The sequence below is a fragment of the Sminthopsis crassicaudata genome, chromosome 3, assembly GCF_048593235.1.
Source record: "Sminthopsis crassicaudata isolate SCR6 chromosome 3, ASM4859323v1, whole genome shotgun sequence".
NCBI classification, from domain to species: Eukaryota; Metazoa; Chordata; class Mammalia; order Dasyuromorphia; family Dasyuridae; genus Sminthopsis; species Sminthopsis crassicaudata.
In genome coordinates this window covers 407,362,258-407,434,346 of record NC_133619.1, presented here as the reverse complement: position 1 = coordinate 407,434,346, position 72,089 = coordinate 407,362,258, and the positions used below count along the sequence as shown (strand labels likewise).

The window sequence follows — 72,089 nt, the reverse complement described above, 5'->3', positions numbered from 1 at the left end:
TTTTGGAGCAGATCACTGAACTTTTAGAAACTGTGCAGTACTTATCTCCTTGGTTCTCTATGGAAAAAGAATTGGATCTAGAGGAATGGAAATTAGTAGGAGAGCAACTTTGTCAATACTACAACAAAAATGGACCTGACTCAATTTCCAAAGACACACTTAATACATACAATTTAATACAACTGGCTTTAGGAAATTATATAAGTTATAGAATAAGGAAAAAGAAGAAAGAGCAGGAGGGGGAGGTGCTAAATAAAGTAGGTGAAAAGGACGAAGAATCAGATAAGAATTCACAGCAGGAGAAATTAGATCATTTCCAATCCCCAGACCTACCTCCCTCAATTAATCCTTCATGGGTGGAGGGAGAAGGAGGAAGGGGAGAGGCAGTAATGAAATCAGAACCACCTATCAAGCAGCCTATGACAAGATTAGAAAAAGCATTGGTTAAGGCAAAAAATGAAGGAGAGGATATATCTGATTTTATGGATGCATACCCTGTGATTGAAGAGTTTGGCTCTTCAGGTCAAAAAAGGAGAAGATACACTCCTTTTGATTTGGATAAAATTAAGGATTTGAAAAAAGGTTGCACTCTTTATGGAGATACATCATCTTATGTTAAAATGTTACTAGATAATTTGATTGGTCCTAACCCCCAGTGACTGGAAAGCCATAGCAAGGACACATTTAGAACCTGGACAAAACTTGTTGTGGCTTTTGGAATATCATGAATTATATAGGATTCAAGTCAGACATAATAGGCAAACAGGAGTTAATGTATAATTCACTTTTAACCAACTAGCAGATGAAGGTCAGTATGGAGAGAATTTAGAACAGATTAATTATCCCATAACAGTGTATGAGCAAATTTCTAAGGCTGCAACAAAAGCTTGGGTTTCCCTCCCCAGACAGAAAGATGGAGGTGAAGCATTCACAAAAATAAAGCAAGGTCCCAATGAACCTTTTCTGGATTTTGTGGAATGTTTACAAACAGCTGTAACAAGAGCCATTGGAGAGAATGCAGCTACAGAAATAATGACCAGACATCTGGCTATGGAAAATGTCCATGAGGTTTGCAAAAGAATTATATGAGGACTACACAAAGCTGCTCCTTTAGAGGAGATCATTAGATGCTGTGTTACAGTGAGCACAAATGTTTATTTTACCCAGACTATGATGAACATGGAAAGACAGGGTCCCTCTTGGCAAGGGACTTCTAGAGAAACTCGTCGTTGTTTTCAATGTGGAAAAGTTGGACATCTAAGAGCTCAGTGTAGATATGGAGATAGAGTGTGAAGACCTAAAACCCCATGTCCAAAATGCCACAAGGGCTTCCATTGGGCCTCAGAATGTAGATTGACCCAGGGAAATGAGAGGTGGGACCCAGCTCCAAGACCTCAATCAAAAGACAAATGGGGCATGATGGCAGCTGCATTTACACCCAGAGAGTATTTAGAAGGTCATGACTCTGAAGTGATCAATCAGCTGAAAAATAATCACATGGCAGAAAGGGATTTCATGATCAATCAACAGAAAAGCAATCAGATGGCAGAAAGGGATTGCAATTGGGGAGAATACAGGTTTTTTTAAACCAACAGGGCAGTGTCCAGTGCAAACAGCTCCAATGTAATTGCCAGATGATGAGGAGAGATTTAGAAAGTGGTAAATAGAAGGAAGAGAGGGTTTTCTTGTATTTTTACAGACAGAGAAGGAAACACATGGGTGGCAATGAGCACCTGGAGAGAGAGAGAAAAGAAGAAAAACCTCAAAACAAAGAAGAAGATCTAAGAAACATCTGACACTGAAAGAGCATGGCTGATGATAAAGACTGTGGCAGGACTTGAAAACCAGCAGGAATCATTGGATTCCCTAACACAAGATGAGACAATTGTAAGACTTCAAAGCTTGCAGGAATTATTGGATTTCTGGCACATGAACTAATGAACAACAGATTCCTTTTGGACTATTTCTAGGACTTATGGATATGTATAATTCCTCATGTGTTATGTTACTATGTGCTTATGTAATTTATGTAATTATGTGTAATACCTCCCATGTTGCTAGATTTATGTATGCCTATTTCAAGTGAGCCTCTTCAGAAATCCACTAATCTGATTTGATTTCCAATTTCCTTTGATGTTTTCATCTCCCTAAGAAGTCAGGGAGAGTGTGACCACTTCTTTTTTATGATGTTTTCACTTATTTTTTTTGAGCAGTCATGGAAGGAGTGATCACCTTCGTTTTGGGGGTTCTCACCAACTTGAGAAGTCAGGGATGTCATGACCACCCTATGTTCTAAATCAAAAGAAAGGGGGAAGTGTTAGGATTATTACAAGGTGCTAAGTTACTGGAATGGATAGAGACAATAATAATCTAATTTAGCATGGTTGATTTGATCCTACAAGGAGATGTTATGGGCCAGAACTTGAAACAAGATACTGAGTGGAATTGAGGGGACAATGGTTAAATCTAATTTAGCATTGATTTAATCCTCCAACAAATAATGGTTTCCCAGATGAAATGATTGGTGTGTACTCAGTAGGCAGCATATAAGCAAGAAGCTCTCAGGACTTCTGGAGGACTTCGGGGGACTTCAGGAGATTCAGAGTCAAGATTCATTCCAACTTCCACCTTTGTGCTGGCTGGAGACATTGGGAGGATGAGAGGCTGAAGCTGGCTGGAGAGATTCAGAGGGAGCTCTTGGAACCAAGGAAAGAGATTGGCCTCTATTAAAGCTAACTGGACCCAGGAAAAGATTCAGGACTTTAAAAGACATAATAAAGGACCTGGACTTTAACTCCTGGCTGCATTTGGGATTATTGAACTGAACTGTAACTAAGGCTACCTCCAGAAGCTCCCCAAGAGACCTGCTCATAGAGGATGATTATATTTTTAAAGAAGAGAACATTATAATTTCCCATCTTCTTCAATAAATCAGCAAAACCAAAAGTCTAAAAACATGCAATGTCCCACATCCATGTTCCTTCTGCCTATGCAAAGAGGTGAAGTACAGTAGAGGTGGCTCCTCTTCTTGTTCTCCAAAATTTTATAGTGTTCATTGTCAATGGATTGGAAGAGAGAGAGAAGATTCTTTACATTTACATGATTGTTGTCATTTTTTAATTATTTCTTTGACTGTGATTATTTCACCACATCAGTTCATTGAAGTTTTTCCATGCTTCTCTGTATACAGCATATGGGACATTTCCCATAGTACTGTAATGTTCATTACATTCAAATTCTTTCAAATAAATTCAAAATAAATAAATTCAAATTTCATTGGCCCTTCCCTAATCAAAGGGTATTTACTTTGCTTCCTGTAATTTGGTACTACAAAAAAAAAAAAGGATAGCTATAAATATTTTGGTGTATAAGAGATATTTCTTCCTATCAATGATTTCCTTGAGGCATATGCCTCATAATGGAATCTATGGTATTGTCCATTTATTCTTACTCATTTTTTCTTTGTGGACATAATTTATATGCCATTCTGATATAAAATAATATTAAATTTAAACTCTTTTTAAAATGAGAAAGTGAAAAGAATAATATTTGGATCCTTAATCAATGGAATCACAAGTCCAGTTTTAGCTATCCATAAAGCAGTTATTACTATTGTTTCCTTGAACCAGAATTGTAGTATAAAAGAAGGAACATTGGATTAAGACATAGAAGATCTAAGCTATTCCAGTACTTGCACTAACTGGTAATAAGTAAGCAAAAACATTTTCTCTTTTCCTGGACCCAATTTTTCCTTCTGTCAAATTTAGGGGTTTAATTGGGTGCTCTTCTAAGGGATTTCCTAGCTTTAAAAGTCTATGAATGTCCAAAATTTGAGTCCCAAATACCAACTTGATAATTGCCAAAGAATGGGTTAAGTTCCTCCTTTCTAGGGGGAAAGTTATCTTCACTGCAGAAAAACAGACAAGAAAATATACCTAATCTCTAGGTGTATGTATCAGAGTTGTTAGTTAGGATCAGAGTATTAGGGATTTTTAAAAACTGGTTTTGAGAGGTTGTGGGTTTGGGTTTTTTTGTTTTTTTGGCTTTTGTTATTCAGGAGGATTCTATTTAGAGAGGTTTGGGGAATTTTCAAAAATGACTATGATGTAAAAACAGAAGTCATCATTTAAATTAATTTCTAAAAAACATACCAATATCCTTTCACTGTTGTAGGTTCTACCTTCTTTAACAACCACAGAGCCCTAAGTATTAATGATTTCATCTTGTTCAATCTCCTTGGAGCATTTAGAATTAAGGCTTAAGAAGCCCTGTTAAGTTATAATTTTATTTAGAGAATCTATTTCCAAGTCTTCAGAGAGCTCTGAATTACAAAGAAATCAATAATTCCTTATTCTTCTATGAATTCTTTGAAGTGAAAGGATCACAAGATAATAGATTTAAATAAAGCAAAACCCTTCTATTCCAACTTTCTGATTTTATGGATAAGGAAATTGAAGTTTCAAAACTTTAAATTACTTGCTCAATGATACACAAGTTGGAAATGGCAGAGCCAGGTTTGAAATCCCAGACAAAGGACCATGAATTTAGAAATAGAAGGGATCTTTGGTTCCAACCTACAGATGTGGAAACTGAGGCACAGAAAGATTAAGTTACTTGTTCAGTATCATGGAGCTAATAACTATCTAAGGAAAGATCAGAACTAAAGTCTTCCTGATTCCAAATTGAGGTAGCTAGCTAGCTCAATGGGTAGAACAATAGATGTTCAATCAAGTCTTGAATTCAAATCCAACTTTAGACAGTTACTACTTGTGTGATCCTAGGCAAGTCACTTACCCTTTATCTACCTCAGTTCTCTCAAATGCAAAATAAAGATAATAATAGCATTTACCTTGCAGGGTTGTTATGAGGATGAAACCAGATAATATTTGCTCTGCCTGGTACATTATAGATGCTTAGTAAATGCTTCACAATCCCCTACACCAATGATGTCAAACTCAAATAGAAACATAAGCCACTAAACAGTTTATAAAGATACCTGAAGGCCACATACTGATTTAGAAAACCATACATTAACATTATCTGTGTTCTCTTATTTTTTCATTTATTTTGTTAAATATTTCTCAAATATATTTTAATCTGGTTTGGCTGCAATTGGCAGCACTGGCTGCAATGTGGCCAACAGTCCTGAGTTTTGATACCACTGTCCTCCACCTCAGTGCTTTTTGATTTGCTTAAATTAATGTCTTAAGATCTTCTTAAAAATCCAATGGTATTTAAAAAATGAAAAAGACAAAAGACAACTCTCCTCTTCACCTTCACAGAGACTCACTCCTGCTAATTCTGTTGATAAAATAGAATTTGCTATCTATCCACTCAAATATTTATTTTTTAGGCATTTATTCTATTTTCCATGTTTATACATTCTGATATATGTTGATCCATTAGAGTTCTCAGACTCAACTCCATACAGTCAGCATGGCCCTCTTGACATGTTCTCTCTTAATCCCACAATCTGAGCGTTTTGAACATGGGAGAAATTTGGGGGAAAGGACAGAAAAATGAGAGACCAAACAGAACTTTCTTTTTTAATTCTTCCTTAGAGAGAAAGAGCACAAAATTAGTCTCCTCCAGGAGAATGACTGACACTTGTGTTGTCTTTAGGCAGAGTCTGTAGAACTTCAGCTGTCATCCCTTGGCTGCCTCAGCCCAGCAGTAAGCGAATGCAAGATCAAGTTCAAATAATTCTTCTTCCCCTCCCCCCTCATAGAAGATACCTAGGAATAATTTAGTCTGCGGCATGTATTGTTTTATAGCTTAAAAAACAAAAAACCTCTATTATGGTAGTTTTTTGTCACCTTGCAATAACCCCTCAAAATGGCCCACAATTCATGTACTGACTAGCAGTAGTCTCTGAAAACAGATACAAGTGGTAAATGAAGTAGGGTACTGGTTATTTTTTTCTCATTGTACCCCATCAAGAACATTTTGCAAAGATTTTCTTTCTTCCTTGTCAAGACAGCTTTAGTTGTCAAGATCTAAACCAACAGCCACATGGTTTTTATTTCCTGGCCTTCTTGTGTCTCAGGAGTGACCTATGTGCTCTAAAACAAAGGCACTATTCTCTCTAACTGGGAATTATGGACACTGTCATGTTCACAGTTTTCAAAGTAGAGAATCTGAAATCTAGAAAAGAATAACATAATAATATAACGTTGAAATCTAGAAATGAATAACATAATTAATCAGCTAAAATAATAAATGGTTTACAACAATAAATGAGGTACCATCTTCTCTTAATCAAGTCCTGCTGTAGACTTAAATTAAAATATAGCCTTAAAAATAAAAAAATAAAAACTAACCCCTGCCTTGTCAATTGTTTGGTTGGTACTTAGGGACTGAATTTGGGGCATTCATAGATAGACTATTAGAGCCCAGAAAGAACATTAGAAAAAATGTACAATTGAACCCCTCCCCCATACACAATTTGAGAAAAGAAAAAAGTCCCAAAACTTGAAGTGTTTTGCACTAGGACCCGCAGATAGTTTTTCATTTGAAAAAAATGACTTTGAATTTAACATAGTTTCAAGTATTTCTAATTTAACAAATGCACAAAAATATTACCTGGATGGGGCTTGACCTAGGCTATATTTTGGAGTAATGTTGCTTTTGGAGACTGTTCTTGCTCACTCTTGAACTTTAACTCTTTTATTGCTATTTAACTATATTTCTATTTAGACCTAATATCTCATTTCACCTGGAGCTGTCCTCCTAATCTTCAAACTTAATCATACAATTTAGGAATAGAAATGATTTTGTAAATCATCCTGTTTTACAAATCACTAAACTGAGGACCAGAGAAGAGAAGGGGGAACTGAATTGTATAGCTCTTTTAATGCATAAAAAGTTCTTTGTAAATATTATTTAATATTATCCTCTCAGAAAACCTAAAGTAGATACTGTGTTGCTTAAAAAATTCAAGAAACATAGTTTCTGAGTAATTAATTATTTTATTAATAATGCTAACATTTTATTAAGGAATAGTCATTGGTTGTCTCTCACTTGGACGAAAGATAATCATGATGGAGGGCTTACACTATGACCTTGGAAAAGTAGACGTTCCATAGGATAGCAATCAATTCTGATTGTTTAACAATTAATAAGAGGTAGACTTTACTCCAATGAGGGACCAAGAGAGTGACATTATCTCTATATTCAGACCACCACCACCATTCCCAGCCTTGGACAATCTAGACAAAAGATTTACTGCCACCCAAATTTTCTTGAGTGTAACAAAATAGACAGGAATTCACCTTAGATTAAATTCTTTGTAAAGATTGGATAGGGTCTGACAACAATTGAGAAAAATTGAAGAGAAACAAATTGAAGAGAAATTCAATCTTCAGAAACTGAGCTTTGAAATGAGGACTTCAGAAAAAGGGGGAATTCTGGATCTCCCCAAATCATTGGTTATTAATAACCATTCTTCTTAACACTACATATATTATCAGCTCCACTTTGAATAGAAGGAATCTTGAGGCTTTTAGGGAAGGCATGACTTGCCCAAAATCAAACAAGTGGCAGAGCCAGGATTAAAACTCAGGCCCTTTAACAAATCTAGGTTTCCCACTACCTGACAGGTTCCTCAAAATCAGTACAGATCTGGCTCTGCAGAAAACCACCAGTTTTTACCATGTCTATTTTCTTACTTGTAGGGAAAAACTGATTTTCCCTCTACTCTTTTCTATTTCTTGCTCTGGGAATAATTTTTAAGAAATCATATTATGATTAGTAGACAAGATATGTGAATTTCCCTAAAGTTCTATTTACTCTTTCTTTCTACAGTCATAACCTCCTTCCCTGACTACCATTCCTTTATGGATATTATCTTTCCTTATTAGAACTAGATAGACAAAACTATCTATAGATAGATAAAAAGATAGATAAAATTAATAATATAGACATTAAGGACTTGGACATAATTTTTTAAAAATTAGTTATGATAAATTTCAGGTGGTTTTTGAATAGGAATAGAAGGGGTATGCATATTCTTTGCTGTGAATGTCATCTTTACAAAAATTGACCATATATTGAGGCATAAACTTATAAAAAGCCCATAAAAAATGTAGAAAAGCAGAAATATTAAACACATACTTTACTAAACATAATATAAGAGAAAATTCTATTAATCAAGGGCTGTTGAACAAAGAACAACTTAAAAGAAATAATAATTTCATTAAAGATAAGGACAAAATGAGTCAACATAACTATTTTAGAAATACAATTAAAGCAGTCTTGAGAGAAAAATTTATTTCTCTAAACACCTTCATTAGCAAAAGAGAAAAGGATCAGATCAATGATTTGGACATGCAACTAAAGAAACTAGAAAAACTAAAGAAACTAAAAAATAAACTAGAAAAATTGGGGACACCCCAATTAAATAACAAATAGAAATCCTGAACAATCAAAGAAGAGGTTAGTAAAAGTGAATATTATTATAAAAATCACAGAATAGGAAGAAACCTCAGAGAAGCTGTCCAACCCATGCCTAAGTAGAAAACATCTCTTTAATATTCTAGGTAAATGATCTTTCAACTTCTGCTTGAAAACAGTGAACTAACTCAAGACATCTTATTCCACTTATATGAGTTATTCTCCCTGAAGATAAAGTATTTGTGTTATCTCTCTGTAGAGTGTTTTTTCTTTAAACTTATGATTTCATCCAAGTGGGGAATTCTTGATATAGAAGCTACCTTTACCTACATAGAGCAGCTATTTTATATTTGCTAATTATCATCACAAGATGGCTTGGTATAGTAGAAAAACATTGAATCAGAGACCTCAGTTACAGACCTGGTTTGGTTAGGTAAAAAAAAAAAAAAAAAAAAAATGACAGTGAATAGAACCTGGAATTTAAAGCCAGAATCTCAGTTCTTATCTGCATGACATAAGGTCAAGTTCCTTTATCAACTCTGGATCCCAGATCATAGCTCATAGGCTCATGAATTTAGGGCTAAAAAGGGTCTTAGAGAAGTTTGAGTGCAATCTCTCATTTTATAATTGAGAAAACTGAGTCACAGAAAAGTTAAATAACATGCTCTTGGTCACATAGTTAAGTGTGTCTTTAAAGCAGAACTCAGTATCTAGGATATACTATAACATATTTAATATGTATGGGATTGCCTGCCATCTAGGGGAGAGGGTGGAGGGAAGGAGGGGAAAATTCAGAACAGAAGGGAGTACAAGGAATAATGTTGTAAAAAAAAAAAAATTGCCTATGCATATGTACTGTCAAAAAAAAGTTATAATTATAAAATTAATTTAATAAAATAAAAATAAATGGAAAAATAAATAAATAAAGCAGAACTCACACCCAAGTCTTCCTAACTTCAAATACAGTACTCTATTCACTCATACTCATTTGTAAAATGTAAGTTAAACTAACCTCACACAATCTTGCCAGCTGTTGCCAGTTCTAAGTTCTATAATACTATGATAATTAAACTTTGAGCAAGCCAGCTCATCAAATTTCAGTTTCTTTTATCTGTCAAATGCAGATACTCCCACCTGCCTTGCCTACTTCACAGGTTAGTTCTAAGATTGTAATATGGAGTCAGATCCATGAGTGTTCTTTAAAAATTAAGCCGCACAGATGTAAAGTACTATGATTACATGAAGGGGGTATGCTTCTCCTTAGCAGGTTTAAATCAGTTAGATAGTCATATCTCTTGAAGATGAGGTTAAGACTTCACAGAGGAATAAGTGAGCTATCTGCTATAAATGGACAGAGCACAGGATTTCCCTGTGCTCATGATCCCTTTTCATTAGAGAAATTTTTATAGGCCTATAGATATATAAAATAGGTATACAAATCAAACATTTACTGATAATAAATCATAATTTTGTGATCCTCACATTCAGTTAGGAGATTCACAATTTAAGAAGCTGTGCTCTAAAGCATTCTAAATTTTCTTGGAACAGTCTGAGGACCTACAGCATGAGGCAATCCAAACACTTGGGAATTCTAGACTTAAAAAAAAAGGATCCTCAGAGGACTTCAGACCCAGAAGCATCCTGCCTTCTCATCTTTGGGAAACACAATCTGAACTATGAACTCAAATCATTGATGCAGACCCTGGCAAGCCTGGTGCATGCAGACCCTTTTGACAGTCAAGTCTCTTACTTCCAGTGTAATAATGTTTCATCTCTCTCATTTGCTTTGTATTACTTTAAGTAAATCAGAAGCAAAGGTGTGTTTTTGCCTCTTACTTTGGGACACCTAATAAATAACCTTAAAAGATGTTATCATTTAGTGGACTTTGCTGCCCTCTTTTGTCCATCAAGAGTTTTTACAGGTAACAGAAGAATTCGAAAGCAAGTTATGAAATCATGGTGCAATGCAAATTAAAACCATTCTGAGCTTTCACTTCATACCCATGATTGGCAAAGACGTACAAAAAAGTGACAATTGCCAGAAGAATTGCAGGAGAACAAGTATACTCATGTAATGTTATTATTGGAATTGTGTGCTGATCCAGCCATTCTAGAATTATAGTCCAGAAACCACTAAATTGTGTGTGTGTGTGTGTGTGTGTGTGTGTGTGTGTGTGTGTGTGTGTGTGTATAGTGATCCAATGATACAACTCTCATGTTTATGTTCCTGAGAGATCAAAGACAAAGTGACTACAGGTACAAAATACCTGGAATAGCTCTTTTTGTTGTTGTTGTAACAAAGAATTCATAATACTAAGGTTCCATATATATGGTAAATGAATATAATGGAATACCATTTTGCTGAAAGAAAAGATGAAAATTATGGATTCAGAGAAACGTGGTAGATCTTACATGAGTTCACACAGAATGAAGCAGAAGCAGCATAACAATGTATATACGATGACTACAATTTTGATCTAGAAAGCAACAATTAAAAAATTTTTAAACTATTCAATGCAATAACCAAATAAAACGCTAGGGAACCTTTGATGAAGCATAGTACTCATTTCCTGAAGGAGAGATGATATACTCAAGTTGCCAAATATCATATAAATTTTTAGACATGTCAGTGTGGAGATATTTTGCTTGATTATGTTTATTAATTGTAAAAGTTTTCGTTTAGGGAATATTCTTGTTTATTTTTTAGATTGGGGAGATGGAAGAGTAAGCCATAGCACTTCCAAAAAATAAAAAGTAAAAGTTATTGAACCATTTAAAATAGAAGAGAAGGCTGTTTGAAGAAAACAGATAATTAGGGCAGCTTTGAAAATATCTTGAATGTATTGCATACTTTAAAAAACCAATAATAGAGTTTAATGGCTTTACAGATAACCTTTTTCTATTCTAGGAAATATTTTTTTAAGATGTTTTAAAAGCTACTCATTTACTACTTGTACTCCTTTGGATTTCTCCATCATATGCCCAAGAACCTCCTTTCCAGGAACTTTATTATCCTGTAAGAGCACATCAATTTTGGTGATAAAAGTCACATTTTATCAGCACCTCTGTACCTCTGACTGGAAAAAAAGGTAGAGTATGAAGAACTCCCAGAATTTTCAGTGATGAAGTGCTGGGTGCCTAAGAGGGGTTGGTTGGCAGAGAAAGCCTTGAAGCAATGATAGGATTGTAATGCTCCCTCAGGCAGACAGGGAAAGAAAGCAATGGTATTAATCTAGCTTTATAGGTCCTCCTCAACCCTACCCTCAACCCCCTAGTCTTTGGACACCCCAGTTTATTGAATCCATTCAGAAAGCCAAGTTATACCATCAAACCCCTGAGGTTAAATTTCTCCTACAAATCTGCTCATGAGCCACATCTCTGTAATCCATTTTAGGGGTTAGCCCACCATGAGGCCCACCCATCCTGCCCCATAGGGTCTTTCTTCTCGCCTCCTCCCCCATGCTTCATGGTATCTTTCTCATTATAGCTAACTCTATTAGGATGCTAAATTCATCTTTTAGGATGTAAATTCCTCTATGGATTTAGCATGCCAGTCAATGGCATAGTATATTACCTTTCTCCTGGTTAATTGTGAATTCCACTAGGGAACTTGTCTTTTTTTCTTGTTAATTATTAAAAACCTCTTTCCTTAATAACTATATGCTCTCCCAAAGTTCTTTCACATTTATCACTCCTAGTGTCTATTTTACCTTTTCATTTTGTCGAAAACCATAAATAAAGGTGCCTTTTGGCAAAGAGACACCATTATGAATTTTTCACACATGCCTTGCACCTCATTTTTCAAACTAGGAATTACTACCCAACCCTATCAGGAGAGTACCATGGCCAACCAACTCTTAGTTTCCCAGCTGGCTGCACTCCTTTGGATTTTTCCATCATACCCTGGTACTAGATACCTTTCCCCCACCCTCTACCCTATTCTCATCACCTTTTCAAGGATTCTTTTATATTGTTTTCAAATACCTTGTAAACAAGGATTGACTTTCTTTTTTAATATTTGTATTCCTGAGTTGCCTCAGGAGATTTGCCAAAGATTTACTCCAGGATTACCACTCTATCCCCCAAATTGTGCAGTTAAATATGTTTTGGGTTTCTTCAACAGCGCATATGAAAATTTTGCTAATTTTATGGAAATGGATAAAGTGAGACTTAAAAAGTTTTTACAAAAACTGCCAGTTGCAAAGAATTGTAAAAACTTTCAAGTCTCACTTTATCCATTTCCATTTTCTTCCTTCTCTCCCTCCCCCTCTCTCTCTCCTTCATCTGTATCTCTCTCGTTGTCTATCTCTCTCTCTTTTCTCTTCCTCTCTCCTCCCTCTTTTTTCCTTTCACTCTTCCTCCTTCCCCCTCCCTCCTCTTCCTTCTTCTTTTCCATCTGTGTCTCTTTCTCTGTCTCTACACACACACACACACACACACACACACACACACACACACACACACACCAGCAATTTCCATAGACCATGGTTTTCCATCCTTTGGATACTCTTATGGAAACTCTCTTTTTGTCATCTCTTTTAACCTGGAAAAATCTGAAAACACCCTGGCTATCCAATAACCTCAAATTTTTTAATAGCATCGCCTTATTCACGGGTGAAATAGATGAAGATATTTTGATTGGTGCTAAGCAGCTCCCTTTTATCCTTAAAAAGTAACCTACTCTTCTCTGCTGCAAAACAATTGTACTGTAAAACCATTTTACAAAGCAATTAAAAAGAAATTAAGTATAGAAAAAAAGATTAGATTAGTCATGTAACCATGAGATTTGAAAAACTGAAACTTCGATCAGATGTCATAGGTTTAGAGTTTGGAATGGACTTTAGAGTTCATCCTGTACAAACCTTTTGTTTTAAAGATGAGGAAGCAGGCTTAGACCCCCTCCCCCCCAGTCACACAAACAAGCCCAGCTTATTTCTTCAATGAGACTTAAAAACTGACATGGTCTCAAAATGTTTTTTTTATATAACAAGGGTTTGGTAGATATTAACTTAATATGTCAGTCTGATTCTCAGGTTATTGTTAGGCAAGGAAGTTTTCTCCTCTACTTCCAAATAAGAGATTTTGGGTTTTAAAATTTTTGTTAAACTACAAAAGCCCCAAATTATTGAGATTTATTTCATTTTCCAACATCTTCCTCTATTTTAGTAATACAAAACATCATCCTTCCATTCCAAACACTTTTTCTTTATGCCCAATTTTTTACTGGAATTACTCCATATTACTTTTCTTCCATCTATATTATTGTCAAACATCTCAAGTTTAATTGCTATCTACATTGTTTTAAGCTTTCCTGTTCCCAAATGGTAATTAACAACCCCTGTCCACCTCTGGAAACTTGAACCTGTCAGTAATTTCTAATGTGAAAGATAGTTTGCAGGTAATGTCCAAGAAATCATTCTTGTAATTTACCATAATATGAAATAGCAGACATAAGCAGCTTAGTAATTGATAGCTTTCACAATAAAGTCCAGTTCTTAAGTCAGGGGTTGGCTACACTGTAACGTAAAGAAGCAAAAGAGCACAGGTGTTAATAAGCCAGGCCTTTTACAGTTGGTTGGTATGTTCCTTCATTGATAGATATGCGTATCACATAGGCTACAGATACAGCTATGTATGTATATCTATCTGTATCTAGAGACAATGTTTTGAGAACTCTAGTTCTTCTCAAAAATAAAATCTGTACCCTAAACCAAGTTGTGTCATCTCTTTACCTCTCAAGGGAGTGTGACTGGTGTGCATTTATCTTTAAAGCTCAAATTTACCTTTTCCTCAGTTAGCCATAAATTGTAAAAAAAATTGTAAAATTGCCCATTAAGAATCAAGCTGAAAAATTCCTTGAACATTTCCTAAGAGCTAAGAAAAAAAACAGGATCCAGAAGGAATATGCTATCAGACATCTAGCCGTTAAGTCACATAGCAAAATGTCTTTGAGAATGTAGACTGTTATTTGTATCCTCAGGTTTCAATGTAGGGTCCAAATAGAAAAGATCAAGTTCTATTCATTCATCAATACCTCACCTTCTCCCTATTAACAAGAAATAACTACCAAGATTCCAAATTTCATCCAGGCATGGAAAACAAGATACTACTAAAGTTTAGCTAGTCTGACTCTTGGTTCTGGGATACTACTACTCTCACCACTGAGAAGGTTGGGGGCATTTGGAAAACAGCTCAAGACATTTGTGAGCTAGTTTCCTATTAAGGATTGCACTAGATAACCTTGAAATTATTTCAGTTAATTGATATCAGAATTTCATTTATACTACCAAACCTGATTGTAGGAAGATAATCTGGGATGTTTTAAGTGACCATCTCAATAAATTTGAACTTAAATTCTTTAAAACTTAAACGGATTTGTGTTTGGATAATCTACTCAGAAGGTATGGAGGAAGGCTAGAAGGCAATGGGAAAGGGAAATTAAAGTGACATGAAACTTGCAACTGACAGGAGGCAGAAGATAGCTTTTAAAATTAGGTTTATACAAACCATGTGTCATGAGCACTACATAATGAACTATTTTATAAAATACTGCTAAAGATGTCATCAAATGTTACTATGTATATGGAAGGATAAAGTACACAGATGACTTCAAGATATCAGATCTCAAGGAAGATCCACTAGTATGTTGGGTAGACCTATAGGGACAAGATTTTCACAGAATAAGTTAGATTTAGCAAATATCTATTTGGATGAGAACACAGATCTATTGGACACATAAAGGAAGCTATAATTTTTACTGTGGGGTACTCCTTCCACCAAATCACAATCTCTGTTGTTTAGTTGTCCTATGAGCTACCATGACCCAAAAAAAAAAAAAAAAAAAAAAAAAGATATTATTCTAAGGACAACCTGTTTGAATATAACTAGGCTGATCTTTCGAAGACATATACCTCATCCCCATACTAGGATGAGGCTTCAGAATAAGATTATGTTGGAATCTGTATATTGGCCTATCCAGTGTGATGTGGTACCAAAATTTTAGGGTAAAGAAAGTGTGAATGGGTCAGCTTGAGCCATGTGAAATTTAAAAATCTAAACATTTGCTAACTAAATTATGAAAACAACTCTATCTCCTAATACCCAGAACTTCCTTTTTATGAATATCAGACTGACCATTGAGTCATTCCCAAATTCAAGATTTGGTGTCCATCTTCCCAATAAATACTGCAACCAAGTCAAGGAGAGTAAGGAAGACTGCTTGTACCTTATTAATACTCAAATTTTCCTTTGATGGAATCCTTAATATTGACCAGTGAATCATTAACAATGAATGAAACTAAGGCTGCTAGTAAAAACATCAAAATTCTTGCTGGCTAACAACATCTAGACTATGTAAGAACTATATAGCTATAGATATAGATATATCAAAAAAATGTATCTGAAGAGGAATATTTTAAAATTGTTTTGCTCAAAATAAGCTTTTCTCCTAGCACTAAACTTTATTTAAGGAATAAATTCAATGGTATGAATCTTAGATAACAGTCCTCTGAACAGTTTATATCCCAATTGTGACAGCTTTAGTTTCCTTAAAAATTTCCCTAAATTACTATGCTTTTCTGACTCCATTGTGATACTGAGAAACTTGAAAGTTATTTGCAGTGTTAGAAATTTAACCAAGAACAAAGAAACTTAAGTGGCCATAATAATTTTCAATTTTATGAGAAAGTTGGTTCTTAGGAACTTCTTTAATCAGAACTTTCTCAGTAGAAAAATCTCATATTAGCTAATCTTGAAAGTAGCAAAACCAAGACAGTGTAATATCAATATATTCAAACTAGCCGATTAAAAATTGGTCTACTAAATCTTTAGATATAATAAGTTTTATTTATCTGATGGTGCCTGATGATCACAGGGTACTGTACAACAAATCTTTAAAATACAATAAGAAAAAATTGAACAGCCAAAGAGATTAATTGAGAAGGCAAAGGCCCACAAAAGAACCAACATAAGTGCAGAAAAGAACCCACCCACTTTCCCATTACATTAATTTCTGCCCTTGTTTAAGTTTGGCTTTAGGAACATCAAAACAAATTGTTAAAGTAGTTTGGAAATAAGAGAATTTAACTTCACATAGCGTCTTTCACTTTCACAAAATGCTTTTCTTATTCAATAATAAGCATACAAAAACGATAGTAACTCTTAAGGAACTCTTGAGCTTCTATTTGGTCCAGATGTTTAAGATTGCATCCTTTAGGACTTCCCCTGTCTGTGCCCACAAATTCTCTGCATTTATAAAGTCACTTATGGTGTAATAGTCTCCTGTGCTCTATTTTGCCACAACAAATGCATAGATACTTTCACGTGTGTAGCAAGGTGCTCAGCACATAGTAGGTACGTAAGGAGTACTTGAATTGTATTTTCAAATTTTGCCAAGATTGAAAAGAACATATTGCACACAAAACCTGGCATATTCTAATTTGGCTTTGAAATCTTTCTTCAAGTCTCATGATCAATTTTGAAACTAATTTGACACCAGCTATCGTTAATAGCATCATTTTAATGTCATTTCTACCTACTATTATCAAAAACTACTATAAGAAATTATGTGAAGATCATTTTGGAACACCTATAACTGAGTGTAGGGATGAGAAGGAAGGGGAAGAGTCACATAACATATTAATGGCTTGATGCCAGAAAGCTATTCCATGCACAACAGAATTCAAATTTAACTGCTCAAATCTCAATTCTTTAAAGCAAGTTGAATTCTATTGCTGTATTTTTTTCTCATCTACAGCTAGCAAAAAATACATTTCAAAAAACCAGTATACTAAGTGACCAGTATTAGACAAAGTGGGAAAAATATTGCCTTAGTGCCATGAGCACTCCCGCTCTATCTCATACTTAACTAAATACTAAGGGCAAAAAAGTTGTTGGTAAAGTCAAAGCCTTAAATGAAGGATGCTGGACCACAAAAATACAAGGGCAGCAGAGAAGCTGTAGGGGGAGGTAGAGAACAACCTTTTCTAAAATATTGCTTATTAGAGAATGGCACTTATGTAGTGCTGGTCCCTCCAATAGTAGTATATTTCAGTCCAGGCTTGAAATCTGAAAATTCATTCCTAAATACCTAAGGCAAAACAAATGTGAAGCAAATGTAAAATTTTTAGCTGGTATTTTCTATAATATTGAATCAAAGGTGATCAGACAGACATATTTGAGCATGTCATTCTTAGTAGATTTAAAATTTTCTCTTTGATTATTACTGTTATTTGGAGATTAACTCCCTCACAATAGATAAAAATATTTTGCAGCAGAAAATGCCTTTAAAAATTTAGTTAGGTGTTCCTATAGTAAATCTGTTATTCACTATCAAAAACTGGGTACAACTTTCAACATTTGTTTTTAACAATGCTTATCTAGAAAGCATTTTGAGATCATTAGAGATGAAAGGCGCTATGTAAGTGCAAAATATTATTCAAGACAAATCAGTAAAGGTGCTCTTTCTGTGGTGACAATAAATGAACTTTCATGGTCAAATGGTTATGCTACTTGAAGCACTCTCACCCTGAAATAAGAAGGAACAATGGGGTTGTATCACTTTTGATAAAGACATTTGTCACCAAATTAAGAGAATGTGCATTCTTCTTGGCTTTTTAAAAAATAAAATCTAGGTAACAAAGGTTAAATTATGCCACTCAATCTACACAAACCGACATTTTATCCAAGTTCCTCATTTTACAAGTCTCCATGTTCAAAAAACACACACAAATTAGCATTTTGTACACAAATGTTTATTTTTCAAATAAACATCCCCTTTAAACACAAGGAATGAAATCTAAATCTTCATAAAGATGAATTCAAAATGAAATCCCTCCAGTATATTGTGTGTAATCACTGTGTCCTTGGTCACTACTGGCATTTACTGTTTAACATCAAAAACAAAGACAGGTTATTTAAAAATCATGCTACTGGATTTCTAGCTCTTCTTCTATGACCAGTTCTACACTGATCTGCAATGTTTAAAATTTTACATCACCAAATTGAAGCAAGTTTAAGGTGTGGAACAGCTGTGCATTAAACACAAAAACAAACAAATAAAATTATAAGATATAGTCAAGTTCATAACGAATATAGGTGTTTTTTTCATCATTGTAGATTCTTGGATAATGTGCTATGAGTGCATCCTGTGAACCAATGTAGATAGAATTGTAAATCTTCCAGTACACATCTCTGACTTTTCTGGCTGGGTGAAACAAACCCTAAAAATAAAAAAATAAGAATAAAATCACTTTAGTTTTTTAAGCAAGATAGTGTCGTTATCTGCTTTTCAGAAACATATTCCAAACATAAAATGTCATCCAGCAATCTGGATATTTTTTCTTCTCAAAGGGTAAATCAAATTTCTAAACTGTTAAGCAATTTGTTCAGAAAAGATCCAATTCTCTGTCATTTTCCTTAATGAAGTAACTGCTCTGCCCATATACGTAGTGTCCTATAGATAATTAAGAACAGTAGTTTATTAATTTAGTAATTGATTTTTGCCAAATTATTTTCTTCATTTTGAAAACTGATTTAATTAAGTTAAACCATAAATCAACCCTTTTTTGATTTTAACATACCTGCAAACAGTATTGCAACATTCTACATGGTCCAATAGCAACTCTTAGGCCTTCGAGGGCTCCCATAACTGCTTGAATAACATGGGGAGATGTCTCAAACACATTAGGCCATACATAATTCAACAAATGATTAAGAGAATCTTCACAACCAAATCCATAAACCCCAAGAGACATGTGTTGCACCACTGCACTGGCAGTCTGTCTGTGTACAAGATCTCTGTAACAAAATAAAATTTAGTTTTAGTTTTCTAACAAACATCAAATTGCTCATTAGGAGACTGCCTATTTCTGAACACTAACAGCAGAAAATACTCTCATGTATTCAACATTTATTTAGCAAAACCAAAACAGTCTATCTGCAAAGTTTTCTTTCATCGGATCCAAATTTACCTCAAAAACTCAGCATGCTTGAAAACTGACATTTGTCCCCCCCTGGCCAAACTTAAGGCATTTCATGAGAAGTCAGAAAAATGGCTATCAGAAACTATTTTCCAAGTCTACAAATAAAAAGGCAGGAATAATAATGCACATGGCATGATGACTGAAATAATACATAATGAAATCTTATTAAATTTGAACTTGCAAATTTAGAACATGATACAATTCAGACATTGAAATAACTCAATTATATACCTCTTGTAAAGTATTAAGACTTTCAAAAGTCAACACCTTTCCCATATCAAGGAAAGAAAAATTTCTTTAATTTCTTATATATTCATTGAATTTAATATCATTACGTAATGCAGACCTACTGTTATTTATAATGTATATCAATAAAAGCAAAATATAATTTACACGGAATGTTCAAATATTCCATGTAACTATGTTTTTCTATGTAACTTGAGCTTATTACTGAAGTATTTTCCATCCTGGCCATTTTTATAGTTGTTTTCAAATGTATGAGACTCTTCATGTCCCCATTAGGAGTTTTTCTTAGCAGAGATACTGGAGTGCTTTGCCATTTCCTTCTCCAACTCATTTAACAGATGAGAAAACTGAAGCAAACAGGGTTAAGTGACATATCCAAGGTGTGAGTTTTCTGAGCCAGAAAAAAAAAACTAAGATCTTCCAGCCCCAGGCTGCTCATGCTATTTTTAGGAACACTATAAAAACAAGGAAACCATATCTGCCTTTCAGGGTTGTTCTAAGAATCAAATAAAATATTTGTAAAGCACTCAGCATAGTACCTGACACATGGTATGTGCTTAATAAATACTTAGTTTTATTCTCCATTTGGATGGAACTATAGAATCTCTTATACTCCTCATTATCCTACTGAATACAGGGAATATCAACTTAACCTTACTTTGATGATAAAGGACTATGATGATGATCACCCACTACATTTAATGATTCCCTTTGGTACTATGACAAGGTACAAAGGAGTATTCCTCTCTTAAATGATCCCAAACTATTATCTTTTAACAGACAATGACTTACAAATTAATATAGTATTAATTGGTTTTCCTGGACCCAGTCATTTTAATCCAGCTTCCCAACACCTATTAAACTAGTACTTTGAACTTCACAACTAGCAAGCCATTAGTTCCACACCTTCTGAAGGCCTTCCCTTTCCCCCACCTCCAGACAAAAAAATCCTAGGACTTTTGTGGTGCTTGAAGATTTTTCTTTTTACTTCTGTACTGAAGATAATCTTCCTAATGGCTAAGACTTTTTGAAGTTAAACCTCTCAATGAAGATGTGTCTATATTTATATATACCCAACACCTGAAAAAAATTATAAATCGATTTCACTGTATTAGACTAAACTGATAAGATGCCACCCAAACAAGTCATATATAATTTTCATATTTCTAACAGCAATAAAGAGAAAGGAACCAAAACTTAAGTTAAAAAAAACTGACCTGTCCATTAAAGCATCTTCAAGTAATGGTGTTACAGCATAAATATAGTCTTTTCCCATTTCTCCAATGTATTCAAACAAGAAAGAAAGTGATTTTAAAACACCATTCTGCACATTCAGTTCAGGAACTCGATATTCATTCATCAGGGCAGGCAGGACTGTGAATGGTGAGCATGTCTCTGCTACAATAGCTATGGCCACTGTAGTACATACTCGGTTTTGTCTTTCTTGAACTTTGAGGTTGTTTAGCAGTGTAGCCAATACATCATGAGGTCTAAGGGGAAAATACAATAACAAACTTAGAATCAGTTTTAATTAACTATACTGGAAAACAAAAAAAAAGAGAATAAAATTTCACATATAATAAAATAAAGAAGTGATACTCTATATTCTCACAGATTCTACTTAATACTCCACTTGTCAGAAATATGTCAGAGGAGATTCACACATGAAGGGATCTAGAACATCTCAAAAGTATTCCTTTCTGAAGAGCCTCTCTTCAAGTACAAATATGAACTTAATACTTTTGTTAGCTTCTGAAAGTTACTTTAATGTGATTGGTTTATTTAAAAATGTAGCAAAAGTGATTTCTAAAATGGAAGGTCAAGAAAATGTTCACATTAAACTTATTCTGTATTCAAAACATCTGAAACTAATGGTTGGTAATGTACGGCATTAAATCTGCCTGGTCTCTAAGCAACTGGTAATGGAACCATATCCAATATAGTAAAGAGGGAACAATTCTTTCTCCTTTACTTTTCTTTCCACTCTCAAGCAAGACATTAAGAAGAGTGATTGCCACCTCAAAGTCATCAATAGCTGTTTGTTGCAAATGAGCTAATATTTTAGTGAGCTAAGACATTGTGAAAATGCCTTTTGGGAAGGATGAAAATAAAACATGCTGAATTAGAACTGTGTGAATGAACTACAGCTTCATATCTGTTAAAAATATTATGTCAGTGAGTCAGAGACAACCCAACTTTATCTCTGTCTTTCTCTATTTCTACTAGTACAAATTGAGAGTCCCCTACATACAACCCTAGACAAAGTATAAGGCAGGTTAAGGGAATATTAACATGGAAGAGCATGTACCTCTTTTGGTGTTGTTTGAATAATTAATCTTAATATTTCAAAATAATTCCTGAGCTCCAGTCTTGCATCATTAACTGCCTATTAGACATTTTGATCTGTTCCACAGACACCTTAAATTTAGCATGTCTAAATAAAACTCATGATCCCTCCCTCTAAACTCACCATTCTTCCAAACTTTTCTATTTCTGTGGAGAGCACCATTATCTTTCCAGTCCTCTGGTAAACAACTTTGAAAGCATTACGCCCCATATATATTCCAACTCCACTATAACCTTGAATATGTCCCTTTCTCTTTACTAATATGACCACAGCCAAGGCTGAAACTTATCACATCTTGCTTGTGCTACTGCAAGTTTCCTGTTCAATATCTCCCTCTCCCATCTACCTTATTATACACAGCTGTCTGCCATACCACTTCCTGATAATAAACAACGACTCTTTACTACCTAGATCAAACATGCACTCCTGCCTCACAAAGAACTTTACATCTCTGATCTTTGCATTTTAGTACTGGCTATAGCCAATCTCTGGAATACATTCCCTCCTCATTTCTATCTCTCAGAATCTGTAATTTGTTATAGCATAGCTCAAGTACCACTTACAAATGGTAGTTCCTGATTCTTTTCCCAGTTGTTTGTTCTTCCTCCTAGAAACTGACTTGCATTTACTCTGAATAAAAGTGATATTTACCCAAATCTTTGAGGTACAGGACTATCTTTATATCCCCAGGGCCTAATATAGAACTTAATTCCTTGTTGAACCAAGACTTGAAATTGTGGCACTGTTCAATATAAATATGGCTGATAGGTTGGTTGTATAAACAAAACATCAACAAGCCTGAAATATAATTCTCTGCAAATTTCAACTGTCATCCAAGAAAAACACCATTCACATTCAGAGAACTGATGAACCCTGAATATTGACTGAAGTATGTATATTTTTTTAAAACTGTCTTCATTTTTCTAGCTTTTTTGGAGGGACAGAGGGGTTTTGGTAAGGGGGAACATAGTTAATAGGCATGTCTTCCATAACTTCACATGAATAATGGGTATCATAATGCTTGCCTTCTCAAAAGGTGAGGAAAGGCCTGGAGAGAGGAGAGAATTTGGACACAAAATTTTAAATAAAATTTTTTTTTAAATTTTAATGCAAATATAATTATAGAAAATTAAAATACCCTCCCAACTAAATTTTACTTAAAATAAGACACTTTAGAAAATAGCAGTAGAAAATAAAATGCTTTTTCAACTATATTTTAAAATATATATTATTTAAGTATTCTGTACCTTAAAAACACAAACATATAACCGGTTTAAGATATCACAAGAAATTTATAATAAAGGGGGGGAAAAAAAAAATCAACAAAATTAATACCACTTACCCGATGGCTTTTGCAATATAACCAAATGTGTTGACTGTGGCTCTCCGGATAGCTTTTTTATGAGCTTTTAACAATTCTAAAAGTTCAAAGCAGATTCTCATCCATTCTCTTGCAGAGACATATTCTGCTCCCCTGATTACCAAAAAAATGACATTAGATATTCAGAAGTTAAGAATAAACTTTTAAAAAAGGAGGATATAAGATATGTGACATCTGACTTCATGACATATCATCCCCCTTTCCTTAGTATCTTTGGACCATGTGATTCCTTCCTCTAAAAGACACCATGTAATTGACTATTTCAATTATTTAGCTATGTGTGGATATGAGATAAGATGAGGCGTAAAGAGGTACATGTGTACAAACAACGTCTAACTTATCCAGTAGCTCCCAATCTACTATAGCCACAGCACAATGATATCAGAAGTATCTATCTGGCATATATATATGAGATGGTAACCGTAAAAGGCTGCAGGATTGCTCCCTGGATGCCAGATAATGCTTAGCCTGTAGATGCCTTAAATGCTCACACAACAACGAAGCTGTGGCTTCAAATAAAAGCACTGCTAAGATCCATGATTTAACTTTGGCTTATGAACATTTTTTGTGATGCATTTCCTGGGCAACCTGATGAAATGAACTCCTTTTCAAATAAGGTTTTTAAACACATGAGATAAAATACATAAGATATAAAGGAATCCAATTCTACTTAAATATACTTTTGAAAATATTAAAAACAAAAATTCATTAAAAAAAACTCCTAGGCTAGAGGGTAGGAGAGAGACAGATGCTTTCATTATCATAGGAACTCCTGGGTAAGGAAACTCCTTACCAATGTGATCTAGCACCCATCTCTGCAATTTGAAGTTAAAATAACTTGCCCAGGACAAACTTTTCCTTAAGAGAAAGCAAATGTAATTCTTCTCACAATTTCACCAATTTTAATTAACTCAAAATCAATTAGTAATCAAATTATAGTCATGGAAAATGTTTAAGTCTTAAAATTATAACAATATTAGAGGAAATAATGCTAAACAATGTCAGGCTGACTCAACAACATAAGATTATTTTTAACAAATCAGTATGAATAAACTATTTTACACATTCTGGGAAATACCAAATTATTAGATTAATTTTTTAAAAGAAATTTTAGAGTGGCAGCTAGGTGGCGCAATGGATAGAGCACCAGCCTTGAATTCAGGAGGACCCGAGTTCAAATCTGGTCTCAGACACTTAACACTTCCTAGCTGTGTGACCCTGGGCAAGTCACTTAACCCCAGCCTCAAAAAAAGAAAAAAAAAAAAAAGAAAGAAATTTTAGAAAAAAAAATTCTCTTATTTAGAAATACCTGTCAGCAATACGTCCAACAAGATCGATACAGTTTTCTTGTACTTTCTCATGTCTATTCTTTAAGATTGGTGTAAGCCGTGGCAATAAATCTTTAATTGGTGGAGTCATCTTGTGCATACCTATTTAATGAAAATCAATAAACACTCAGTTAATGTTTGAACTATATTTTGATTTACTTTTCCCTTGACTGAACTTGTGTATATAATAAGATTTTCAACTACCTTCAGAGAACTTCAGACACTGATTTTTAAATTTCATTTTTGCCATCAACTTTCAATTATGCACATTAAATGAAAGAAAATCAGTAAGATGGGCAATTCAAAGTGGTGAACAATCCCCAAAAAAGTTTATTTGGTTTTGGAATGTGTTTTATACTGACAGTGAAAACAATGGTCTAGCTAAAGATCTGGCAAGGAATACTATTTCAAACCAGGGGTAGAAGTTTAAATTAAAGTAAAAATTTCAGAAAGGGCCCCCTTACCCTTTAACTGCAAAACAAACAGATCTCCAGTCTCCCTGCAATGCAGGGGATACTTGGGTGGTATTTAAACCTATGGAGAGAAAAAAAGGAGGCAGCTGGCAGGGGCTCTTGCTCTCACTCAAAGATTTTTTTGCTCTGACTGATTTGCTCTCCACTGTCTTTCCCACTTTCCCCAGGCAATCCATAAGGTTTGAAAACCCCATGCACACCAGAGCCAAATGATTATCCCTCAACAAATCAAATCTTTCAAGTTTAAAAGGGCTTAATTGATTTGGGGATCATATGCATATTTATCAATGCAGTGTTTTAGTTCTCTAACTTGCCATAAATATATTTTGTTAAGTTAGTAGGATGAGTAGCTGCCACAGCCCATAGCTGACTACCTTCATGGAGGTTATTTGGGGCCCCTCCAAACCCTGAATGGGTTGCTTCTGACTGTAGCTGTACTTCAAATATAATGAAGTGATACAGTGAAAGATATGCAGTGTAGCACAGTAGCTAGAGGGCTGGACTTGGAATCAGGAAACCTGGGTTCAAATCCCACCTTAGATGCTTATTAGCTGTGCCAAGTCACTTACCTTCTCAGAGCCTCAGTTTCCTCATCTGTAAAATGGGCATAATACTTGCAACTACCTACCTCATAGGGTTGTTGTGAGGAAAGCGCTTTGAAAACCTTAAAGCATTATATAAATGTGAGTTATTATTATTATCGGGAAAGCTATCTTGCTTCATCATACTGCCCTCTTACTAAAAGCTCATCCTTCTCATTCTCCACTTTCTAAAAATCATTTACTCTAAGCTTGCTGCATTTGTTTTTGACACTTCCCTTGGGACAGCTAACAGTATTTTATTTTAAAAGATCTACCAGGAAAGGTAGGGAGATGATTAAAGTAAAGAAACAGTAACTTGTAAATGGTTTTATAATCTCTTAAATCAAATGAATTTAAATGCTAACTTTTTGCCATCTTCTGCCAATTGAGTTGTCTTAATGTTCTTTAATATGTTTTAAAGCTAAAATGAGATTTTAGAAAGGACACTATTTCTCAAGGATCTAAATTCTATAATGCCAAGCTCTTCAAATTTAGAACAGCCCCTTCCTGTTCCAACAGACTATATATCGAGCTAAAAAGATTTTTTTTCTTTGGAGATGTAATAATTTCATGGCCTCCTTTTTTTAGTTTGGAGCAACCAGAAGTGTGCAAAATCAGGAGTGGGAATTGCTGTTCCAAGTACTATGCTTGAATGCAAATTAACAATTATAAATCAACAAGGCTAATGTATATCTCACATTTTCCCACAATTCCATACCTATTACATTCACAATGGCCTTCAGTGCTCCAAGGATGCTTCCCAATACTTCAGGATACTCTTCCCCCAAGTACTCATACAGGACAACACCCAAATGTCCCATCAATTTTTCCTGAAATAAAGAAATGTAATTTAGAAACAGATACCATAAGTTAATTAACATTTTTATATAAAAGAAGAGGAAAAGAAGATTTTAAATAAATGATTACCTCCTGACAAGTTTTCATAACAACAGCAGTACGAGAGATGAGATCAGCAGCCTGTTGTCTGACTTTGGCTGATTTGTTGTTCAAACGCCACAAAACTGTACCACAGATCTGAGGCAAGTAAGGTTTGACTCTCTTGCCAAGGGCATTGACTACTGTGCCAAAACCATTCAACATCACTGAGTCCTTTAAAAAAAAAAAAAGGGGGGGGGGGAATGCAGTTAATTTACAGTATGGAACAGTAACAGATGTTAATGATTGTTTAAGGTATTTCATTACCATTAAAGGTTTTTCCTCATATGTAAAAGTATTTTAATGTTTAAAAAACAATATCCTGGGGCAGCTAGGTAGTATAGTGGATAGAGCACCAGCCCTGAAGTCAGGAATTCAAATCTGGTTTCAGATACTTAATACTTCCTAGCTGTATGACCCTGGGCAAGTCATACAATTAATCCCAATTGCCTCAGGGGAAAAAAGAAAAGGGGCAATATCCTTACAAAGTAGGAAATATAGAGAATTCTTCAGCCCTTTTTGCAGATAATGAAATTGAAACTGAGAAAAAAGGACACCCAAGCTTACCCAGTTACTAAAAAATGTGAAAGTAAAGGTTAGTACCTAAGTTTCCTGACACTAGTTTGGCTCCCTGTGGTTTTAACAGAACAAGTAAAAAAGAACTTTATTAAGGATAAGATGGAAAATTAAAGAAAATCTGTCTTAGATTCAAATTATAAGAGGACCCCTACTATATTAACTTCATTCTTTTTCATATTTGCAAAAAAACATAGGACATAAGTTATAGCAGTGGTCCTCAAACTTTTTAAATAGGGGACCAGTTCACTGTCCCTCAGACTGTTGGAGGGCCGGACTATAGTAAAAGCAAAAACTCACATTCTGTCTCCCTCCTTCAGCCCATTTGCCATAACCCTTCGGGCTACATAAACATCCTCAGCTGGCCACATGTTGCCCGAGGGCTGTAGTTTGAGAACCCCTGAGTTATACGATATAAAACAAAAAGATAAATTTTTCTTCCAAATTAAACTCATTACTTACTTCTGTGGTCTGTTCCTGAAAGGCATACAGGATGCCATCAATAAGTTGTTCTTCAAGTTTGTGGTCAATATCTGCTGCACCCAAGTTTCCCATTATTTTCTCAATAGTTTCCATAACCATTTTCCTGTACTGTTCAGCTTCATCTTTTAGATCATCCACAATCCGGGAAATAATTTCTGCTGCACCTACTTTGTTTGCCAATTCCACTGTGGTATCCACTAACTGAAAAGAGAAAAAGCAACTCAAACATTCTTATTTCATTTTCATTAATGAAGGCTAGAAAATAATCTTAAAAATAATTCTCCTATGGTTCCTGAAATCCTTGAGATTTCAGATATATACCAAAAAAAAAAAAAAGATTAACAGGATCTCCTGAACAGCAAGTGTAAAGAGTAAGATGACAGTTTAAGAATAAAAAAACTTTCTCCCTCACCCCCACCCCTAGAGCCTAAGTAAAGAAATATAGGTTATATAAGAATTTATCTAACATTAATAGCATAAAAAAAATTACTCTCTAAGTTTTTGAATCAATCAACAACAAAAAAATTCTGCTAAGTATCTACTATGTAATGAGCCACTATGCTAAGCTCTGGGAAAAGACTTGAACTTTTTTATTTAGAATATAATTATAATTCTAAACCCTCTTGTTTCTCCTCACAACATTCAATTGAAGCTGCTCTTTCCCAGTTACTAAAGATTTCAATTGACAAATAAAACTGCCTTTTCATCATCCTCAAATTTCTTGACCTCTAAGCTGTCCCTGACACTTTCTTACTGTCTGATCCTAGATTGTTTTTTCTCTCTAGGTTGTCATGGTTCTCCTATCTAAATGACTAGTCTTTCTCAGTCTCCTCTGTTACACTTATTCAGCATGCATTAGCATGGGTATTCCTCAATGTTCAGTCCTTAAAATACTGCCTCATTTAATCTCCTCAGCAATCATATGTTCAATTACCTGTATCTATGAAGATGATTCTCAGACCTATAGATCCAGTGCTAGTCTCCCTTTACTCCAAAAGTCTACTGATATCTTGAACTGAGTGTCCTAGAAATATTTCAAATTCAACATGTTCTAGCATAACTTGTAATCTCCCTGCCCCATCCCACCTCGCCCCAAACACTTCCTTCTTTCAAACTTCCCAATAAAGAACATTCATCTTTCCAGTCACACACAGTTTTATCATCATTCTCACTCACCTACATATCTAACAAACATTGCCAAATCATTAATTTTACCTTCAGAGATTCATCTCTCAGATGTCCCTCTATTTACAAAGCTACAATGTAGTTGTGAGCCTGGTTCAGACCCTCATTATTTCTTATCTGTACTATGTAATGATTTTTTTTTTTTAATTGAGCACACTCCTATTTCAAGTCTCTCCTCATTCCACTTATCCTCCATTCAACTGACAGTGATTTTTCTAAGTCATAAAGTCCTACTGTTTTAAATTTTAAGCTCTTTACAACTTTATCTCATTATTTGTAGTCTCTTATACTTCGCTTCCCTCTACAAATTGGCTACTACATGGGACTCCTAGCAGTTTCCTGACCTGACATTTTTATGTCCCATCTCTGTGCCTTTGCACAAGCATATCCCCCATACCTGGAATGCTCCCCCTCTCTACTCACCTTTGAGTTTTGGATTCCCTGATTTCCTTCAAATCATTCCTTTGCAAAACATCCCAACTTGTTCCCCCAGCTGCCCAAAGCCTTCCTATCTACTCATATTCAGAGCATATTTTGTATGGACTTAAGTTATTTACATGTTGTCTCACTCTTTAAAATATGAGGTCACTGAGTGAAAGGACTTTATACCTTTATATCTTATCACTCTAGTGCAGTGTACAGCATATCATAAATAATTAATAATAATAATAAATAATATCATAAATAAGTGATTGGTTATCCTGGTTAATTAAAAGTTTTGGTTTTCACACTCTGGTTTTAGGAGAAAGCAAGATATCATATAAGGGAAAAGACTAATGGAGAAAATTGAATTCTAGCATATGTACACATTCCATGCAATCTATAATAACTTTGCAATGTCTGTCTGCCATTATCCCAGCTAAATAAACTAGAAGTCTGTTATTGACTCCTCCCTCTCTCTAAGTGCCAACCACAACTAATCATTGTCTAGTCCTGACATTTGCCTTTGTATAATCCTTTGTTCTTCATTACTATCATGACCTTAGTTCAGATCATCACCTCTCACTTACATTATTATAGTATTGTACTATTCTCTCTCAATCCTTTAGTCTATCCTATGCATTGATAGAGAATAATGGTTCTAATCTACAGTTCTAAAGTCATTTCCCCCAATACAAAAAATTTCAGATTTTCCCTGTCCATGGCATATAGTTCAAATTTCTTAGCATTCCATAATCTGGTTCAAATCCAACTTCCCAATTTTTATCTCTGACTTCTCTCCCATCCCCTTTTTGTGGCATGCACTATAATTAAATCAAAGTATTCAATATTGTCAATTTCTGCTCTTTTCACCTCTGCTTTTATTCATTATTCCTGTACTTAGAATGTACTCTCTCCCAACTGTGCTTTTTGAATCTCTTCAATTCTTCAAAGTCAGATCAGGTTCTATCTTCTACATGAAACCTTTCCTTCTCCTTTTAACTAAAAACAATTAATCAACAAGCACTTAATTGCTGCAGATAATATGCTTGCCAGATGTTCAGGGACACAAATGCAAAGATTAGAACAATCTCCATTCCTAGGGAGCTTTGATTCTTTTGTTCCTCAAAACTCAGTTTGCTTTGTGTTTCTATTCACTTACCATATTCTAATTTTTATTATATAGTAGTACAAAGCATGGGCTCTGGCAGGTCTAGTCAAGCTGGAAAAATATCAAATAAGAGGCAAGTAACAGTTGTCTTATTGTCCCAGGACTTGCTAAATTCAAAGACGCTAATCTCTGCATTAAACATAAATGAGGGATTGTTCAGCCATGATATGTCTACCAAATAAGGATTGAAATCTGCACTAGATGTAGAAATATTCATTGAGCACAAAATCCTTAGACGTATGCCTGGGATCTTAACTGCTATATGTTGAGGGCACTTCATCTCATACTCATCTTTAAAAGGTCCAGAACAAGCACTTGGCAAATATGTCCAGAATCAAAAGTAAAGACCCAGAACCCTAGAGAGTGAACTGTACACAGGACATTTATAAAAGTTCACTAAACAGAAAAATGAACTGAGATAACTTCTTACACACACACATTTTTCAAGGTTTAGAAAACACGTAACATGGAATTTCTTTGTGAATGCAACACATTTTGAGAATAAACATGGTTCCCCACACTGTAGAATCAGAAAAGAAAACCAAAAGCCAAAGGATAAACACTGTACATGAAGACCTTGCTTTAATACTGCCCTATTCCACCTTTTAAAAATAAAGCACTAGACAAAACAAGAACTATAACTAAGAGTAAAATATGACTCTACTAACCTATTTCTTAAGCTAGGAGAAAACTTGATACACTGTCTACCAATACATGATTTTGTATTAATTTAAATAAATATGGCAGATTCTCTGTATCTCCCACCATCAGTACAAAATTAAGAATGACTGCAACATGTCACAATGGTTTTCATAATTAAACCTTACTTGTCTATAATTTCTTCGGTCCAAGGCCATTCTGTGTTGCCAAAAATGTTTGAAAAAAGGAGGAAGAATCTCTGTTTTGATGTAATTTGCTTCTACACCATCTGTCCCACAGCATTGCTTTACCACCTAAGAGATAATATTTAATAAATAATAAAATTAAAATGCTACTTTAAAACTAATTGCCCTTAACATGCTTTTGCAACTTTCTCTTTAGATGGTGACACTAACCCATTTTAGATAAATTACTATGTACCTTCAACACGATTTTTTTCATTTCTTCATCAGGAGACTGGAATTCTCTGATAAGGATTAACATCACTTCTCTAGTATAGTAGTTTGCATATTCTGCATCCATGAGGGGAATAAGATATCCAATAGCTTTCAAGAAGGCAGCCAAGCCCTGTTTTTAATAAAAAACATAAGCATAAAATGATTCAAACTGTAACTTTAAAGGGAAGCAAGAAAAAAAAAGTAGGAACTAAATTTTAGATATACCTTTCCTCTGTGCTGGCGGATACCTTTCCACAAAGGCTTTAAAACGGAATCAAAAGATTCAATGCCATAAGGAGTAGCTGCTTCAGCCAGAGCAGCAATAGCCAAAGCACTAATGGTCCGGACTTTCTGTTGTTCATCCACAAGACCTGGAACATGAAACTATAAAGTTTAAAAACAAAAAACTTAAACTGCTTCTAACCTAAACGGCTTCTAACAGTCTAATCAAAACAAGTAAAGCAGGAAATTTAACAAACAATAAGCCAAAAGATCACATCATAAATATGACTTGTTTGGCATCTAACTTGTATGTCTTTTATACTATGACCTTGTACATCCTAAGTTAAATCATTATAGATGTGTGTATGTATTATGCATATAATATACATAGAGGACTAGAAACAGAGAGAAAGCCAGCTATCAATCAGGCTCAAAAAGCATATCAATCTTGCTATCAGTAATAGTAAAGAACAGTCCATTACTTTGATGTTTACAAACACTATACTTCAATATATTGCCCAAAGCATAATTTGTCCCCAAAAAACTTTTAAGCAAATATTGCATCTTTAAGTTCAAAACAACAATAAGTGCAGCATATTAATTAACTTACCATGTTCAATGATTTCAACTAAACTTCTGAGATGAGGAAGGATGGCACAACCCATAAGAATAGCAATTTGCTGTACAATCTTAATACCAGTATGCCTAGCCTGCCAGGACTTCTTGCTCTTACACACAGCTTTCAAAAAGGGCAACAGTGAAGGAATGCCCAAGGCAGATGCAACAACAGCAAAAGCTCGAGCTGTTGTATTACGGACATATTCATCCATGTTATCAATATCAGGTCGCATAGTAGAAATCATGGTTGCCAGGCCAGCAGCCTAGAAGAAAGATTAAATCACTCATGAAGTTGAACATTTATATCCATCAAGTACTTTGTTAATTACAGTTTATTTTATAGTTAAAAAGCTATTCCTTCACAATTACCTGTGAAGTAGTGAGAGTTTCTTTACTATTTTAAAGGTAAGGAAACTGAAGTCCACAGAGCTGGATTTGCATTCTTGTAGACACACTTCTAATGAGGACTAGAGTCTAGGCTTTTTGATTCCAACCTTGAAGCACTTTCTATTATACTATGCTGTCTCCCCTATTAGTCATCAATTAGTTAATTTAGTACAATTTTCTGGTGCCTAGGACAAGTGATTGATTAGTTAATTTAGTTAATTCCTTCTCTTTAATTGATATATACATTTAAATATAATAGCAATTTGCCCTCTGAAATTTCCTATGACTAGATTTAGCTTTCTTCTTAAAAATATATTTAATGTAATAAAAAATATAAATAAATACCTTAGCCAAATTTGAAATGATCTCCCTGCCTTCCACTCTGGCATAGTAATCTTCATCAATCAGTAGAGGTTCAATAACCACAAGGATCTACAAAGAAAAGCAAATAGGTATTATAGCAACAATCAGTTCATTTTATACTCTGTCTCTTGGGCTTGATGAACAATATGTATTTATGTACATATATGTTTGCCAGGACTTATTTACATACACACACACACACAATATATATATACATATATATATGTATATATAAAATTATTATTTTGTTCCTCAAACCCCAGATAGAATTTTAAAATATGGAACTTGACTAGTACAGAAATGTTTTACAACACTTCACATATATAGTGAATATCACTGCTTGCCTTCTAAATGGTTAAGAGAAGAACTGAAGGAAGAAAATTTGAAATTCACACTTTAAAAAATTAACAAAATAGAGATGGAAAAGGAAGGGGTAGAAATAATAAAGATGGAGATGGAAAAGGAAACAATAAAACAAAAAACAAATCAAAATGCAAAACTTATAGCAGGAGGGGGTTATTTATTATATCTAAGAACATCAATGTATTAAAAGCACAGTATGACTTATTTTCCTTCATAAATTTTGAATCAAGAGATAAAATCATCTTTAGAATTCTATTTAAAAGAACATAGAATTCTGTGATTTTTTCATCTAGAATGATTCAAGGAAACAATAAACTATTTATTAAAGGCTACATTTTATAATATAAAACCTCAAGTACTTGGAGCATTATTCCCAGAGAATTCTGAATAATAAAAGATTTAATTGTATCATTTTTATAATATGCCCAATTATTTTTTAAAATTGTTTTATCATTGATGAAAACAAATATTTATGTAAAGCTTCAAGGTATGTAAAAAAGTACTTTATACTTTATTTAATCCAATGTGGGTAAGACAAGTATTATCAGTGACCCCATTTTATAAATGAGAAAAGTGAGATACAGAAAGGTTAAGTGATCTGCCTAATGTCATACAACTAACATCTAAGGCAGGATTCAAAATCAAATTATCCTGATTCCACGTCGTTCTACTTATCCTATAACCACAACAATATTGAAATTAAATCATTTTTCATAATTATAGAAAAAGAATGAAAAAAAAATACTGCTTCCCCAATTCTATTCAAAAGCTATCATTTTTTAAAATGTGAAAATTAATCAATGAAAATTTTTCTGACCTTTAAAGTGAAGAAGAAAAAAAATCTTTTCACAAACCTTATGTACATATGGTCGAACAAGGTCATCTAGCTTGTACAAAATTCTGTCAATAACTTTTACAAGTAAATGACGTTCCTGATCTTCAAGCGTTGGAGACATCAGCAATGGAAGAATTTGATTAAACAAAGGCCCAGCTCCAAATTCACGAGCTTTGTCAGTGATCTGACGCAATGCAGCCTAAGAACACAAAGCAGTAAGTTAAGAGAATTTATTTTAATTTATTTTTTCATGATTCTTTTTCAAAAAGGTTAGCATTTAAACACAGCACTGGAATGAATTTACCACATATGAGCTATTAAACTGTATTCAAAAGAAAGGTGAAAACAAACAATTTTCTGGTGCAGATTGTGATAAAGAACTCTAGCAAATAAAATTTCAGAAAGTTTTATCTTCCTACTTTTAGAGCATGGGTGATTATCAACTATCTAAAACTTCCAAATTTTTTCAAGACAATTTCAGGTCTCCAGAGGAAAAAATTCCCAAACCTAAAATTCACTTGAAACATTAAAAAGTATGATCCTTTAAAAAAAAAAAAAAAAATCTATCTTAAAACTGTATCTTTCATCTGAATAATTCTGTCTAAAGGAAAGCATAACAGAATTAAGTGGGTCAAAGGAAGAATAATTATAAATTACTAACATAACGTGATTTTTTACATTAATTCTCACCTTTCTCATTGGAGGTGTGCCATTCTTGATTTTTAAAAGCAATTTCATTATTTTTCTCTCTTTTTGTTCTTCTGGACTAAGTGTTGATTCATCTACATCCACCTACCAAAAATTTTGACAAATAATTTAAAAGGTAAGACAATATAGTATTCACCATCAATTCCTGACTCCCCCAAATTAAAAGGAAAACATTAAGTCTCTCACTAATCCTATTATTTACTTACCAATAGTTTATCAAAGTATTGAATATCATCAGGTTTTAAAAATGGAAGATTTCCAGATGGCTGGTCATTCACACTTTTCATAGTCCTATCTTCAGTTTGCATGTGGAATCCAGTCATGCCACCTAAAGGTGTAGGAGTTGCTGTCAGCTTCCGGGCTGGAGTACGAATAGGAACATAGCCAGCCGGAGGAGGGAGTACCTAATCAATTAGAATTTAACAGTGATATAAGTAACATCAAAATTATATGATAGCATTATATGATTTAAAATTTTAAGAATTTCTGACTGTTTACTGTCAAAAATTTAATACAAATATATTAAATACATTTAATATTCATGTGTTTTTAAGTTACAAGAATGAGTCACTTTTATAAGAATCAGTGATTACTTTTGATATAATGAATTATGCTTTTGTTTTATTTCATAACTAATTTCACTGATGTAAAGTGTTTTATAAGGAATTTCCTTTACCAGTGAAATTAAACAACTCAGGCAGGATTTGTAAAGAGGTGAGATTTGAACCCAAGTGGTACGCTGCTTCTCTTAAATATGTTTCATTCTGCAGCAAGGACAGTGATTTAAGATTCAAACCCTTAAGTTTTCTAAGTTACATTATGACAAAATTTCATAGCATCAAAGACTTAAATGTTTCATTCTGCAGCAAGGATAGTGATTTAAGATTCAAACCCTTAAGTTTTCAAAGTTACATTATGACAAAATTTCATAGTATCAAAGACTAGTGTTTTAAAATTATATATCACCAAAAAATTCCATCAATTTTAAAATTTTAAACAAAAGGAGGCATACATGTATCTTATGCTTCAAAAATTAGAACAGAAACTACATAAATTCATAGTTTTGATGGAAATGCTATTTTCATTTTTTTTTAACAAAGAATCAAAAAATTTTCTTAAAATAAAAAAAAAGATTTTCAAATTAGTTGCAAAATTAGAAATCTAAAGGCTTACTTTAAGCAAAGCACCAAGTTTTAATAACTATGACCTAAAAAAAGTGCTGCAGCTGATAAAAAGAACTCTTGGCTTTTTTTTTAACAGAACGTTGTCATGTGCCCATCAGGGAAAATTCATATCATATAATAATATATTACCAGTTCAAGAAAGGATATATAATAGAAGAGCAACTTCTGGACTTTCTAAGTATTAGTAAATTCCCCAGATCCAGGAAAAAAAGGTTGGTGTGACCAAATTATATAACTGAAGAATCCATCCTTTTCCTACCATTCTACCTTAAAGATAATGTCCTAAACAATTTCCACACAAAGAAAACTTTCCAATCTTTTCTGGATAGAAGCGGGGTTAAAACCCTCACTTTTCTTTACAGTATCTTGACATCACTGGAAAGAATTTCTGGGCTGTGAATGAAACCTTGAGAATCAATTCTTTTGCTTTTTTGACCAGTCCCAAAAGTTTTCTGGACACATACATGGCAACAGCTAAATAACTCTATCGTATTGCTTACATTCTCAATGGGCAGGGGACAGGAGGAATGCTTTTAAAAAACACATTAGGAATAAATAAATGAATAATTATCTAACTGAAGCAAAGTTCAGTCTTACTGTTTGATATTCTTAATAAGCAATCTTCATTTAACTGATTACAACTTACAAATAACCAGGAGATCTGATCTTATAAAACATACAACAGACCTTAAAGTGCTCATAAAGCTATATATAGTACATCAAATACAGGGTTTAATATATTGTGCTTTACCTCATCTTTCCTTTTGGGGTCAATTTATCTTTGAGGGATTAACTTGAAACATTATGGCTAGATGTGTTTCAAAATGTTGTTACACAGAAATGAGGCTAAGGAGAAAACATTAGTGAATGTAAGCTTCAAGATAGAGCAAATAAAGTCAACCAAAAAATTTTATGCAGTCTTCTTTAAAAAGATGTAGGGCAATTAAAAATAAAACTCAAATTCCAAAGGAAAGAAGCTAAATATAAAAAAAAAAAAAAAAAAAAAAAAAAAAAAATTCCTAAATTACACTGTTACCTTATATCCTTCTGGGAACATAGCATCCAGCTCTTCATCAGAAAGTGGACGATTTCTCTCATCAATTTCTCTCTCCCATCTCCATGCCTGAAGCTGTTCTGGGGTCATGCTCATTATGTGACCTATATATTAAGCAAAAAGACATACAATTTATAAATTACCCACCATTTACTATGAGAATTATTACAAAGGCTCTTAAAAAGATAGGTACCATGTAGAATATCAAATCCAAGCCTAATAAATTGTATTTTAAACTATATTCATTATCAATTGATCAACATTATCAATTATATCAAACATAATCAAATATTCTGCATAGCACCCAAACTTTCTTATGAATCATATTCAGAAAACAAAAAATGTAATACCATAAATTGAAATTCATAATAAAATAATATGTATCTTAAAATAGCAAATATAGTTCCAGTAAGTACCTGGAGTAGGTGTTGCCATGTTCATAGCAGGTGTGCCTATTGGTGTTTTACCAGGAGTCAGAACAGGAGTGCTCCCACCCATCTGACTAGCTGGTGTTTCATCCCAACGTGACTTTCTTTTGCTTGCTCCAGGAGTTGGTGTTTCACCAATTGAATCTCCACCACGATCTGTACGAGGAGTCTCAGCCCATCCACTTCCATGACCAGGAGTATCTTTTAAAAAACAAAACCAAATACTTACAATTTTAATTTACTTAAGCAACATTATTTTAGAGTATCTTAAGTTTTCATAGAAATCTAAAGAGTTATTTGCTATTCCTTCATGCCAGAGACCATATAGTACTAATTTCATGGTCAAAAAATGACTCCATTATTACTCAGCAAATCAATATTTAATAAGCCACCCACATTTGCTTTCTTAACAAAAGCACTTGATCCAAAACACACCTCTTTCAGTTTTAGGGGTCTCATCCCATCTGTTTTTACGTGCACTTGAGGTTGCACCCCCGTGGCCTGGTGTTGCATGACCAGGGGTATCACCACGTCCAGGAGTAGCAGCTCCTGCTGGAGTATGGCTAGGAGTAGGATCCCATATTTTTGAGCCAGGTGTTGCTCCAGGTGTCTCACTACCCTTTGCGCGACCAGGTGTTTCATCCCATCTCAAGGAAGGTGTATGCCCAGGAGTCTAAAACAAAAATTTCAATCACATGCTAAATATAATTAGCTATGGTTTCTACAAAGAAGTGGTCTGACCCTTTAAAAACAATTTTCCATTCTACTACATTAGATGAAAAGGTAGAACATCAGTAGTTCTTCCTAAAAAGCAACTGTGTCCATTCTCTAAATAGAACTTTTAACAATTTAGACTAAATGGAAATTCAAGACTTCAAAATAGCTAAAAATCTATTCTAGAGTATCTAATGTTTTATAAAGCATTTTCTTCACAATTGTGTTAGAAAAGTACTATCTCCCAACAGCAAACATACAAAGTTTCCAAAGACAAGTCTTCTTAGTAACCATTCTCCTCTTTCCCCTCCAACTGAAGGAAAGCATAGTTAACAGGCAAATCTCTTTCCACAGTAAAGGAATAGGGACTAGATAGAATCAAATGAGATAATATCTGTAAAAAGTGCCTGACACATAATAGGTACTATATAAATGCTTATTTTCTTTCTCCCCATTTGATCAGCCTAAGAGATGATGCTTTACAGAAACAGTAGCTATTGTTTATTTTCATATGCAGGCATTTAGCACAATACAATAAGATGCATATTTCTCCATTTAAGTTTCAAAATTTAGAAACTGGATTTTATCCACAAAATAGTTTCGTTACCCAAGGTAAAACTAAGCTCAATAGAATAAATTCTCCCTTTTCAACCAACTACCACCAAGAGCAAGACAAATTCTATTTCTAAATGTTTGATAAAAAGGCTATGTACCAAATTACGTATCATTTTAGAGGTTTACTTCTCCAAGAAATCTAAACTAGCTCTGAAGAAGAGCAAGAAAGATCTATCTTATAGAGCTGTCCACTCAACCACAATGAATAAGTGTGGCCTATTACATGAACTTAACAGAATATTTAAAATTTCAAAATGAACGCTTACCACTCTAACAGGGGAAGAGTGGAGTAGGGTGGTAGCACAGGGAAAATATGGGAGAGTACAGAAAGGATATGGGAAATTACTACCTCAGCTTGATCCCAGTTTGAGAGCTTTTTTGGAGTTGCACCAGGAGTCTGATCAGCTGTCTGATCCCAACGCCTCTTGCGTTTTGAAGGAGGCTGAGATGATGCACCATTGACAACTTTAAGTTCTCCAGCTTTAGCTTTTTCTGCTAGCTGTTGCCTAATTTCTCTCTGAAAAATAAGAATGATGATGAAAATCAATTACTCAAAATAACTTTAGTAGTTCTCAAACATTATTATCCACACTTCCTAGCACTTGTCATATCCTTCTGTTTCACAACATTATCTTTAATCTTCCTTTGCTTTATCTTACCCTGTTTCTTTTACTCCACTTTCACCCTCTCTAGACAACAAAATAATCTCTTCCAACTATATTCACATATATGCTAGGAAAAGCTATCCCATTTGTTGAAAAAGGTTCTTTCACCAAGAGATCGTTGTACACAGCAACATCAATATTATACGATGATCAGTTCTGATCTTTCCAACAATGAGATGATTGAGGCCAGTTCCAATGATCTTGTGATGAAGAAAGCCATCTACACCCAGAGAGAAGACTATGGGAACTGAATGTGGATCATACCATAACATTCTCATGCTTTTTGATGTTATTCAATTGCATTTTTTTTACTCATTTTTCCTTTTTGATCCTATTTTTCTTGTGTAACAAAGAGAATTGTATAAATATGTTTACACATTAAAAAAAAAAAAAAAGCTTTTTGTGCTACTTACTAGCTATGTGAGCAAATCAGTTCACTTCCCTAAGCCCTAACTTCCTCAGCAGATATATTTTGAAATGTAAAATTTTCAAATGCAAAATTCAATAATCTCTTAAATCTCTCACATTTGAAATAAAAAAAACAAAAAAAGGCAAAAAAGGCAAAAAGAAAGAAAAAGAAAGAAAAAGATTCTTTCTGGAAGCACACCTTCAAGCAATTTTCTCTATCCAGAAAGAATTGATGCACTTTATCTTTTTCAGAGGCATTTTTTTTTAATTTTATAAACCATGGTATGATTTGTAAAATGTAATGTTAAATATACTGTAAACTGCCTTAATGTCAATTTCCTTTATTTATCTCTATAAACATAAAAATTATGAGAAAAAATATTTAACAGACCTCCTCTTTAGTCAAATGTTGTTCTCGCATAACATCCATATAGGTCCTAGCATTCATTTTAGGATCAGGTGTCTTGCCGCCTGCAGAAAATAACAGCAACAGGACAGGAGCACAATGAATAAAAAATAATTAAATTTAAATGATTTATCTGCCCTGCTCTAATAATATGTTATTCCATAATCACTTAATTTTACTTTTTTTTTTAATTGAAAACTTCAATAATTACACATCTTACTTTTATTGAGTTTGCTGATCAATTTAACCTGTTTGAACACAAACATAACTACTGCAGTTTAAAACAAGTACTTTAATGCAGATAAAACAATAAAATGACAAAACACAGTTAAGAGTCTTCAGAAGTGATGGGTTCCTGGGTTGCTAATCCGGAATACGTACACTTTCGTGCCTTTGTCTCCACCAGCAGTTCTGACTTCAAGCAGCAGAATAGTAGCCTAGAAAATTATCTCTTTACCATTAGTAACACTTTGGATAGATATTTATATTCAAAACATTACCTGTGCAAGCTGTTGAAATCCTGACTTTCATTAACTAAGCCTAGATCAGTGCATCACATAAAGTTCTAGAATACAGTTATACTTTGGCATATCTGATCGAAACACTTCTATATTTGTATTCAAGTGCCATGTTATATAAGAGGGCTTCTTTTTTTTTTTTAATTTCCATGACACATTGCAGAAAATTTTTATATTTTCTCTTGAGAAATCATAATTACAAATTACTTGAAATGTTATAACTACAATTACTATGATACACACACAAAAAAGTCGTGTACAATGAGAGGTGTAATTCTATTCCTGAAGTTTTATTACTTGCTCTTTAAACTTCAAAATATTTTAAAGAAGCCCAATAAGAACAAGATGCATGGAGGCACACTACTCTTAGAAATGGGAGATGTGCTATACAAATAGTATAGCATCACAATTTGGGGGGGGGAAATGAAATTCTAAAACATTTTCTATGCTGAAGACCATGCCCAATTAGCAGTGTCATTCTGACACTAGCTCTGATAAGACTTCCTTTGGAATACTTTTTCACCATAATCTACACAGGATGTGTTGAACTGCACCCTTAAGAATGCAGACAGGACTGGCATATAGCAGTACTGCTGTAGGAAAGAAATTAAGGACAGTTAGTATGGGCCTGTGAATTCTGACATACATGTTTAAATCAATTACAATTAAGCAAGTAAAAAAATATCCCTACTAATTCATGCAGGCAGAAATTCTAATGTAAAACCTGCAACAGAGTCTAATTTTAAGAAACAGGCACCTTATTTTGATTGTGAAACTCACTCACCTGAGGAAAGCTTCCATCAGGCCCACTATGCCCCTTGAACTGACTTGCATACTAAAATTAGCAAAACAGACTCCAACTATTAAAAGGATCCAAGTCTTTGCATATATATATATATTTTTTTTTTTTTTTCGTTTTAACATAGGAATGCTTAAAGCAAAGTAGGTGCATTACTGAGCTATGATTAGAGCAATGGGCTCTATTCTGAGAAAATAGTATTTCAAAAATAATAATTATTAAATTCTATGATTTGGAAATGAAAACTTTCAAAGTTTTCAAAGACTTGAAAGTACTTTGAGCAGAAACACACACATTTGTTCAAAGTATAGTATGCGTAACCCAAAACAAAAAGAAAAGAAAAACCTTTAACCCTTTGCGTTTCTATGGCATTGGCTCATTATTTTCTTGTCCTTCTACCTAGAAAGAAAACTTGTATTATAAACATGAAGAATATGGCATCTGTGATTTCAAAATCTATACACATCTATAATAAGGGCTGTTTAAAAAGAAAAACTAAATTCACAAGCATGCCAAAAAAAATCAAAGGGCTAAAGACAACTTTACACAAACAAATTTTACAAGATTTATAGAAAAGTGGGAGTGAATTACCATCTGCAAAAGGATCAAGACGCTCTGGAGAAATTATCATAGTTCGCCTGTGCTTTTTATATTCATCTTCACGGTCTGCAATCTTTGGAGGACGGTGTTCAGCAAATGGGTCATACTACAGAAACAAAGAATCCATAATTAATTAATTTTTACATCCTTACAAATGAAAGAAATTATATGCTTTTTAAACTATAAAAGGTCTATTGGGGGGAAAGTTTGAATAAAGGAAAGGGTTCAAAACTAATATCCATGATTTAATTTTTCCAAATATATGCAAATATTGTTTTCAACATTTACCTTTGCAAAACCTTGTGTTCCAAATTCTTTCCCTTCCCCCTCCCCAAAGTATTTCTGTTTCTTTAAATATGTAAGAGAAAGAAAATGTTACCTGTTCAGTTGACTGTGGTATGTCATTAAGCAATGCCACTGTGGGTTGGTATCCTGATTTTTTCTGGCCAAGCAGGCTAGTGGATGAGGAGTAGTCATCATCATCCTAAAATGCCCAAAAAAAGGAACAAAATTTTTCAAATAATTTAAAACAGAAGGGATGAATACAGAATTGACAAATTCAAAATACTTAGTAATATTTTTAAGTCTTTTAACAAACTTGAATTATAATGAGGAAGTAGTGTATGATAGTGAAAAGAGATAGAATTTATATGCTAGTAGTATAGGACTGGAGGCACTTTTCAGGAAAATTTTATGATTTTAAATATCATAAAACTCTATTGTATCTTACTTGCAATCTCATAAACATTTTTAATATTTAACACAATTTTCTTCCATTTCAATTACACAGAACAAGAATTCTTACTGACTCAAGAGTATGAGAATGCTATCACTCTGACAACTGTGTAAAGCCCAAGTGCCCATTTGTGACAACCAGGAGAGTTGCTTCTAAATATCAAACAACATGTTCATGAAAAATGCTCAAAATTAGATAAAAAGCAATTTGAACTTGCAAGAATCAATAAGCAATTTGATGGGGTTTTTTAAAACTACTTTAAAGCTTACAAAAACATTTCAAACAAAGCCAAACTAAAGCAAAGATTTAAATAACTATTTTTCAAAGAAAAGTTAATCATAATCACAAATATAAAAAGATATGTTTCTGTGAAATGTCATAAGAAAAGAGGAAATTACTTATTTCCTCCAAATCAACAAAAAAGACATATCTATTTTAAACTCACATCTTCTAATTCAGTCGCAGCAATTGATGTCACGTAGCCAGCAAATCTACTGTCATTACCACCATAAATTTCTTGGTCATAATAACCTGTAGAATCAAGGCCAACTCCTTGAGCTTCATCAAGAGCTGCCTTCTTCCCTTGGATTTCTCGAATCTGTGCTTCAATATCTGTAAAGAAATACGTATTTAAGTATCCAATTATATTCATTCATTCAATTAACATTTATTGATGGATGGGAACAGAACTGATTAAGAACATTGCCTTCTAAGCGGTTACAATTTATTTTATTTTTTTTAATAGCTTTTTATTTACAAGATATATGCATGGGTAATTTTTCAGCATTGGCAGTTGCAAAACCTTTTGTTTCAACTTTTCCCCTCTTTCCTCCCATCCCTTCCCCTAGATGAGAGGTGACCAATACATGTTAAATATGTTAAAGTATAAGTTAAACATAATTTTTGTATACATGTCCATACAATTATTTTGCTGTACAAAAAGAATCGGACTTTGAAATGGTGTACAATAAAATACCAAGAGAGCAGATTAGTCACAATGTATAACAATTTCTATGTTTCCAATTCCAACTCAGAATACCATGTTGAGATGATATGGCCTGGCTGTGTGAAAAAAGGAGTTTTCATAATATTCAAGATAATCAATATAGTACTTTAGGGAGAATTTCATGAGAAAATGCTATATTTTTAATTTTTAGAAATTATTATTACTACTACCATTTAGTTTCCAGCCTTCATATCTGCCACATACTCTTCCATTTTTTAAAGTTACAGTATCTTAATTTTCAAAGCACTTTCACATATATTTCAATTAGAAATTAGAGTTCATGATATTATAAATGTAGATTACTGGGTTCTTTGAGGTGGAAAAGGAACCTTTAATAAATAACTAATCTCTTCATCCCATTTCCATTGTTACATAGAAATAAAGACAAACTTTGGAGACAGTCTTGATTACTGTATCTTAAACAAAAAAGTCCACTTCAAAAGTCCCATTAATTCCATCAAGCCCCTCCCTAACACCTCCCAAACTCCTTTCCAATCCTTCCCCTTATTCGGTAAATCTTTCTCCCATCAGACTTTAAGGTCAGCTTAACTCAGAATACATTGCTTAATCATATATGATTCTGCTTTGCTTAGTCAGAGCTCATGAGCTATTTCATGTAATAAATGACAAACCTTTGTCCTGTGATAAGTGTCTCTCCTGATTGTTTCATGTCTCTTGAAATTATAATTCTAAATAAAATTTAATTCTAAAATTACTACCTTCATTTTCATTTTTCAGATAAGCAAAGTGAGGATTGGTTATGATATAATGACATAACACAAAGAAGATTGTTAAGGTCACAGACTATTAAATGCCAGGGTCGATCTTAAAAACTAGATATTAAATTTCTGGTTCTATATGCTTTTTATACTACTGCACTGTTAACTATCTTGCCAATGATTCCCAAATTGCTCAACTACCCTACAGCAAGGTGAAACATCAATAAACTGAGCTTGGGGATAAGCATGGGTAGTTATTCCCAAGAAAAGTCTGTCTACATAAGCAAAAGAAAGGTAAAAAACACCAATTAGCAGCCAGGGGAAGAGCAGCTAAAGGAGTTCTTTGTAATAGTTGGTTAAAACAAAATTTTCAGAAAATATATTCCAATTCTATACACACCACATCCAAAGATAAAGAGTTTTCTAGCACTTTTCAAAATATGTAGAATCACTATAAAACTCAATACCAGCGAGCTGGGCACAAATCAAATTAAAACAAAGATAATACATAATGCAAAAATGCAAAAAACTGAATTAGAAATCAGAGGATCTAGATTCAAACCCCAGCTTTATTACTAGCTTTGTGAGACTTTGGACAAGTCACTGTAAGGTCTCAGTAGCCTCAGTTGTTAAATAAGTAAAAAAATCATAACTCTAAATTCTAGAAGTACAAAAAGGAAAAGAAATCAGAAAGCATCATGGAGCAAATGAGCTAGCATTTGTTATTTTGTTGAAATTTATGTGTTTTTCCCAAAAAATTATAAATAGCTACTTAATAAATTCTATTATTTAACTTAAAATTTTAGTCCTTATTTGGTATATTCAATCTTTTTTTGTCAAGATTGTTAAATGAATAACAAATTACTTCAAGAATTTGCAACTTTATATGGGTAGATCCTCAGATTAAAAATCTTCTACAACATTACCACTGGTTTTTAAAGCATTTCAACACCTTACAGTCAAACTGATATATGAAATTGTTAGGCTGGTACTCAGACATCTGTCTTCATCTGTCTGTAAAAATAATTAAAAATTATAATAATGCATACTAGGAGGCAATTAGGTGACAGCAAATCAGAGTACTGAACCTGGAGTCAGGAAAAAAAATAGAGTTTGAATCCAGCTTTAGACACTTTTTGTGTGACACTGAGCAAGTTACTGAAATATCCCCTGCCTCAGATTCCTCAACTATCAAATGAGTATAAAATTATAACACACATCTCCCAGGATTACTCAGAGGATCAAAATGAGATAATATTTGTAAAGCATTTATCACTGTGCCTGGCAAATAAAAGGCATTATATAAATATTGGTTCCCTTTTCCCCCTCCTAAATTCAGGTCAATCTTGAAAGCCTAAACTTAATGTCATAGTTAACAATTAAATTGAAAGTTTAATATAGGGGCAGCTAGGTGGCGCAGTGGATAGAGCACCAGCCTTGAATTCAGGAGGACCAGGGTTCAAATCTGGTCTCAGACACTTGACACTTAACACTTCCTAGCTGTGTGACCCTGGGCAAGTCACTTAACCCCAGCCTCAGAAAAGAAAAAAAAAGAAAGTTTAATATGGGGAAAAAAGTCAAGAATAAGATCATTTAAGTCTAAAATCCATTAGAGGCCAAATAGTTCAACCCTCTGATATTACAGTTGAGGAGTCAAAAGGTTCAGACAGGTTAAATGAAACTTCCCCAGGATTACACAGTCAAGCACTAGATGTAGAATCTGATCCTAGGTATTCTGGACTTATAATTGCTGAAATATTTAAATGACTGTCTTATCAAAGTATAATTAGCCTTATTTTGAAAAATAGAATGGGACCAATGATTGACTATAGGCTGAAAGGTGACAGATAGCATAGCAACATAAAGAACAACTCCTAGTAATCAGGCAGTGACTAAAAATAGCTCCCTTGGAAGAAAGTTCATTCTTGCTTTATGAAGACAATCTATATATAATGTCCTTTCTAAATATAAAATCCCCTTTCTATATTGTTTTAACTGAGAAGGGAATATAAAAAAAATTGAAAATATTAATAAACCAATAAGAAAAGAGTAAACAAAATCTTTGGTTCTAGATTTCAAGCATAATTCTACAAAGCCAACTTAAAATTTCAATTTATATGACATTTAAAAATATAAATTAAAATAGTTCAACAAAAAATTACATCCAAGATCACTAAAAAGGGAAGGGGAAAAGAAAAAAGAAAAATGGAGAAGGGAGGAAGGGAACATAAGATCTCATCAATCAGTCTTATTTTGCACAAAAGAAACACTGGAGATAAGAACTTGTGAGGAAACTATATTTTTGTTAAATATTTACCCACTTCTTCCTATTTAGCCTGAAGAAAATCCTACTTAATATTCTTTTGAATGTTTCACTCAACCAACAAATTAGTTCTTGAAAATATGTGCAAGCAGGGCAGCTAAGTGTAGTGGATAGAGCACCAGCCCTGAAGTCAGGAGGACCTGAGTTCAAATTCAGCCTCAGACACTTAATACTTTCTAGCTGTGTGACCCTGGGCAAGTCACTTAATCCCAATTGCCTCAGCCAAAAAAGAAAAGAAAATATGTGCAGGTACTGTTACAAAGAAAATATTTAAAATTATGTTCATAAATCACTCAGCCACTGCTTTCAACTGTTCCTCAATTTCCCAAATATGTTCTTATTGCATTTATTCTCAACTTAAACATGTAGTATATTATATCATCATAAAGATAGTTGCTGTACTTTGAGGACAAAAAACCCAACACAATTCTGAACAATATTGCATTTGTTTCTGGAGACACGTGGAGACATTTTCATAACAAAAAAGTACATTCAGAACCTTATTTGCATATACTTTCTGACTTCTAGTAAGAAGTGAGAATTCAAGGGACTTATGGACTAGGCAGTGAAATTTATTTATCCCTACAAACATTTAAGAAAAATGACTTTGGGACAGCTATATGGTGTAGTGGATAAAAGTGCAGGCCCTGAAGTCAGGAGGACCTGAGTTCAAACTCGGCCTCAGACACTTAATATTTACTAGCTGTGTGATCCTGGGGCAAATCACTTAGCCCCAATTAGCAAAAATTAAAATTAAAATTAATGATTTTACAAGTCCACTTGTTCAAAAAAGTAAAATTATCACTGTGAGGAGGCTTATATTTTATTAGAATCCAGAAGCACAAAAATCCTTTCCAACTACCTTCTAGGTTTAGTCTTCTCCCATTAGAATGTAAATCCCTGAAGGGATGAACTGTCTCTTTCTGCTTGTATTTAGAACTCCCAAGGCTAGAACATGTAATACTTTATGACTAGTTAATGGAATAAATGGACTTCCCTATAAAACTAAAAATAACAATTTGTATTTTAAACTCCTAAGCAGTAGACCTTCCTATTTAAAATAAGCATTTTCACCTTTCTCCCTTCTCTTTTCTCCCAGGGAAGGGCTCAGTTTTTTCAGAAAAGAGTCCTTCATCACTGCTCTCCCAAAACAAAACAAAACAAAATAAAGCCAGTAATCAAGAAAGGTACATTTTATGCGATACTAATCCTGCAATCCTTATCCTCTTGAATTTTTCCTTCAGTGGACTGTAGAGTCATCCAAGACAAAATTTCAAATTCAATGGAAGAGATGCATCAAATTAGAGATAAGAAAATTTCAGTCCAGAAATACTCTTCAAACTATGGGCAGTCACTGATCTTCACTTATAATATTGGCAAAATTCTAGAACGTATTATAGTCATGGATTATGAGAATAAGAAAGACAGCACTAAAAATCTACATGGGCTAATCAAGAACAAGTCAAAAAATAAATTATTTCCCTTTTTTTGGCAGGTTGGCTAACCTAGTAGGTGATAAATCAGGGAAATACCATAGATACTCTTTATCTAGGCTTTGCCCAAGCATTTTGACTACATTTTGCCATACCCTTAATAAAGGGGATTACTAACACATATTTATGAGTCTTTCAAGTTAATACAGTAATTATGATGACCAATTAAATAATCCAATTAGATTTGAAGCTTCAAATTGTTTTTTCTCCTCCCTCCTCAAGAGGGCAAATCTGATATAGGTTAAACATATACATCATAAACATATACATCATATTAAACGTTTCCACATTAGTCATTTTGTGAATGAAGAATCAGAACAAAAGGGAAAAACCGTGACCAAAAAAAAAAAAAAAAAGTTAAAATAGTATGTTTCGATCTCCACTCAGACTCCATAGTTATTTCTTTGCATGTGGAAAACATAAGTCTTAGATCAATGTACTACTAAGAGCTATGTCTATCAAATTTGATTATCCCACAATGTTGTTGTTGGCATGTGCAATGTTCTCCTGTTTCTGCTCATTTCCCTCGGCATCAGTTCATGTAAGTCCAGGTTTTTCTGAAATCTGCATGCTCATCATTTTTTATAGCACAACAGCATTCCATTACATTCATATGCCACAATTTGTTCAGCTATTCTTCAATTGATGAGCATTCCCTCAACTTCCAAATCTTTTGCCACCACAAAAACAGATGCTATGACCATTTTTGTACATGTAGGTTCCTTTTCCCTTTTTTAGGATCTGTGATACAGACCTAAGAGTGGTATTGCTTGATCAAAATGCAGTTTTATAGCCTTTTGGACATAGTTCCAAATTGCTCTCCAGAATGGTTGAATCAGTTTATAACTTCATCAACAGTGTGTACTGATGTTCCATTTTCCCCACATCTTCTCCAACATTTATTATCATTTTCTTTTTCTATCAAATGAACCAAATCTGATGGGTGTGAGGTGGTACTTCAGAGTTATTTTAATTTTCATTCCTCTAATCAATAGTAATTTAAAATATTTTTTCATATGACTACACTGAGTTTGATTCCTTTATCTGAACACTGCATGTTCATATCCTTTGACCATTTATCAATTAGCAAATGAATTGCATTCTTATAAATTTGATTCAGTTCTTTATATATTAGAGAAATGAGACTTTTATCAGAAACACTGGCTGTAAAAATGTTTCTCAGCTTTGTTTCCTTTTTAATCTTTTTCATTAGTTTTGTGCAAAACCTTTTTAATTTAATGTAATTAAAATTATCCATTTTGCATTTCATATTATTTATCTCGTTAAAACAAATTCTTTCCTTCTTCATAGATCTGACAGGTAAACTACTCCTTACTCTGCTAATTTGCTTATGGTATCTAATACTCTATGTACCCATTTTGACTATCTTGGTATAGGGTATGAAATGTTGATTAATGCTTCGTTTCTGCCATATTGTTTTTCAGTTTTCCCAGTGATTTTTGTCAAATAATAGGTTCTTATCTCAGATGCTAGAGCTTTGGGTTTACCATGCATTAGATTACAGTCATTGATTGCTCTGTCTTGTATATCTAATCTATTCCAACAATCCACTGACCATTTTCTTAGTACCAAACAATGCTGATGATTGCTGCTTAAAAATATAGTTTTAGATCTGGATCTGATATGGCTAGGCCACCTTCTTTTGCCTTTTTTTTTTTTTTTTTTTTAACTTCCCTTGATATTCTTGATCTTTTCTTCTTCTAGACTGAATTATATTTTCTAGCTCAGAGTAATTTTTGGTAGTTTTATTGGTAGGATTGGTTGGTATTTTTATTAGATGTCAAATTCTTATCTTCCTGACTCTAAGTCTAGTTGGTATTTACTATATCAAAATATCTCTCCTTAAGAGAAATGTGGGAAATATCAGTTATGCATATTACAAAATAATTAAAATGGACAGACCCAAAAAGTTATTTCAGAACAGCTCCATATAAAGCTAGAGAAAGACCTTTTATTGGAGTGTGCCAGGGATCTGTCCTTGGTTCTGTTTTCTTGAACATTTTTATAAATGATTTCACTGGCTCACAGACTAGAACCTAAAGTGAGCTTTGAGATCATCTAGTTCACCCTTCCACCCCTAATCTCATTTCATAGATATAAAATTTAAGGTCTAGAGAGTGTTTAAATCACTTTCACATGAAGATCATACAGGTACTAAACAGCAAAAAGGGATTGGAATCCAGGTCCTCTAATTCCAAATCCAAAAATTTGGACTGAATTCCAAATCCATATCAAATTATCAAAATAAAATATGAATAAGCACTCACAAGTGAAGAGGAAAAAAAAGGAACAAACTATTATACAGAATTATATAGTCACAAAATTAGACAAACAAAATGGCTGAATTTTTTTAAATTTTATTTTAGAATAGCTTTTTATTTTTCAAAATATATGCAAAGATAGTTTTCAACATTCACCCTGCAAAAACCTTGGGTTCTAAATTTTTTCCCCTCTCTCCTCTTGTTACCCCCTCCCTTAAGACAGCAATCCAATGTAAATTAAACATGTGCAATTCTTCTAAACCTAATGCCACATTTATCATTGCTGTAGAAGAAAAAGGAAAAAACAATCCAAGCAAACCACAAGGTAAAAATACCATGTTGTGATTCACATTCAGTCCCCATAGTCATTTCTCTGGATGCAGATGGCTCTCTCCATCACAAGTGCATTGGAATTGGCCTAAACACCTCATTGTTGAAAAGTACCAAGTCCATCACAGTTAAATCATCACATAAACTTGTTGCTGTGTACAATGTTCTCTTGGTTCTCCTCACTTCAGTTAGCATGTTCATGTAAGTCTCTCCAGGCTTTTCTGAAATCATCCTGCTGATCTTTTCTTAAAGAACAATAATATTCCATTAAATTCATATACAATAACTTATTTAGCCATTTCCCAATTGGTGGGGTTTTCAATTTCTCACCACTACAAAAAAAGACTGCTACAAACATTTTTGCACATATGGATCTTTTTCAAAATGAGTGACTTTCTACATAAATATCAGGTTCAAAATATAACTGGAAATTGATAACCTAAACTTCTGATTTCAACAAAAGAATTATCCTATTTCCCCTTAAAAAAAAAAAATCAAAACCTCTCTGGAACCTATCTGGTAATTTTCTAAAATAAGCATATCCTTTCATAATGACCATTGTCCTGGCTACCAAAAAAAAAAAAAAAAAAAAAGAAAGAAAGAAAAGCAAAATACAGTTCCCACTTTCAAAAAGTTCACATTCTTAAAAGGGAACAACATGAAAATTACTACATATAAGATATATATATACACATATATTAGAGCCAATCTCACAATGAAATCTTCTTACAGAAAATGGGATTTTGTTTTTAGCATCCCTCTTTGTAGTGGCAAAAAACTGGAAACTGAATGGATGGCCATCAATTGGAGAATAGCTGAATAAGTTATGATATATAAATGTTATGGAATATTATCGCTCTATGAGAAATGATAAGCAGGATAATTTCAAAGAGGCCTGGAGAGACTTACATGAATTGATGCTAAGTGAAATGAGTAGAACCAGGAGAACATTAGACATGGCAACAAGATTATATGATAATCAATTCTGATAAATGTGGCTCTTTTTAACAATGGAGTTATTCAGGTCAATTCCAATGATCTTGTGATGAAGAGTCATCTGCACCCAAAGAGAGAACTGTGGGAACTAAATGTGGATCCCAACATACTATTGTTAATTTTTTTGTTGTTCTTTGCTTCCTTTTTGTTTTTTCTCATTTTTTCTTTTTTGATCTGATTTTTCTTTTGCAGCATGATAATGGTGTATAGAAGAAATGCACATATTTAATATATTGGATTACTTGCCAACTAGGGGAGGGGATGAGGGGAATGGAGGGGAAAAATTTGGATCACAAGATTTTGCAAGGGTGAATGATGAAAATTATCCACGCATATGTTTTGAAAATAAAAAGCTTTAATTAAAAAAAAAAAAGAAAAAGAAAGAAAAGAAAAATGGGATTTTAGCTGAAACTCGAAAGAAAATTCAGAAATGAGGAAGCAGAGCATTCCAAACATGAAGATACAAAGTAGTAGAAGACATTCTCTTGACAAGAAACTTGGTGTCACTGGAAATTAAGTTCGTGGAAGGGAATATTCAGTAGAACAGTTTCAGTTTATAAAAAAGCTTTAGAACCAAATACAGACAGTTCTTGTTTTGTGTATATCATTAAGCATATCTAACCTTTCTTTAAAGAATCCTGAAATACATTAGCATTCCAAAAAACTAATTTAATTTTATATATAATTTTATAGCATTGTGTCCTCCCTCTCTCTGCACTCTAGTCCTTTGGTTCAGGTACTACAGCCTCTCACCCCTGCCCCTATGCTCCACCAAAAACCACCCTATAAAAACCTCCCAAATAAAAAATTCCTTCCAAATCAAAGCAGCACAGATTCACTGAGCAGCCACCTCTACCAAACCTCCAACACTGTGACCCCCTTCCCTACATCCTTCTACAAAAGAACATTTTAATCATTAGGTCTTAAAGTTTGTGAAACAGACCTTCCAAAAGAATATTGCCTTTCCTCTTTAAATTGTAAACTCTTGTGGAGAGGTGTAAAGGGCTAGAACTGAGCAGATACACTTAACCAAGATAACCTAGCACTTAAGGCTAATTACCAGTTGGACAATTCTCTATTAACATATGCTTGGAGAATGACCCTCCCCAACTATTCTGTGCTGGCTGTTTCGGTGGGTGTGGAAACAAGGAAAATAGAGAGATGAGAGGGTGGAATAGGACAGGCAGGATCATTCTTTGGCGGTGGAGAGAAAGGAGGTGTGGAGATTCCTATATCTAATCCCCTGACCGCTACCCCAAAAGACCAAAAATAAAGACTTTTGTTTATCCTGACTTCTGCTGATTCTAAGATATCCAGGGTACTAACATGGGCACAACAGAGCGGGAATGACATATAGTAAGCATTTAATAAATGTTTCCTAAATTGAACTGAATTACTGCAATAACCTAATGTAATTAGGACAGGCACCACTGTGGTGAATTCATCAAAGAGAAGCCAACTTATGATAGTTTTTGAGAAAGTAAAATCAACAAGATTTGGCAAAAGATTGGACATGAGGAGAGGGGAATATGTAAGAGAGAAGAGTTATGGACGGCACCTTGGAGGAATGGGTAATGGTGGCAATCTCAATAATAAACAGCAAAGGAAGGAAGAGAGGAAGACTTTAAAATTAGCTCTGTTCAGACAAGTTGACCTTGAGCTATCTACAGGACATCCTGTTCTAGGTATCTTAATAGGCAGCTGCAAATAGGTGATTGTAGGTCAGTGTAGGTTGTTATTGCCTAACTGTTTCAGTTGTGTCTAACTCTCTTCATGGCCTCATTTGGGATGTTCTTAGCAAAGACACTGGAGTGGTTTGCCATTTCCTTCTCTAGCTCATATGACAGATGAAAAAACTGAAACAAAAAGGGTTAACTGAATTGCACAAAATTCACAGCTAGTGTCTGAGACATGATTTGAACTCATGAAGCTAAGAATAAGCCCAATGCTACATGCACCTACCTACCCTAGTAGAGGATGTAGAGTTGGATAACTAGATCTGAGAGTGATTAGACAGAGACAAATCAAGCCCCAGGAGGAAATCACAAAGTGAGAATAGAAGGAGAAGAGGGCCCAAAAAGAGCAGGGGTAGAGACACCTACAATGCACATTCCCATTTCTACTTTCTTGAGACAATGAATTAACAAAACTGAGGAAAGCAGGCAGACTGTAAGAGAACCAGAGAAGAGCAGTGTAATGAAAAAGAATCCAGAAAAGGATGATCCACTATGTTGAAGGTTACAGAAGGATGAAGATTGGTCATTTTGCAGAGAGCAGTTTGGTTGTTTGAAACTGGAAGGAAGCCAGACTGCAGAAGATTTACAAGAAAGAAGGAATAGATGAACTAAGCATAGAATTTTTTAAAGGAATTTAGTCAGTTTCAGTAAAGCAGGGTAGTAGGCGAGAGTTCAGGTCAAATGCTGGGGTTGGAGTCAGGAAAATCTGAATTCAAACAGTAGCTGTGTGACCCTTAGCAAGTCATTTAACCTGTGCCTCAGTTTTCTCATCTGTGAAACAAAGAAAATAATACCTATCTCTCAGGGTTGTTATGAAGATCAAATGAGAAAACTATAAAACCTTTAGCATAATATCTAAAAACGCTGTTGTTGTTCAGTTTTTAATTCATGTCTAACTAAGGGATTTTCTTGGCAAAGACATGGGAGTGATTTGTCATTTTCTTTTCCAGTGGTCCTCAAACTTTTTAAATAGGGGGCCAGTTTACTGTCTCTCAGACTGTGGGAGGGCCGGACTATAGTAAAAACAAAAAGAAACACTCTCTCTTCCCCTCAGCCCATTTGCCATAACCCGGTGGGCCATATCTCATCTGGCCCATGGGCTGTAGTTTGAGAACCCCTGTAATCTTTTCCAATGGATCAAGGCAAACAGAGGCTTAGTGATTGTCCAGGTCACACAAATAGGGAAGTACCTGATGCTGGATTTGAACTCAGGTATTCCTGACTCTAGATCAAGCACTCTATCCACCAAACCCAACTGGGACAAAAGTAAATGCTATAATTTGGAACTATGATGAAAAAGTTATCCAACTGTGCAACTTTGACCCAGCAGTGTTACTACTGGGCTTATATCCCAAAGAGATCTTAAAGAAGGGAAAGGGACCTGTACGTGCAAGAATGTTTATGGCAGCCCTCTTTGTAGTGGCCAGAAACTGGAAACTACGTAAATGCCCATCAATTGAAGGATGGCTGAATAAATTGTGGTATATGAATATTATGGAATATCATTGTTCTGTAAGAAATGACCAACAGGATGATTTCAGAAAGGCCTGGAGAGACTTATATGATCTGATGCTGAGTGAAATGAGCAGGACCAGAAGATCACTGTATACTTCAACAACAATATTATATGATGATCAATTCTGATGGATGTGGCCATCTCCAACAATGAGATGAACCAAATCAGTTCCAATAGAGCAGTAATGAACTGAACCAGCTACACCCAGCAAAAGAACTCTGGGAGATGACTATGAACCACTACATGGAATTCCCAGTGCCTCTGTTTTTGTCTGCCTGCATTTTTTATTTACTTCACAGGCTAATTGTACACTATTTCAAAGTCCGATTCTTTTTGTACAGCAAAAACAACTGTTGGACATGTATATATAGATTGTATTTAATTTATATTTTAACATATTTAACATGTATTGGTCAACCTGCCATCTGGGGGGGAAAGAGGGGAAAAATTAGAACAAAAGGTTTGGCAATTGTCAATGTTGTAAAATTACCCATGCATATATTTGGTAAATAAAAACTATTATAAAAAATAAATAAATAAAATTTTGAGAAGTGAATGCTATTTAAATTTTAGCTACTGAGATAGATAAGATGGAGGACAGATTGGATTGTGAGGGGTTTTTAAGTATAGGGAAACATGGTTCCTATTTGTAAGATTCACAGAAGCAGCCAGTAAACAGGGAGAGATTGAAGATTAGTGACAGTGAGGTGAATAGAGATATTAGTAAACCTTTATAAACAGAGGGTTCAGGTAAAGTGGTTTGCTTTGACAAAAAGGGTGAAGAAGAGAGAGAGAAGGCACCTGAGTGATGAGATAGAGAAAAGAGGGAGTTCTTGTAAAAGGCTTCCATTTTTTCACTGAAGCTTTTAGGCAAACTGACAAAGTGGTCCAGAGAGAAAACTATGGGAGGCTTTAGGAAGAATAAAAAAATGAATAGATTAAGGCAATGTAAAAGGGTTGCCTTGCTGTGGTAAAAACTCAATTGAGATTGATTATTCTGCCATTCTTCCTTCTAAAAGAGAACTAATGGTATCACAAGCCTGATGACTTGTTAGTGAACTAAATGAGTGAGAAAGAGCTTCACAGTTAGGGTTAGTGGATCCAATCAACATAGTTTCAAAATTTTCCCTAGCTCCATGCAGTAGCACGTGCATAGGAACACATGCTTCACATGGTGGGAATAATTCAAGGCTAAAGGTTGGTAAGGCAGAAGCAGTGATAGGATAAGGAGGAAAGGGAAGAGAGAGAAGATAATATAGAGCTGAATTGGTTAACTAAGGGATGAGATAAGGAGGTAGGGAGGAGAGTATAGCCAGTGCCAGACTGATGGCCTGGAAAAAATTTGAGGAGTAAAAACATTTAAAGAAGATAAAAAATGAGTTAGGGGTCATAAGCCAAAGGAAAAGATATGTCACTTACCTTCTCAGTGGCTCTGACTACTTATTGACTAAAATGAACAGTGCTTTAAGGTTTTGCAAAGTATTAACATATTTGATTTTGAACATCTTATAAGAAAAGTGTTATTATCCCAATTATATATATTAGGAAACTGAGACACAAAGGAAATCTCATAACTAGAATGTTCTCAGACTCATAAAATAACTGGCTCCATTTTTTTTCCTTTTTTTTTTCCCCTGAGGCTGGGGTTAAGTGACTTGCCCAGGGTCACACAGCCAGGAAGTGTTAAGTGACTGAGACCAGATTTGAACTCTGGTCCTCCTGAATTCAGGGCTGGTGCCCTATCCACTGTGCCACCTAGTGCCCCCGGCTCCATTTTTAAAAATGCACAATACTAAATATTAGAATACTAAAGAGAAGACTTTTGATGGAAAGACCATTTGTATCCAGAAAGAGGACTGTGGGGACTGAATATGGATCACAACATAGTAATCATCATTTTTTTGTTTTGTTTTGTTTGTTTGCTTGTTTTTTTTCTTTCTCATTTTCCCCCTTTTGATCTGATTTTTCTTGTGCGGCATGATAATTATAGAAATATGTTTAGAAGAATCATACCTGTTTAACCTATATTGCTGTGTAGGGGAAGAGAGAAAGAAAAATTTGGAACACAAGATTTTGCAAGGGAGAATATTAACTTTCTTTGCATGTATTTTGAAAAATAAAAAGCTAAAAAACTGGAAAATGAATGGATGTCCATCAATTGGAGAATGGTTGGGTAAATTATGGTATATGAAGGTTATGGGAATATAATTGCTCTGTAAGAAATGACCAGCAGGAGGAATACAGAGAGATTTGGAGAGACTTACATCAACTGATGCTGAGTGAAATGAGCAGAACCAGAAGATCACTATACACTTCCACAACAATACTGTATGAAGATGTATTCTGATGGAAGTGGATATCTTCAACATAAAGAAGATCCAACTCACTTCCAGTTGATCAATGATGGACAGAAACAACTACACCCAGAGAAGGAACACTGGGAATTGAATGTAAACTGTTAGCACTACTGTCTATCTACCCAGGTTACTTATACCTTGGGAATCCAGTTCTTAACGTGCAACAAGAAAATTGGATTTACACACATATATTGTATCTAGGTTATACTGTAACACATGTATAAAATGTATGGGATTGCCTGTCATCTAGGGGAGGTAGTAGAGGGGGAGAGGGGAAAATTTGGAAAAATTAAAACAAGGGATAATGTTATAAAAAAAAAATTACTCATGCATATGTACTGTCAAAAAAATTTTATAATTATAAAATTAATAAAAAATAATTTTTAAAAAGCTATTTTTAAAAAATTTAATGTAAAATAAAATGATATCAAAAAAAAGAAAAAGCCAAAGAAGTCAACTTCTAAGTAGCCTGTTTCCTAAAATAATCCAATAAGCATTTAAGTGCTTGCTATGTGCAAGGTAAAGTGTGAGAATCCAAAGATAAACCTAAAATATAGGGCTAAAAAAAAAAAAAAAGAAAAACTCTCTAAGAGATTACCTTATGCTGGACCTGACTGGAGATAGACCAAATGTTTCATAATTCAACAACAAAACTAAAATGCCTTCCTACACATTAAAAAAAAATTTCCAATAAACTATAGAGTTGAGCCTGATTCAGCTGAAATACCCTATAATCACCTTCTACCCTACTCTTAGTTTAGAAACAGCATAAAGTTTTCTGTAACATAGTTCAATCATTAAAAACTGAACATTTTTTCCTAGTTTTGTCCCCAAGCTGCAAGAATGTTGTGTATGTTGTCAGTGATTTTCCTTCTTCTTTCCCTCCCCACTTCTTTTTTTCCCTCCTTACTTAAAAGCTGAAAAAGCAATCTGTCTTTAGGAAATAAATTGACCCTGATGCTCACTTCCATCTCAGTCTTTGAGTTTATGACTCCCTAAGCCATAGGTTCACAAGGTACACCTACCTATTCATTTTCCACCTAACACACCTGTTTCTCAAATATTATTTATTTTCCAAATTAAGCACCTTCTTTCTGTGTTTTAGCCCAGCCAATGAAACATAGATACTAATGAATCCCACTGACAATTCTTCCTCCTTGTTTTATCACAAAGATTACAACTATTTTTGTCATGGACCTCATCAGCAGGATGGTGAAGCTGTTATCTTTTAAAAATCACAAAATAAAATATGTGCATCTGCATTAAAAAAAAATCAGTTATATTCAAATACTTATCAAAATATTTTTAAATAATATAGCCCAGATTAAGGACCCCTATTTTATAAAATCCTCAAAAGAAAAATTTTCACAAATATAAACATTTGATGATGTAGAGAGTTGTAATATGCAGGTGTTAACAGATGCAGTGTACAGGTGCTGTGGTGCTGATCATTAATTTATTTTTACTTAAGAACTACTAACTACTAGACACAAATATGAGTATTTAAATGATTAGAATATCTATTTAATCTCCAGAAAATTTTCCATGTAAAAGGCATGCATTTTCTGCATTTTCCAACTCTTCTCAAAAATAATGCCCTTTCAAATCAATCAAGCAACAAGAATTTATTAAGCACCTATCAATACCAAGCACTGTGTGGCATGTACTAAGCTATATATTCTAGATGAGGAAAGGTTAGATAAATAATATATAACAAGAATGGAAAAGTAGGGTGGAGACAGATTATGAAAGGTCTAAAATGTGAAATAGAGTTTGTTTTTAATCTTAGTGCTAAAAAGCAGCCAGTGGAGCTTATTGAGTTTCACAACAAGATTTCTGCTTTAGAACTATTACTCTGGCAGCTACATGGAAGATAGATTGGGGAGAGAAGAGATTTGAAATAGGACAATGAACCAATTTCAACAGTTCAGGTAAAAGATGATAGCCTTTCTCACTCACCATCCCACTCATGTTTAGTTAACATGCTTTAAGTACCCTCTTAGTACATGACATTGTTAGGAATTGGAATTAAAATGCTGCCCTTACACACAGTCCTAGCCCATGTTAAGTTTATAGTCTAATTCAAGAAATGTGTTTTCATATATACAATGAAAATGCAATAAGGTCCTTTACAAATAAGGTCCAGACAAATGTCCAGACAAAGAGCATAAGAAATTTAAGGGGGGGAAGAGACTGCTTTCAGCTTGATGGAATTATTCATAGAAAATGTGAGAGCTGATCTCACACCTCTCAGATTGGCAGGAAAAGATAATAAATGTTGGAGGGTATGTGGGAAAACTGGGACACTAACACATTGTTGGTGAAGTTGTGAATTGATACAACCATTCTGGTGAGCAATCAAGAACTGTGCCCAAAGAGCTATAAAACTTTGCACACCCTTTGACCCAGCAGTGTCTCTACTGAGTCTGTATCCCAAGAAATCATAAAGGAGGAAAAAGGACCCACACGTGCAAAAATGTTTGTAGCAGCTTTGTTTGTGCTAGTAAAGAATTGGAAAAGGAGTAGATACCCATCAAATGGGGAATGGCTGAACCAGTTGTAATACATTAAGGTAATGGAATATTATTATTCTATGAAAAATGATGAACAAGCTAATTATAGAAAGGCCTGAAAGATTTACATGAATTGATGCTAAGTAAAACAAGTAGAACCAGGAATACATTGTATACAATAAACAGTAAGAAAATGTGGATGATCAACTATGAAAGGCTTGGTTCTTCTAAGAGGTTCAAGTGATCCAAAGCAATCCCAATAGACCTTGGACAAATAATACCATCTGCACCCAGACGTAAATCAACACATGCTATGATCACTTCTGTTTTCTGTGTTATTTCTCCCATGAATTTTTCCTTTTGCTCTGATTTTTCTCTCCCAACATGATTCATAAAACAACATATATTAAAAATAAATAAATTTACTTAAAAAAAGAAAGAAAGAAAGAAAATATGGCAGCTGAATTTGACCAAAAAAAGAAGAATTTCAATAGGCAGAGATGCTAGAGAATACTCGAGTGGCATGGAAGGAATTTTCTTTGGGGGAGGAACTGGACAATACAGGATAACAGCTGACATATATGTAGCCCTTTTAAAATCTGTAAAGCTCTTTATAAACATCATCACAGCTGAGCAACAACCCTGTAGGGTAAATATTACAAGCATTATCACCTCTTATTTTACAAGGGATGATAAAGAGGCTGGGATAGATCAAATTGCTAGGCCATAGCCATATAGCTAGTAAAAGACAAAGGGACAAGATTTCCTGAATAGTCCACCATGCTACCTCATCACAAATGCTAATAATTTTTATAGAACTTTAAGTTTGTAAAAATGTTTTCACATATATTCTTATTTGAGCTTTATAAAACTTTATAAGGCAGAAGTTAGAAAGTCCATTTCAGGGAGAAAAATCCCCACAATGTATGAAAGGGAGGTTTGGGGGAACCTCCCCAGGCTGAGTTTGTATTTTATGTTAAAAATAATTCATAACTACTAAAGGTTTATCAACCTTGTTTATCTGGAAGCTTATTTTGGCAGCAATACTATAAGAGTGGAAAAACTGGGAGAAAGATTAGTTGAGAAGCTACTACAATAGGTCTGATGAGGGTCTGAACTAGGATGATAGGAGAAATGAAAAGAATCAGGAGAATTTTCAAAGAGTGGAAATCACAATTTGACAACTGACTGGGATCAGGGCAACTAGATAGTGAAGTGAATAGAGTGAAGGAGCTGGAACTAGGAAGATCTGGATTCAAATTAGGTCTCAAAATATTTACTTGCCACAAAAACATTCACTAGCTACATGATCCTGAACAAGTCATTTAATCCTGTCACTCTGTTTCCTCACCTGTCAAATGCACTGGAGAAGGAAATGGCAAACCACTTTGGCATCTTTGCCAAGAAACCCCAAAAGATATCCCAATGAGTGGATACAACTAAACAATAACAAAAGATAATTATAAGATAAGTGTGGGAGAATGGTGGCATCATCTAGAGATGTAAGGATACTAGGAAAGCAGGAGTGTTCTAGAAAAAACAGTTGAGTTCAGTTTTGGATAGTTTAAATTTTGAGATACCAGTGGGACACAGATTTCCAGCAAGCAACTAGTTATAGCTAAAGTCCTCTGCAGAGAGGTTAAGTGAAGCCAGGAAAGAGAATGTTGCCAAGTTGGAAAACCCTAGAGAGAAAGAGTCTTGAAGGCAAAGTCTTTTGAGGAAGTTCATGGATAAGGAGCAAGCAAAGGTAGTGGGTATAAATATTTTACTGATAACTTGCTATCAATTTCTTATTTGTGGTTAAATATAGGTTTTTCCTACAGGATTAATATATGAAAAATTGAAACAGCCTCACTAGGTTGTTAATAAAAAATTTTTTAATATACTTTTAAATAGCCTTCAACCTAGGAGAAACCTTTTAAGTTAAAGACATTTTTTATAAGGGAAAAACTAGGAAATCATTTTGCAGTTATTATTCCACTGGAATTGGATGGATTCACATGCAGAGGGCTGAGTTACTGGCTGATATACAACTTGGGTACCCAATAGGACAGAGAAGGATACCTCTTTACATAGGGAAGCAAAAAGGACAAACATCTATATTTTAGCTCTCTCAAATATCCTTCAATAAATCTGACTCCAAATACGTTAATAAATGTTACCCTTTCTGTAAAGGGCTGAAACTCAGAATGGGTGCACTGGAATCAGACAACTGAGCATTTAAGGCTAATTACCTATTGGACAATAACTATAAGCATATGCTTGGAAAAATAGCCCTTCTCACTATTCCTTGCCAGCTCCATCTTCTGGTGTATACAGATAAGATCTTTTGGTGTATACAGATAATCACAGGAAGGATTAGAGGGTGGAGTGAGACAAGCCAGAGTCACTTCAGAGGACAAGGAGAAGGGAGATTGATGGAGAGCTTGTGGCAGTTTTGTCCATCCCCTTCACTTGTCCCCCCCCTAAAGACCAAGGACTTTTGCTTATCCTGACTCTGGATGATTCTGAGGCCTCCAGGGAGCTAACCCAGACTCCATAGCTTTCTAATCCAGGAAAGGTGAAAAATTAAAAAATATAAAGTATTGTTCACAAATTAGTCTATGAAGTGATGTTACCCTCAGTAAAAAGTAGAAAGCAGGTCAAAGAATTTTATATTTAGAATTGGGAGGAACCTTAGAGATCATTTAATCCATCCTACATTTTACAAAGCAGAAAGTCAACCTTTACTCAGAATTTAAATAAATTGCACAAAATCCTACAAAGGTGAAATTTCAATCTCAATTCTATTCATTTTAATTCATCACTTTTTTCCACTTTACTATGCTAGAAGGGGAAAGAATAGTTTAAAAAAAAAAAAGACAAAACAAAACTACAAATTCTCAAATCCTCAGACTAATCTTCATACTTTTATTACGTTGGCTTCACTATGAAAAATTCCTAAAAAATCCAGAACACTAAAATTACAGCACACACATACACAAACCACCCCAAATATAAAAGATTTTTAGATGATCCCTTACAAGTTCTTCTCCAATTTTGCTGACATACTCTAAGCTGACCCATGGTTCAGTTATGAGAATCAAAAGATAGAGGTCATGTACATTAAATCTTTACATACACAAATATCCAATATGAATCTACTCAACTACAGATACCTTTAGGTAAAGACGATGATAAAAGCAGCTTGGTGGGATAGAATATTGGTCCTCACCTCAATCATTAAATATTTATTAGGTGCTTACTATGTATCAGGAATTATATTAAGTCCTGAGAGAGATGGCCAAGTCTTGGCCAGCAAGGTACCCCCATTTAATAGGGAGTATTTAATAATTAGACTCTGTGTGTGTGCACATGTACAGAAGATATGCATATTATCTTCCATAAATGGAAGATAATCCTCAAAATAAGACATTAGCAGTAGGGAAGAAAATGGCAAAAGCCTTTTGCAAAAAGTGGGATTTGAGTTGAGTCTTGGAGGAAGACAGAAGTGAGGATAAGTGAGAAAGAAGGAAAAGCATTCTAGGCATGGGAGAATGCCAGTGAAAAGGCAGAAGATAGAATGCAATATGTGAAGAGTCAAAACATCAGAGTACCTAAAGGTGGAAGAAGCAGGAAATGTTGTGAAGGATTTTAAAACCAGAGAATTTTACATTTGATTTATAAGGAACCACTGGATTTTACTGAGTAGAATGGATATGTATGAGAGAGAAGAGAGAAGGGGAAAGTGAAGCAGGACAAGTTAAAAAAAACTTGTAGCAGGCATGAACAAGATAGTATACTAAGTAGAGGCTATGTGAATGAAAATAAGGAAACAATACATTATGAAAGTAAAATCAACAGGACTTGGCAACAAATTGTTTATGAGAAATGAATTCTAGTAAAGAAATGAAAATGACTTCTAGGTCACTTGAGTTGCTGGTAGGAAAAGTGCTCTTGACAGTAGAGGGGGAGTTTGGGAAGGAAAAGATAAGAGTTCTGTTTTAGAGTTGTTGAGGTCAAAATGACTACAAGGGCACCCAAATCAAAATGCCCTAAAGGTAATTAGAGATATAAGACCGGAACTTGGGAGACAAAGAATAAGACTAAATTTATACATCTGGGAATCACTAGCATGGGGATGATAATTGAACTCAAGAGAGTTGTTATGAACACCACAAAAAGATAATATAGAAGGCTATCTTAACCTGGGCGCTACACACTCATGGACAAATTTCAGAGGATCCATAACTTGGAAAAGAAAAAAAATTATATCTTTATTTCAACAAAATTAATTTCCTATGTAATCTTATTTAAGTTTATACATTTAAAAACAATATTCGGAAATGGGGCCCATAGGTTTCATCAGACTGCTACAGGATTATGTAGCATAACTTCTGGCATGGAAGGAGAAAAGAGGGCTCAGTAAAGAGTTTTGGGGATTACCCATAGTTAATAGGAATCCATCCCAGCAAGGAAGACTGAGGAATCATTCAGAAAGAAAAGGAAAACCAATCCAAAAAAAAAAAAATGCAGAACTGTGTGAAATATTGCAGTTACAGAAGGATGAAGATTAAGAAAAAGTCTTTAGATTTGGAAAGAGCACAATAACCAGTTTCAGCTGAATGATGAGGCTGGAAGACTGCAGAAGGTTTAGAAAGATAAGTGAGAAGAAGAAAATAGGAGCACAAGTATAAATGGTGTTATAGAATTCAGCCATGAAGAGAATGATCGGATAATAGCTAGAAGAGATGGTAAAATCTGGTGAGGATTTTTAAGGATGAGACACAGAGTCCTCTTTCAAAGAATCAGGACAGGAGCAGGGAGGGAGAGATAGAGACAGAGAGAGGAAGAGAGGGAGACAGAGGAAGAGAGGAGAGGAAGAGAGGGAGACAGAGAGAGGAAGAAAGGGAGACAGAGGAAGAGAGGAGAGGAAGAGAGGGAGACAGAGAGAGGAAGAGAGGAGGGAGAGAAATTGAATATTAAGACAGTGGAAATGATAATAAAGGGGCAATCTTCTGGGAAGATCATTCTTGAGCTTTTTTGTGCCAGGTACTCCTTTGGCAGTTTGGAGAAACCTATGGACCCTATATCAGAATTTTTTTTTTTAAATTCATAACTGATCCATCAAGAAAAACCAACAGGCATTTATTTATAAGAGCAATATATGGCCAATAGAGAAAATAAGTAATTTTCACCCCTCTAGTTTGTGAACTCTGAAATGTAGAACTCCTAATGTAGAGCCACTTCTTCATTTGAGACAGCAAAGAGACAGTAGGAGGAAATGTCTGGGTAATATATGGAAGACACGAGGGAACTCTCAGAAAACAGTCTCAACTACTTTGGTGAGGGCGTAAATCAAAGGGAAAGAGAATGGAGATGGGATGCCATGGAGGGCTTGAGAAGGAAAAGATATGGAATGATTATGAAGATATAAAAGGATTTCTCTGTTACCTTGAGAGACCAATTAATATAAATAAACATCCATAAAATTGATACACACAGATGGTGGGAATAACCCAAGGCTGAGTTTGGCAAGGTGTGATCAGTGGTTGGGAAAGAGAAAAAAATTCAAACAGCATAGAGCGAAATTAGTTCCTCCAAGGCGTTTAAGATGGGTAAGGGAGGGAAGTGTAGTCAGAGCTGGAGTATCATGACAGCCTACTAAAAAAACTGAGAGGCAGAGGCATTGCAAGTTACAATAAAGATAAAGCAGGGTTAGGGGTCGTGAGGCATAAAAAATGGAATTAGATATTATGATTAGATAAAAGAATTTCAAAGTTCATGAACATGCTTGTGGACAATGGCAAAAAGCATCTCTGCATGAAACTGAATAAACTGGAGGAATAGATCATGTGAAATGAATAAGAAGATTTAAGAGTTAATATAGTAGTATGATGAAAGATACCCCCAAAACTAATAAAACTAATAATAAATTACCCTCATTGAGAGGAAGGGATGTGGTAAGGAAAACAAAAAAATAAGGTACAAACTGCAGGTAGAGCTAATAACTTTAAGCTGATCTTCAACATGTTAAGTTTTCACACACATGAACTTGGTCAGGAACTTATTAGGAATACATTCTCTGAACCCTAATATTCCAGTGAAGCAAAAGGCCATTTTTGATGACTGATAGTATAGGGACAATCAAGTTGCTCAAGTAGATTATGAAATTCCACTCCATAAGTAATACTTATATAAACTACTTTACATTAATGGCTTCAATATCTAACCAAAGCTTTTAGGATCTGTGAAAACTTAGCAAAACTTAGACCTCTTACTTCAATTTCTCTCTGTATCTATGGCTACCTTATAGTAGACATCTTAAGAAAAAAAACCTTTTTAAAGTACAAAGCATTAAAAAAAAAAAGTGATAAAACCAAACTATTTCATAAAATTAAGACCCGATACTATATCTTTAAGTTTTCTAAAACAGGGTTATTTTGTATCTTACGAATTCTCAGTGAGTTAATTATCCATTCCAGCTTTTGTGTCATCTAGAAATTTAAAGCAAATTTATGTTCTTTTATTCATTCTTCTGACAAGCAATTATAATGAAGTGCCTGAAAAGGCTTCTTAACTCTAGATACTAATATTCAAGAAACAAAGGAGGAAAATTAGTTTTCCCACACAAGAAAAAAAGACACCTAAAATCACCACCACGAACAGGATCGGACTATATAAGATTTTTTTTTAAATGTATACCTACAAGTTTTAATTACTGACCCCCTTCAAATTCTCTTCAGAACATTCTTTGGAAGTCTCTTGTGGCTACTACAACTGGAAAACCAAAAAGGGGGGGGGGGCTCCACGTTCAAGCAAAGTGCTTAATAAGTACCGATAACAAAATGAGTGTTGGATCTACAAAGAAATCCCACTACCCCGATGAGAAAAATGGGAGTAGTTGGTTTAGTAAATTAACTACCAATGTTAATATATAATCCCCTCCACGCTAAAATAACTTAAAATTTAAAACGAACACTTAGGTGTTAATTTAATGAAAAGACCTCCCCCTTCTCCCCTTCCCTCAAGTCAAACAGCCTCGAAGTTAAAGCGAATAGTGGTGGGGGGGAGAGGAAGAGCGGGTTAGGGAGTAACATTTCTGAACAGCCTCACCCAGGCAAATCTAAATACTAAATGGGACTAGTTTTAAAAAGCAGGAGTCAAAAACAGCGAGTGCCCCGCTTGTGGCCACACAGAAGTGAGGGAGCTACGGGCAGAGGAGGCAGCAGCGCGGAGCCAAGAATAAAAACATCTATTAGAGTACCTCCCTGTCTCGTCTGAGGCAAATTAACACTACTCCGGAGGGCAGGGAAGAGCAGCGCGTGTGCCCTTTCCCCGCACCCGATCCCGGAGATTTCACGTTTCATTTCTCCGAGGTTTTATCCACGGGGCCCCGAAGAAGCCCATCGGGCCCACAGGGAAAGCAAATGAGAAGCGACGCCCCGAAGCACAAAACAAAGCGCTGTCGAGGGAGGGGGTGGGCGGGTGGGACGCCATTACATTGTACCGCGGCCTGCGCCGCCGCCCAATCGACCCCGAACCCCGCGGGCGCCGGCTCGGCTCCCCGGCCCAGAGGAGAAAAAACAAAGGGACAAGGAAGAAATGGAACCGCAGGAACCTGAGAGAAGAGGTGATCGAGCGACGACAGGGAAACATTCCTTACCTTCGTGAGTTTTGGCGATCTTCGCCATTTTGTCCACTCGAACACACAGACGGAACTGGTACGTCCAAGAACTTCCGCTCGTGGCCGCCGCCACCGAGAAAAATAGCGGGGGAAGGGAAGCGATGCTTATGCGCAGGCGCCAATAAGGAGTGCGCGCAAAGAAGTGTCACGTGACAGAGGAACCACTAAGAGCTAGCGGCTCGGTGCATTGTGGGCGTGGGAGGAGCTAGGAGTTCTGAGGTCGGCCCCTGAGTTGGCCCCAGAAGTGAATAAAGTCATCTGGAATGTAACGTCCTCGTTGAGAGAAAGGTTTTTCTGAGGAAAAAAAGGCTGGCTTTGTGGCGTTGCATAATCAGAGGCCTGGATGAATCCCTCTGCTCCCTATAATAATAACCAAGCCCTTGTGCAAAATTCTCTCACAATCGGATGGTGTCCGTGCCTTTTGCCCGTTGTTCACGCGTGGACTTCTGCGGGACTTCTCTCGGGTTAGGCCTCAGGGGACGGCACCAAGTTTGGTGTTAGGGCGATTGGGTGTCAATCATGCCTTCGACAGGCCGGCTGGGACCCTAGGGGAATCATGAACCTCTTTTAAGACTCAAGTTTCTTTTTTGTCAATCATCCATCCCCGTTCTAAATTGATTAAAACAATATAACCCTTAGTGACCTAAACAACCCATTAGGATTGTTGGGCATTCGGAAGGACCCCAGAACACTGGCATTCTGGGCCAGTAAAAAGAATGGAGGCTCAGAGAATCCCTAAATCAAGAGGCAAAGTTTTGTTATAATTGTAATGCCAGGTAAAGCGGGCTGAAATCCACAGGTGGAAGACCGTAAGGGACAAATAGATACATTTGTAGAGATTGAGGGAGTACAAACTAATAATAAAGCAGGATAAATCAGGACTGGGGCTCACAGGATCGGTGGGAAGTTTTATAAGGGGCACTGACAAGACCTCTTTTCTTCCCATGAAACTAAATGCTTATAGTTTGAGCCGGAGCGCAAGATAACAGCCCTGCCCCTCAGATAACAAGCTAGGAGTCCTTGAAGGATAACTGGAATAACCAACTCCCTTTCTTTCACACAGAGAGTGGGCAGTTTCATTGGCTAGTCAGTAAATGGTGATGATCACGTTAGAGAGGATGTGTTCCAGGAGAATAGTATCGAAGTTCCTGTCCTTAAATATCAGAGAACATTTCCCCAAAAACCTCACTTTCCATCTTCTCAAGAGAGTAAAAATGGGGTTGGAACAGTAGTATTGTAGACAGTAAAAAGGGCGCTTAAGTGGCCAAGGACATTAAGTATTCAATGGATATTAGACATTGGGTGGAAAAGAAGGTTTTCCAAGTGGAAGTGTTCCTTTTGCAGAGAAAATGTTTCCAGGATTTCTACAGTTCCAGGGGAAACTGCAGAGCAGTAGTTTTAAATCTACAGGTTCACAGGAATAGTCAAGAAGGTTGAGAAGAAGAAATAAGTAGCATCGTTTATCCTAGGAACATGAGTCCAGTTGGAAAGGCCTTCTAGTGTAGCAGCAATTGGAGTAGTTAAAATAAGCCAGAATGGCTCCTTCCAGTTTGTACCCAACAGGTCAGGATTGACCCAGGAGTTGAGCCTTTCAAGATTTCAAATATGCCATAAATCTAGATTTACTGGCTCTTCACAGAGTAAGGATGGCCCAGTCTTCTACTCACAAATAGCTCAAACTTTGACAGAGGCACTTAACATCAATACCTATCCTCACTCTGCCTGGCATCCTCAGGTCTCAAGAAAAGTGAAGAAAATGAATCATATTCTCAAACTAGTCTTTATTAAACTATGTTTAGAGATTCCTGAAGACTGGGTGAAAAACCTCCCTGTTGGACTGCTTAGAGCAGTGGTCCTCAAACTTTTTAAATAGGGGGCCAGTTCACTGTCCCTCAGACTGTTGGAGGGCCGGACTATAGGAAAAACAAAAGCTCACACTCTGTCTCCGCCTCTCAGCCCATTTGCCATAACCCTGGGGGCCACATCGGGAATCTGGCTGGAAGGCTGTAGTTTGAGAACCCCTGGCTTAGAGTCTATATTTAACCCATTTGAGTTTCTATATGGAAGACCATTCTTAACCTCTGACATTTTCTACTCAGAATAACCTTTGGTCACTCAGGCTGATAAGGGTGGCCATGCCTAGTGGGGTCCAAGTGAGGTAAAGTGGTGGCAGCAGCATCAAGGGGATGATTATCAGAATCAGGTAGCAGGTGACAAGTTCATGGCTTGGAGTCTGGAAGAAACAAATCTCACAAGTAGACTAAAAATGCTGGGGCCAGAAATGAGCAAAAAAAAGAATAAACAAATGTGGAGTTATTATGGAAATTATTAGGATGAGAGGCAGAGTAGAGATAAAACTTAATCTTAAGAGCCTCAGCCACAGCTTGGGTGGGCCATTGTCACTGTAAAGAACTGGATAGGCCAAAATGAGGTATGATTTCCTTTGGCAAAAACGCTGAGCTTTTTCAGTCTTGCAGTCTTACCCAATTAATAAAAGTATCAACAGAAAAACAAAAGCCATTTGAAGCCCCTGAGAGGGGGCATATGTGTACAATCTATCTCCCCTGATGTGTATCCCTCCTCTAGATGAGCATCAGGAGAGAGGGTAGTTAAGAGCCCTTTCCAGAATTAATTGGGAACAAACTGGGCAGGCATGACAGATCTGTTAATTGTTTCTCCTAGCTTGTGACTAATGAAAATAGGTCCCACAAGGCATTGGAGGGCCTTTCCTCAGTTCTAAAGCTCTGGTGAGGACAATGAGTTTAACCCTCCTAGCAGAGGTCAGTGTTGCTTTCAGGGTATGCAAGCTTGGCCTGAGCAGAGCCTGAAGCAAGGAGAAGTGTGTTAGGGCCTTGAATAGCTACAAAATCTCACCATGCCCAGGAAAGTACATAGTTGTTTCTTTGAGGCAAGTTCAGGGAATGGTAAGATCTAAACCACAATAAAGATGTTTCAGATTTTGTTTCAATAATTAAGAGAGTAACAGGTCCCATAGATAGTGTATTAATTTAGGGGCCTAATTTCACACAAGTATATATCTCATCATTTACCAATTACTTAGGATTTAATGACTACATATTTTCAGTTTGAAAACAGCAAGATCTTACATACTTTCGTTGTGCTCCTGGCTTCTACTTAGCACTTATTCTGATTATAGAAATTTGCTATAAGAGGAAAACGCAGGGACATGATTATAATAGCATGACAGGAGAAAGTATCTTTAGCCCTGTTTAACAACCAATGATAAACAATTCTACCTCACAGCCAGACTCAGGAATAATCAAATGGGAAACAAAGAAACAGATCTAGGAAACTGAGTCAGAAGGATCCAATCTTGAGCAAAGGATAATGTTATCCTCCCAGCTCTTTCCCAGAGAAGGTCTACCTACGACAGTTCAGGATGGCATCTCTTTGAGTAACTTATGGCAAATGGTGGTAGTTATTGATTTAATGATCCATCAAGTGATCATACCCAAATTCAAAACTCAAAAGAATATCTGTTACAATCCCAAGAGATTGTATTTCTAATAGGAAATTATGCTAATCACAGTTTAGGACTAGATTTTTTTTTTTTTTTTTTTTGCTGAGGCAATTGGGGTTGAGTGACTGCCCAGGGTCACACAGTTAGGAAATGTTAAGTGTCTGAGGTCACATTTGCACTCTGGTCCTCCTGACTTCAGGGCTGGTGCTCCATTCACTGCACCTATCTGCCCCCTAGATATATATATATATATATTTTTAAAGTTTACTATGCCTTATACACATAGAAGATTTTGTTTAACATCTTTTATATGTTTAAACTCATCCTGATCCAAAGGCTCAATCACTAAATAAGCTTGTAGTTTCTTAGTAAATACATTCCTTTTGGGGGAACAGTACATCCCAAACAAGTTCATTTCTCAGGGTTGATGATCTTGCTTATCTTGATGTTT

General features: G+C 34.9%; 1 protein-coding gene across 3 annotated transcripts; it reads right to left on the bottom strand.

The window, feature by feature from the left end:
- Positions 1–18,127: 18,127 nt before the first annotated feature.
- Positions 18,128–68,850, bottom strand: SF3B1 (splicing factor 3b subunit 1). Of its 3 annotated transcripts, XM_074302778.1 has the most exons (25): positions 68,137–68,850; positions 43,666–43,832; positions 42,864–42,968; positions 42,476–42,590; positions 40,553–40,632; positions 39,438–39,605; positions 38,195–38,432; positions 37,748–37,960; positions 37,314–37,435; positions 35,300–35,497; positions 35,076–35,177; positions 34,405–34,584; positions 33,170–33,256; positions 32,430–32,700; positions 31,823–31,968; positions 31,581–31,727; positions 31,328–31,453; positions 27,704–27,925; positions 26,657–26,839; positions 26,448–26,559; positions 24,657–24,777; positions 23,309–23,440; positions 20,837–21,109; positions 18,972–19,188; positions 18,128–18,611 (listed from the first exon to the last, which is right to left on the bottom strand). In XM_074302778.1, exons 1-25 carry the CDS (start codon positions 68,162–68,164, stop codon positions 18,453–18,455), a joined length of 3,912 nt encoding a protein of 1,303 aa, XP_074158879.1. In that variant the 5' UTR covers positions 68,165–68,850; the 3' UTR covers positions 18,128–18,452. The 3 variants fall into 3 exon arrangements, 2 of the variants coding, with proteins under 2 accessions (XP_074158879.1, XP_074158880.1); XM_074302779.1 differs by lacking the exons at positions 42,476–42,590; positions 42,864–42,968; positions 43,666–43,832; positions 68,137–68,850 and adding an exon at positions 40,949–41,087; XR_012488232.1 differs by lacking the exons at positions 18,128–18,611; positions 18,972–19,188; positions 20,837–21,109; ... (9 more) ...; positions 33,170–33,256; positions 34,405–34,584 and adding an exon at positions 40,949–41,004 and having other exon boundaries at positions 35,126–35,177.
- Between the last annotated feature and the right edge of the window lie 3,239 nt (positions 68,851–72,089).

Bases quoted from the DNA above. Each gene is read 5' to 3' on its own strand.
- SF3B1 (XM_074302778.1), bottom strand. From the start codon at position 68,164: ATGGCGAAGATCGCCAAAACTCACGAAG. The intron at 31,969-32,429 runs GTAAGTTAATTA...TTCATGTTCCAG, and splicing joins AGTTGAAATCATTGAACATG to GTCTTGTGGATGAACAACAG. The intron at 27,926-31,327 runs GTAAGGTTTAAT...TTCTCTTTTCAG, and splicing joins ACCGAAGAAATTATAGACAA to TTAGTGGATACCACAGTGGA.